The sequence below is a fragment of the Mobula birostris genome, chromosome 4 (genome assembly GCF_030028105.1).
Source record: "Mobula birostris isolate sMobBir1 chromosome 4, sMobBir1.hap1, whole genome shotgun sequence".
In the NCBI taxonomy this organism is placed as follows: domain Eukaryota; kingdom Metazoa; phylum Chordata; class Chondrichthyes; order Myliobatiformes; family Myliobatidae; genus Mobula; species Mobula birostris.
In genome coordinates, this window is record NC_092373.1 from 6,045,872 (window position 1) to 6,112,135 (window position 66,264).

General features: G+C 44.3%; 2 protein-coding genes across 2 annotated transcripts; both read right to left on the minus strand.

Moving 5' to 3' along the window:
• Positions 1-11,758: 11,758 nt before the first annotated feature.
• Positions 11,759-20,159, minus strand: rpl22l1 (ribosomal protein L22-like 1). Its single transcript, XM_072254873.1, has 4 exons — positions 19,931-20,159; positions 17,677-17,778; positions 14,925-15,046; positions 11,759-11,996 (listed from the first exon to the last, which is right to left on the minus strand). Exons 1-4 carry the CDS (start codon positions 19,937-19,939, stop codon positions 11,852-11,854), a joined length of 378 nt encoding a protein of 125 aa, XP_072110974.1. The 5' UTR covers positions 19,940-20,159; the 3' UTR covers positions 11,759-11,851.
• Positions 20,160-33,893: 13,734 nt separating this feature from the next.
• LOC140196141 (eukaryotic translation initiation factor 5A-1-like) lies at positions 33,894-60,223 on the minus strand. Its single transcript, XM_072254874.1, has 5 exons — positions 60,134-60,223; positions 53,456-53,644; positions 48,019-48,123; positions 39,673-39,804; positions 33,894-34,202 (listed from the first exon to the last, which is right to left on the minus strand). Exons 2-5 carry the CDS (start codon positions 53,618-53,620, stop codon positions 34,137-34,139), a joined length of 468 nt encoding a protein of 155 aa, XP_072110975.1. The 5' UTR covers positions 53,621-53,644; positions 60,134-60,223; the 3' UTR covers positions 33,894-34,136.
• Between the last annotated feature and the right edge of the window lie 6,041 nt (positions 60,224-66,264).

The window sequence follows — 66,264 nt, forward strand, 5'->3', positions numbered from 1 at the left end:
AGTTTTCTTCCTTCTCTCGTCTGCGTGAGATGTGGGACATTCGAGAGACTTTGAACTTTCTACTGTGCTCATGGACTTCTTCATCAAGTTATGGTATTGTCGCACTCTTGTAACTATATGTTATAATTATGTGGTTTTGTTAGTTTTTTCAGTCTTGGTCTGTTCATGTGATTTGTGATATCACAGCAGAGGAATATTGTTTCATTTCTTAATGCATGCATTACTAAATGACAATAAAAAAGAGGACTGCCTGTCCTCATAATCTAATAATGTAATTATCAGCACACCATGCGGCCAGGTGATGGACCTCGTCCCTGTAGGCCGTCTCGTCACTCCCTCTGATCAGGCCAACCGCCGTGGTGTCATCCACGAACTTGACTATGGAGTTAGAACCGTGTACAGGAACACAGTCATAGGTGAAAAGGGAATACACAAGAGGGCTCAGCACACAGCCTTGAGGCGCGCAGTGTTCAGGGTGAGAATGGAGGAGGAGAGGTTGTCTAACTTAACAGATTGGGGTCTATTAGTCAGAAATTCCAAGGTCCAGTTGCAGAGGGATGAGCTGATACCAAGCTGGCGAAGTTTGGCGATCAGCTTGGATCAGCTTACAGGACCGCGGTTCCCCAATCTCCGTCACACCAATATAGACAGGGCCACACTGTGAGCACCAGACAACCCCAAAAGATTCACAGATGGTATTGGCTCATCTGGGAGGACTGTTTGGGGCCCTGTTTGGAGGTGAGGGAGGAGATGTAAGGGCAGGTGTGGCACCTGTCTTGTTGCAGGGATAAATACCAGGATTTAGATTAATGGGGAGAAAGTGATCCCTGCGGAATGTGGAGAGGGAGAGAAGGGGAGGATATGTATAGTAGAGCGTCCCAACTCAGAGTCTTGACAAATGTCAGAGCCACATTTGAGTGGAGCTCCTGGCCAAACCCTGCCGTGTGAAATCGGATTCAGTTTCAGTCAGATGGACAGAACAGACACACTACCGGTAAGTAAATTACCATAAGACCATCTTCCCCTCAACCCCATTCTCCTGCCTTCGCTGACAAACCTTTGGCCACAGGTAAAATCAAGGTCATATATCATTGGTCAAGAAGACCATGGAGGAGCAGAATTAATCCATTCAGCCCTTCGAGTCACCAAATACTCCACCATTCCATCATGGCTGATTTATTAACCCTCTCAACCCCATTCTCCTGCCTTCTCCCCGTAACCTTTGACACCCTGACTAATCAAGAACCTATCAGCCTCTGCTTTAAGTATATCCAATAACTTGTCCTCCACAGCCATCTGTGGCAATGAATTCCACAGATTCACCATGGACCGACATGTCAGAATGGGAAAAGAAATTCCTCCTCATCTCTGTTCCAAATGGACATCCCTCAATTATGAAGGTGTACCCTCTGGTTTCTGATTGAAACGTATAAGATCCTAAAGGGATTGGACAGGCTAGATGCAGGAAGATTGTTCCCGATGTTGGGGAAGTCCAGAACGAGGGGCCACAGTTTGAGGATAGAGGGGAAGCCTTTTAGGACCGAGATTAGGAAAAACTTCTTCACGCAGAGAGTGGTGAATCTGTGGAATTCTCTGCCACAGGAAGCAGTTGAGGCCAGTTCATTGGCTATATTTAAGAGGGAGTTAGATATGGCCCTTGTGGCTACGGGGGTCAGAGGGTATGGAGGGAAGGTTGGGGCAGGGTTCTGAGTTGGATGATCAGCCATGATCATAATAAATGGCGGTGCAGGCTCGAAGGGCCGAATGGCCCACTCCTGCACCTATTTTCTATGTTTCTATGTACTAAACTCCCACATCGACTCTATCTAGGCCTTTTAATATTCGATGGGTTTCAATGAGATCTCCCTCATTTTTCTCAACAGTGAGTACAGGCCCAGAGCCATTAACCCTTTCATTCCTGAGATCACTTTTGTGAACCTCCTCTGGACCCTCACTGCTGCCAGCACATCTTTTGTTAGGTAAGAGGCCCAAAACTACTGACAATACCCCAAGTGCAGTCTGACCAATGCCTATGTATTTAGACAAGACAGACACTAAACATTCAGTAAAAGCTTCCAGTTACACAGTTATAAATACTTATCTAAAGGTGTGCATGAGTCTCACTGCAGCACGTTTCCACTGATCCCGCGGCACCGGTCGCAACCTGCAGAACAAGGTGACCCAGTCAACATGCTTGCTTTGTTGTCCGCCGGTGCCATGATGTCATCAGCCAGTACCCAGTGGAAAGGCGACAACATTCCTAACGGGCCAATTACCGGCGAACACGGAGGAGCAGATTTTGCTGAACACGTAAGATTGATACTTACGACAGCACAAAGGTGCCAAGAGACTCCAGAGTGCATGGCGATCCCAGTCAAGCTGACCCTTGAAACTGGCTGGAATCACCCATCCCACCCTGGCCACAGAACCTTTGGGGGTCAGTCCAACACAAAAAAGAAGTCATCTTTGGAAGACCCCTCTGTGTTGATGAATCACGGGGCCAGATGTCTCTGGAAGATCCCTGTGTTGACGAGTCATGGGACCGGATGTCTGTGTGGGCAAGAGGGCCTGAGGGCTGGTGAGGTCAGCAAGTTGGAGGTCTGTGTTGAGGCCGGAGTTGGAATCACAGTCACAGGGCAAGCACTACAGCAAAATAACAGGCCCTTCTGCCTTCTAGCCAATGCTGAACTATTAATCTGCCTAGTCCCATCGATCTGCACTATAGAGCTCCCATCCAAGTACCTATCCAAACTTCTTAAACCCAGATCTATCACTTCTGCCAGCCCCTCGTTCTACTCTGACCACCCCGAGTGAAGAAATTCCCTTCAAATTTTCACATTTCACTCTCAACCCATGACCTCTAGTTCTAGCCTCACCAGGTTCAAGTTCGAGTCCTGGGAGGCCTCTTCCTGACCATGCTAACAATCCACAGGACATTAGAAGTTGCAGAACAGGTGAGGAATATAGTTAAAGGATGATTTGGAAGGTTAATGTGTGGCTGAGAAGCTGGTGCAGGGGGCAAGGGCTCCAGGTTCTTGGATCATTGGGAATCTCTTCTGGGGGAGGGATGACCTGTTCAAGAGCGACAGGTTGCCTGAACCCGAGGGGAACCAATATTCTCACAGGCAGGTTCGTGAGAGCTGTTGGGGAGGGTTTAAACTAATTTGGCAGGGGTCTGGGAACCAGAGTGAAGGGACGCAGGATAGGACAGATGGCAAAAAAGCCAAGATAGCATGCAGTCAGATTGTCAGGAAGGGCAGACAGATGAGAGAACAAAATTGCAGCCAGCAGGGTATCAGTGCATTAGGGATGCAAAATCAAAAAGGGTAGCAAATGCAGCACTCAAAGTGTTATATCTCAATATACAGAGTACAGTATAAGAAATAAAGTAGATGATCTTCTTGGACTATTACAGATTGTCAGGTATGATGTTGTTGCCATCACTGAATCGTGGCTGAAGAATGATTGTAGCTGGGAGCTGAATGCACAAGGTTACACGTTATATTGGAGGGACAGGAAGGTAGGCAAGAGGGTGTGGCGTGGCTCTGCTGGTAAAGAATGGCATCAAATCAGTGGAAAGGTGTGACATAAGACTGCAAGATGTTGAATCCTTGTGTGTTGAGAAACTGCAAGGGTAAAAGGACCCTGATGGCAGTTATATACAGACCTCCCAACGGTAGCTGGGATGTGGACCACAGATTACAACAGGAAACAGAAAAAGCGCGTCAAAAGGGCAATGTTATGATAGTCATGGGAGATTTCAACATGAGGTCAACTGGCAAAATAAAGTTGGTAATGGATCTCAAGAGAGAGAGTTTGTTTTATGCCTATGAGATGGCTTTTTAGAGCAGTTTGTCAATGAGCCTACTGGGGAATCAGCTATACTGGATTGGGTGTTATGTAATGAACCAGAGGTGAAGAGGGAGCTTAAGGTAAAAGAGCCCTGAGGAAGCAGTGATTACAACAGGATTGAAATTTGATAGGGAGAAAGTAAAGTCTAACGTAGCATTATTTCAGTGGAGTAAGAGAAATCACAGTGGTACGAGAGAGGAGTTGGCCAAAATAAATTGGAAGGAGATACTGGCAGGGATGACAGCAGAGCAACAATGTTGTAATTTTCTGGGAAAAATGAGGAAGGTGCAGGACAGATGTATTCCAAAAATGAAGAAATACTCCAATGGCAAAATAATACAACTTGGTTGACAAGGGAAGTCAAAGCTGATGTTAAAGCAAAAGAGAGGGCATACAACAAAGCAAAAATTGGTGTGAAGGGGATCGGGAAGCTTTTAAAACCCTACAGAGATCAACTAAAAGAATCATTAGGAGGGAAAAGATGAAATGTGAAAACAAGCTAGCGAACAATATCAAAGTAGATAGTAAAAGCTTTTTCAAGTGTGAAAAAAATAAAGAGAGCTGGGAGTGGATATAGGACCGCTAGAAATGAGGCTGGAGAAATAATACCAGGGCCAAGGGTATGGCAGGTGAACTAAATGAGTACTTTTCATTATTGTTCACTGTGAAAGACACCAGCGGTGTGCCAGATGTTGAAGGGTGTGAGGGAAGAGAAGTGGATGCAGTTACTGTTACAAAAAGCTGGAAGACTTAAAGGTACATAAACTACCTGGGGCCAGATGGACTGCACCCTCATGTTCTGAAAGAGGTAATGGTAGAGATTGTAGAGGCATTAGTAATGATCTTTCAAAAATCATTGAACTCTGGCATAGTGCCAGAAGGCTGGAAAATTGCAAATATCACTCCACTCTTTAAGAAAGAAGGCAGCAAAAAGGAAATTATAGACCAGTTAGCCTGACCTCAGTGGTTGGGAAGATGTTGGAGTCAATTGTTAAGGATGAAGTTATAGAGTACTCGGTGACACAGGACTAGATAAGGCAAAATCAGCATGGATTCCTTAAGGGAAAACCTTGCCTGGCAAACCTGTTGTAATTCTTTGAGGAGATTACAAGATCAGATAGAAGGAGATGCAGTGGATGTTGTATATCTGGACTTCCAGAAGGCCTTTGACAAGGTGGCACACATGAGGCTGCTTACCAAGTTAAGAGCCCATGGAATTACAGTAAAGTTACCAACATGGGTAAAGCACTGGGTGATTGGAAGGAGGCAGTGAGTGGGAATAAAAGGATCCTTGTCTGGTTGGCTGCCAGTGACTAGTGGTGTTCCACGGGGGTCGGTGTTGGGACCACTTTTCATGCTGTATATCAATGACTCAAATGATAGAATAGATGGCTTCGTTGCCAAGTTTGCAGATGATACGAAAATTGATGGAGGGACAGGTAGTGTTGAGGAAACAGGTAGGCTGCAGAACAACTTAAGACGGATTAGCAGAATGGACAAGAAAGTGGCAAATGAAATTCAATGTTAAGAAAATGCATGGTCATGCACTTTGGTAGCAGAAATGTGCAGACTATTTTCTAAACAGCGATAAAATCCAAAAATCTGTAACGCAAAGGAATCTAGGAGTCCTTGCGCAGAACACCCTAAAGATTAACTTGCTGGCTGAGTTGGTGGTGAGGAAGGCAAATGCAATGTTAGCATTCATTTCAAGAGGTCTAGAATACAAAAGCAGGGATGTGATGCTGAGGCTTTATAATGCACTGGTGAGGCCTCACCTAGAGTATTGTGAACAGTTTTCGGCACTTCATGTAAGAAAAGATAGAACACTACAGCACAGAAAACAGGCCATTCAGCCCTTCTAGTCTGTGCCAAAAGATTCCACTAGTCCCATTGACCTGCATCCAGTCCGTAACCCTCCAATCCATGTACCTATCCAATTTATTCTTAAAACTTAAAGAGTGACCCCGCATTTACCATGCCAGGTGGCAGCTCGTTCCACACTCCCACCACTCTGAGTGAAGAAGTTCCCCCTAAACCTTTCCCATTTCACCCTAAAGCCATGTCCTCTCGTATTTATCTCTCCTAATCTAAGTGGAAAGAGCCTATTCCCATTTACTCTGTCCATACTTCTCATAATTTTGTAAACCTCTTATCAAATCTCCCCTCATTCTTCTACACTCCAAGGAATAAAATCCTAACCTGTTCAATCTTTCCCTGTAACTCAACTCCTGAAGACCTGGCAACATCCTAGTAAATCTTCTCTGCACTCTTTCAATCTTACCGATATCCTTCCTATAGTTAGGTGACCAGAAATGAACACAATACTCCAAATTTGGCTTCACCAATGTCTTCTACAACCTCTCCATAACATCCCAACTCCTATACTCAATACTTACTTATGAATGCCAGGATGCCAAAAGCCTTCTTTACAACCCTGTCTACCTTTGCTGCCACTTTCGGGGAATTATGTATCTGAACTCCCAGATCCCTTTGTTCCTCCGCACTCCTCTGTGCCCTACCATTTACTGTGTATGTCTTACCTTGATATGTCCTTCCAAAATGCAACACCTCACACTTGTCTGCATTAAATTCCATATGCCATTTTCTGGCCCATTTTTCCAGTTGGTCCAGATCCCTCTGCAAGCCTTGAAAGCCTTCCTCGCTGTCCACAGCGCCTCCAATCTTAGTGTCATCAGTGAACTTACTGATCCAATTTACCACATTATGAAAAGATGTGCTTGCTTTGGAGAGGGTTCAGAGGAGGTTCACCAGGGTGATTCCAGGAATTAAAGGGTTATCATATAAGGAAAATTTGATGGCACTGGGTCAGTACTCAGTGGAATTTATAAGGATGGGGGGAGATCTCATTGAAACCTTTTGAATGTTGAAAGGCCGAGTAGATGTGAAAAGTATGTTTCCCATGGTGGGGGAGTCTAGGACAAGAGGGCATGACCTCAGGTTAGAGGAACGTCCATTTAAAATAGAGATGTGGAGAAATTTCCTTAGCCAAAGGGTGGTGAATGTGTGGATTTTTTAAAATGCAGGCAGCTGTAGAGGCTCGGTCATTGGATGTAGTTTACGGCAGAGCTTGAGAGGTTCTTGATTGGACACTGCATCAAAGGTTACAGGGAGAAGGCTGGGGAGTGGGGCTGGGGGTGGGGGGAAGGGTCAGCTATGATTGAATGGTACCTATCCAAACTTCTCTTAAATGTTAAAATCATGCTCAAATGCATCATTTGTGCTGGCAGCTCATTCGACACTCACAACCCTCTGAGTGAATAAATTTCCCCTCATGTTCCCACTAAACTTCTCCCCTTTTGCCCTAAACTCATCTCTGATTGAGATCCCACTCAACCTCAGTGGAAAAAGCCTGCTTGCATTTATCCTGTGTCTACCATCACTTTATGGACATAGAATCAATCGATGTATGTAAGCTATCTTATGTATTCATATTTATTCTATTTTTATTATTGTTGTATTATCTCATTGTTTGTTTTGTGCTGGATAGGATCTGGAGTAACAATTTCATTCTCCTTTACACCAGTAACATTAAACAATCTTGAATCTTGAATTATTGCATAGAACATCAAAGGTCGCTAAACAGGTCAAGAAAATGGGTAAAAATCGGATAAAGATTGTTTCTTTTGTGAGCGAGTCAAAGAAAGAAATAACAAGCTTAAAAGTCACAGATTACTCGAGTTGAGCACAATGTTCTCCCAAGGGGTTATTCCCTAATGGAGAACGCCTGTGCGTCACTTAGGGAGGCTGATGCACAGGCAGTCACCACACAGTCCCTGACAAATCAGGGCCAGGGACCCATCTGCACAGGATAGGTAACAGCCTCCCCAGTATCAAGAGCACTTTCAAAAGGCAATGCCTCAAAACCACAGCATCGACCATTAGGGGCTCCCATCACCCAGGACATGCCCTCTTCTCATTGCTACCATCAGGGAGGAGGTACAGGAGCCTGAAAACCCACACTGAAAGTTTCAGGAACAGCTTCTTCCCCTCTGCCATCCGATTTCTGAATGGACAATGAACCCATGAAATCTACCTGCCTTTTTTTTCCTTTCGTTTGCTCTTTTTGCACCAACTATTTGATAATTTTTAAATATATTTCTTAATGCACTTCGGTTTTATTATGTTCTGCAATGTACATATTTTTATGTACTGCTGCCACAAAACAAATTTCATGACATATGCTCATATTAAACCTGACCCTTTGATTCATTTGCATGGACAGTTATACCCATAGGCCCAACGTTGATCGGGATCAACCATGGGTGGTGTCACAGCTGTCTAAGTCAATATGTAAACTGGTACACAAACTAGGGCAGTATGATATGGAGAGCAAGCTCTTGCCCCTGCAGCAGGCACAATTCACTGTATGTTTCAATGTGTATGCGATAAATAAATAAATCTGAATCTGAACATTGTGAGCATGCGATGCTGGCGCCAGATGATAGAAACCCAGTGTCTGCGAGTCTAGGCCAGTGACTGAAGGTTTGAGAAGTTTTGAGGCCTGTCTGTGTGTGAGTGGATGGGTGGGGGGCTTGATTTGCTGTTGTTTTCTTTAATGATACAAGTCGAGTACCCCTTATCTGAGATGCTTGGAGATGGCAGTGTTTCAGATTTCAGAATATGTGATAGTTTCCATCTCTGAATATATGTGCTACCAGTAAACAGACTTTATTTACACTTGTTTCATTTGTACTTAACAGTAACATTACATACCATTAATATACTGAAATATGTACGCAGGGTAACAAAAGCAGTACAGCAGTATCGAGAGAATACCTGAACCAGCTGTTGAACAACAGCAGGCTTTAGATCTCCACCTACAATGCCATGTTTTGATTAACAAGTTATAGTAGACTACATTTGCGTTTCACTTTTTGTTTTATGTACGGTATAAAAACAACCAGCATTGCAGACTTGTTTTGGTGTTAATTTTCATCAGCAACGATCTTTGCAAATTCATCAAGGAATTTCTCTGCTGCTTCGTGATCAGCGGACACTTTTAAACTGTAATACTGTGCCTTTTCTTAAATTTTCTGCAACCAGTCTATATTCACAATAATCATCAATTTTCAGTTCGTTGATATAGAACCATAGAACATTACAGCACAGAAACAGGCCTTTTGGCCCTTCTTGGCTGTGCCGAACCATTTTTCTGCCTAGTCCCACTGACCTGCACCGGACCATATCCCTCCATGCACCTCTCATCTATGTACCTGTCCAAGTTTTTCTTTAATGTTAAAAGTGAGCCAGCATTTACCACTTCATCTGGCAGCTCATTCTACACTCCCACCATTCTCTATGTGAAGAAGCTCCCCCCCGATGTTCCCTTTAAACTTATCCCCCTTCACCCTCAACTCATGTCCTGTTTTTTTTTACCTCCCCTAGCCTCAGTGGAAGCCTGCTTGCATTCACTCTATCTATACCCATCATTATTTTATATACCTCTATCAAATCTCCCCATATTCTTCCACGCTCCAGGGAATAAAGTCCTAACCTATTCAACCTTTCTCGGTAACTCAGTTTCTCAAGTCCTGACAACATCCTTGTAAACCTTCTCTGCACTCTTTCTTTAAGTTTTTTTTGCACTTTTTATGCTCAAGCACCTTATTTGCTCCCTGTTTCCCTTACATGTCATACACCTCTCTCTTCTTCATCAGTTCCAGTATCCCTTGAGAACCAAGGTTCCTTATTCTTATTGACTTTGCCTTAAATCCTGACAGGGACGTACAAACTCTGCACTCTCAAAATTTCTCCTTTGAAGGTCTCAAAGGATAGATAGATCTTTGCTTGTTAAGCAACATGTGTTCACTCCAATGCTGACAAATCCACTCTGACCGAGATTGCATTTTTCACTTTAGGTAATGTTTTTCTATTTTCATTAACTTCTGTGTGAGGTCACTTCTCCGAATGTCTGCAGTGCAGAGACCTTCCCTAAGCCCTGTGCAATTTTCCATTTGTGACCTGTCAGCACTCAAAAGAATGTTGAGGTTTTCAGATAAGGAGTACTCAACCAGTAATAGTAACTTACTTATTGAGTACTTTTCCTACCAATGATGTAGTTCAAACTGCTTTACAATGGGATAAAGTGCCAACAGGAAGATAAAAGGACAAAAAGACATTAATTAAAAGCATATCCCCTTGCCCACCAGCAAAGGCTACAGATAGTCAGGTTCTGGATGATCAGGTTTCCTATGTATGGAGCAGGCAGAGCAGCTCAAGAATTGATGTGGATGGCTTTAGCCCTTGAAGGTAGCGAATGACACTGCCTTAGCTCTGGAGGTATGCAATTGCAGATAAAAGAATTAACAGCTGAAATAGTGGCTACCAGAACTAAGGCTTTGCAGAATCCTATGACCCTAGATTTTGTGTTAGCTGAGAGTGTGCCATCACAGGACAGGAATGCTGTACAGTACTTATATTCCTCGAGTCTGAGAATATAACAAATATGGCAGGCCACGTTAAGGAGAAAGTGGAAAAGATTAAGAAGTTTCTTTATTGGATAGGTTTTGAGCTGGCGTTAGGGTACAGATGATCAGCAGGATGCTGCCTCCCTAGAGGGGATGTATGAAATTGGACAAACTTGAGCTGTCTTCTCTGGAGTAGCGGAGGCTGAGGGGAGATCTGATAGAGGTTTACAAGACAAATAGAGTAGACAGACAATATCTTTTTCCCAGGGTGGAATACCAGAGGGCATGCATTGACAGTTAAAGGGAGTAATTTCAAAGATGTGATTTTTTTTTACACAGTGCGGTGGGTGTCTGCAACGTGTTGCCTGGGGTGGTGGTAGAGGCACATAAATGTGAGGAAAATGAAAGGATATACTCATTGTGTAGGCAGAAGAGGTTAGTTTAGTTGGCCATTTGATGGCTAATTCAAGCAACACACATAAAAGTTGCTGGTAAATGCAGCAGGCCAGGCAGCATCTCTAGGAAGAAGTACAGTCAACGTCTCGGGCCAAGACCCTTCATCAGGACTAACTGAAAGAAGAGCTAGTAAGAGATTTGAAAGTAGGGTGGGGGGGGGGGGAGATCCAAAATGATAGAAGACAGGAGGGGGAGGGATGGAGCCAAGAGCTAGACAGGTGATTGGCAAAAGGGGTATGAGAGGATCATGGGACAGGAGGCCCAGGGAGAAGAAAAAGGGGGAGGGGGAGAAGCCCAAAGGATGGGCAAGGGGTTTAGTAAGAGAGACAGACGGAGAAAGAGAGAGAGAAAAAGTGTGTATATAAATAAATAGTCAAAATGTGGTCGAAAAGTTGAAGAGCCGAAGAAATTACAGATTGGGAGGCAGTGAGAGATAGTTTCACTGAACTCCCGTCGAAGAGAAGATTTAAACTTCTTCAGTGTAGGCATCACCGGAAGAGGCTTTGCAGTAGTGAATTTAAAAACACAAACACAAGGAAATCTGCAGATGCTGGAATTTCAAGCAACACACATCAAAGTTGCTGGTGAACGCAGCAGGCCAGGCAGCATTTCTAGGAAGAGGTACAGTCGACGTTTCGGGCCAAGACCCTTCCTGCCAGGCCTGCTGCGTTCACCAGCAACTTTTGTGTGTGTTGCTTGAAATTCCAGCATCTGCAGATTTCCTCGTGATGACTAATTCAACTAGCTCGGAATAACACTGTGGGCTGAAGGCCCTGTTCCTGTGTTGTACTTCCTAAATTCCACAAAAGCAAATGGGAGAAATATGGGAAGGAGAAAACTGTCAAACATTTGGCGAAAGATTGGGAAAGCTTTTAATCAGGACAGCGGAGATCGAATGTGTTGACTACACCCTCTTGTGCTGCATGATCTGTCACTTCACCACTAGCAAGTAACCACCACTCCTCAAGCTCTCAACTGGTTTCTAATCTGGAAAATGAAAGAACATGTTTTCTGCAAAGTGGTCTTTCAGTCTGTGATGTTTTATTAATAAATTAATGACAGTCCTGTCTGTTCACTGAGAAGGACACACTTCTGTGTCTGCTGCTCGCAGCACTTCAGTCCTCTGCGTCAGACTCCTCCTCCTCCTGGCTGATCTGGAAATAGCGCAGCTCGTAGCTCTCCTTGTCGGAGGCAACCACCCGCAGCCAGTCCCGCAGATTGTTCTTTTTCAGGTACTTTTTCGTCAGGTATTTCAGGTACCTGAAGCATGAGAGAGAGAGAGACAGCCCATTCAATCACGGAAACCAGCCTCACCTCCAATGACTCCATCTACACTTCCTGCTGCCTCAGAAAAACAGCTGACATAACCATAGTGGTTAGTCTGATGTTACTACAGCGCCAACAACCTGGGTTCAATTCCCGCCGCAGTCTGTAAGGAGTTTGTACGTTCGCCCTGTGACAGCACGACTTTCCTCCGAGTGCTCCAGTTTCCTCCCAGTCCAAAGACATATGGGTTAGTAGGTTAATTGGACACATGGGTGTAATTGGGAGGTGCAGGCTGTTACCGTTCTCTAAATAAAATACATAATCAAGGACCCCTGCAAGCCCGGACATGCTTTCTGCCCTCATTTGAGAACAGTTATCACCAGGCTCAAGAACAGATTCTGACAGTTGGCACACTCTTGAATGGACTTCCTGTCCACTAAGCTCGAGCTCTGACCACAGAACAGTCCCCTAGTACGGGAAGATGAATTCTTGACCTCCGTCTACCTGATTATGATCTCACACCTTATTTTCTGCCTACGCTGCACTTGCCCTGCTACACTTCATTCTGCATTGTTATTTTCCCCTCTGAAGTGATCAAATTATCTGTATGGATGCTGTCAAAACTCGCTATCAGGTGTGGGTAAGCATGCCCGATGAGCCACCAGTTGGAAAAAACAGATGGTAAGCCACATCAGCACGTTAGTGCCAGTTGGAAAAAAAGCAAAAGCGGCCCAAAGTTGTTTAAAAAAAGTATTTACAAATAGACAAATTAAAACGAACATCTATAGAAATACAGAGGCTTTCTCCACAACACACTTTGTCGTTAACTATTCACCAACCGTCAAATCCAACCTCCGCACCTCCCAGCAAAGCCGAACTGAGGGTTTAAATCTGCCTGTGTAGGGTGTAGTGTGCCTGCTGCCACTAACCGGGAATTATTTTAGGATGCCGCAAACTGTCCCTAGGGCCTTTTGGGGCCATTCTGCTGTCTATAAACCGATGTAACAGTGTGAGTGAAAATAAATGAAACTGGAAGGCCCTGTCAGGAATCCTTATTTTTATGCTTATAAACCAGTAGGGCACATTAATTGAAGGGGTTGTTTTGATTAGCCAAGCTAACGATTGCGTTACTGTCGGGGTGTGTAAATGGTAAATTCCCCAAGAACTGCAGAACAGGAGGGTAAAGTGCGTGAACTTAGACCAGAGACAGAATGAGGAGTGACTAGTCGGGCAAAGGGGCAAGTTTAGCGAGAGGATTATCACTGCCAACCTGTTCTATCACATGCTACGCTTTATTCTGAATTGTGTTATTTTGTCACATACTCCTTCATGCACTGAAGTGATCAAATGAACAGTATGGACAGTATACAACACAATGCCTCACTGTGTTCAGTACTCACTTCCACCCCTGCACTTTGCCTGGATGCACTCGTTTCTATGTAGCTGTAACACTAGATTCTACAACACCTCACCTGCGTATCTGTTCGGGCAGCCTCCGCTACATTGGTAAGACGATGTCGATTTGGGGCCACCTTGTCGAGCAGCTCTGTCCCATCCATGACAAGCAGAATTTCCTGGTGGCCAACCATTTTAATTATAATCCTCATTCCCATTCCAACAAATCAGTTTGCAGCCTGTAAGGTGTTTGCTCATTCCCTCAGGTACATCGATCTCTCTCTCCTTACCTCATCTCCCCACCTGCCTATCACCTCCCCCAGGTGCCCCTCCTCCCCTTCTCCACTCCTGTTAAGATTCCTTCTTCTCCAGCCATTTGCCTTTTCCACCTGTCACCTCCCAACTTCTCACTTCATCCCCCTCCCCTACCTATCTACCACCTTCTAACTTGTCACTCCCCCCACCTTTTTATTCTGGCTTCTTCCCCCTTCCTTTCCAGTCCTGAAGAAGGGTCTCGACCCAAAAGGTCAACTGTTTATTCACTTTCACAAATGCCTGACTGCTGAGTTCCTCCAGCATATTGTGTGTGTTAGTCATCTGCACAAACTCTTGTGTTCATGATATCCTGCAGGGTTTTCCTTTTGTACCACCTCAATGTACCCTTATTTTAGATACAGCACAGAGCAGATGGGTGGGTGGGGGAAGAGGTATAAAGGGGGTGAGAGGTAGAAAAGGTGTAAGAAATCTTGTAGAGAGGATGTTTCCAATAATGCTGTTTCTACGCCTGATGCCTGAACCTACACACTGGATAGAAGCTTCCTTCACTGTGCTAATAGAATTTGGAACAGCCTTCCAGATGCTGTGGTTGGAAACATCTGAGACGATGGGGTCCAAGCCTTCAAGAGTCAAGTGCACAAACACTTATCATCTCTGGGAGGGGAGTCACATGCTTCTTCATAAGCTATCATGAAGGAGACCAGGATGGCAATGCTGGGTTGTTGGTAGGTAGGGTTAATACCCGACTTTCAAGAGCACTTGTGAGTTATTTTGCGGCTGGACTTAATCCTTAAACTGCTGGAGAACAGTGTGGAAAGAACAGGTGCTGTTTTCTCCCGGTAGGGATTACTTTTTAGTTCACGTGCTCCTGCCATGTTTTGTCACCCTGCAACCTTATCTTCAATTTCTTTGAACTATGGAGGACAGCATGTATATAAATGTCTCTCTCCAGCAGACTTCATCATGATCATCATGACTCCAGTTTCTCTACTATTTTTTAATGTTTCTTAATAGTACATGATTCTTTTTGTGTTCTATCACTGAGCAGCAGTGAACCATCTGATTGGCCTATCAGAGTTCTCTTTGGGAACTAATTGAGTTGATCAGCATTTCTGCTCTGGCTATTGTTCACGATTGCACTTAATAACAGGGCGAAGACAGATTAGGGTTGAGGACCGACTGCCCTCTCCGGAGGTACACAGTGGCTAATCCAACAGAAATCCTGGAGGACAGACTGTGACGTATGCTCACCTCTTGGAGAACTGTTTGGCTGAGGTGACAGTAATCTTGTTCCGGAGGCGTTCAATCTGCACGACGTTGCCCAGGTTCCCAGCCTTCCCTCCGACCTTGACCTTCTCCCTCAGGAACTGCTCCTGTCAGTAAAACAAATGTGTGGGACACTAGGGAAGGAACCCTAGACACAACTAGGGACAGTAACCCTAGTCAGAACAAGCAGTTAGGAGAGCCACTGGAAGATCAAACTGAAAGCCAGATTAAATTCTGCTGCCCATAAGGGACTAAGCAAAATCTAGCACCCACTCACCAGTTCAAAATAAATTATCAAAGTACATAATTCACCAGATGCTACCCTGAGAGTCATTTTGTTGTGGGCATTTACAGAAAATACAAGAAACAGCACAGTAGCATAGCGCATAACACGGTGCTATTTCTGCTTGTGGCATCGGAGTTCAGTCCCAGCATCCCCTGTAAGGAGTTTGTACATCCTCCCCATGCACTAAACACATAGCCTTTTTATTTATATAATGTAAATATCATTTTGAAATTATAATGCCATATTTGGGTGGTGAGCTGGAGCTATGTCCCCCCCCCCCCCCAAATGAGGTGTAAGGCTCACCTTCCCTCCACTAACCAGCAGGTCACCCTTGGGCAAGGTGTAACACCCGCTTAGCCCCCCCCACCCTGATCAGAATAACATGAAGCCATGGGAGCTTCATGACACGAGACATTACGAACTTTAATATAATTTTCAAATCTATGTTAATGTAAGAGAAATACCCTGTAATTATGTCATTGTAGCACAACCTTTACTTGAAATATTTTAGCGTTTCACCTTACAACACTTACAAATTGTAACCATAAACACAGCATAGAAGTCAGTCATTCATTGTTAATAAAACATTGGCCCTCTGAACTCATCTGTTAGAACGTACAAAAAAATTGTTGCCTAAAAATATTGCAGCAATACTGATTTCAAACTTGTCCTTTCTGAGAAAGTTAAGTCTGGTTCAATTAAGGCATTCACTGTTGAACTACACGCTTGGAAACAAAGAGTTTGAAGAACTGTTAATTCTTGTTGGCATTGTTGGAACATCTCAAACTTCTAGTGCTGACTGCGAATGTGGGCTCAGGTTTTATGAATTCAAGCAAACGTAAATCCATAAAGAGGCTGCAAGTGGAACATTTGGACTACCTAGTGAGGATTAAGGGGTCTCTTTCATCAGGGTGCTAAATTAACCCCGACAGTGTTGAAAGGCAATGGATTTGTAATAAAGATGGACAAGAAAAAGTTTATGAAACTTGAAAGATTTCCTTTGTTATACTCTTATATCTTATTTAAATCTTCTCTCTTGAAGTCTCCAGTACTTAGTCAATTATACAACACAGAAACACGGCTTTTAGCCCAACTGGTCAATGCCAACCACAATGCCCCAAGATAGTCCCGTTTTCCTGCGTCTGGACCAAATCTAAACTTTTTCTATCTGTGCACCAGTCCAAAGTTCAAAGTAAATGTTATTTATCAAAGTACATATTTGTCACCCTGGGACTCATTGCAACACACACACAAAATGCTGGAGGAACTCAGCAGGCCAGGCAGCATCAGTGGAAACAAGTAACGATCGACGTTTTGCAACACGCACAAACTGCAGGCCAGACAGCATCCGGGGAAATGAGTAAACAGTCGACTTTTTGGGCGGAGACCATCCATCAGCTCCCGAAGGGTCTCGGCCTGAAACATCAACTGTTTACTCTTTTCCAGAGGTTTGCCTGGCCAGCTGAGTTGCTCCAGCATTTTGTGTGCGTTGCTTTGGATTTCCACCTCCTGCAGATATTCTCATGCATGAAATTCGTTTTCTTGTGGGCATTCACAGAAAATGTGAAGAAAGACCACAGAAACAATGAAAAACCACACCAAATACAAAGAACCAGTGTGCAAAAGGCAACAAAATGCACATAGAAAAAATAGTGATAATAAAAAAAGTAATAAATAAATATCCAGAACATGAGTTATAGAGTCCATCAAAGTGAGTTCAGAGTTTGGGTGATTCCCCTCTGGTTCAAGAGTCTGATGGCTGAGGGGTAATAGCTGTTCCTAAACCCAGTGGTGTGGGACCCAAGCTCCCTGTACCCCTCTCCTGATGAAGACAGAATGGCCTGGGTGGTGGGGGCCCTTGATCTGCATTTCTGTGGCAGACTGTGATAAAATTTGATAATTCCAGCGCGAGAAACTCCGTCTCAGAGGCCAATGTCGGGCTGTCTTTAAGGGTGAACCCTCACAAGGTGGCAGGCACCGATAGACTATCTGGTAGGCCTCTGAAAACAGGTGCTAACCAACTGGCGAAGAGCTACAGGAAGTTGTAAAATTAGTCGGCTCCATCTTGGGTACTAGCCTTTGTAAATTCCAAGACATCTTCACTGAGCGGTGTCTCAGAAAGGCGATGTCCATTAAGGACACCCATCACACAGGACATACCCTCTTCTCATTGTTACCGTCAGGATGGAGGTACAGGAGCCTGAGGGCACACACTCAGTGATTCAGGAACAGCTTCTTCCCCGCTGCCATACAATTCCTGAATGGACGATGAACCCATGAACACTACCTCACTTTTTAAAAAATATATTACTTCTTTTTCTGCACTATTTTTAAAATGTACATATTAATTGATCTTATTTTTTTATTTCTATATTATCATGTATTGCTTTGAACTGCTGCTGCTAAGTTAACAAATTTCACAACACATGCTGGTGCATTTGAAGTACGTACAAAGTTGGCCGAGTCAAGGATACCATCTTCCACTGGATTGGAGATGTTCAGGGTGAATTGCCAAACCGGCCTCCTCTTCCCCTCGAAAGCAAATTTTCTTTTCTGCCGGGAGATGAAATTCAAGCAATCAGGCCCTGATGGACATCAATCTCAACAACTCCCACACAATTCAGGCAGCCTATATGTGATCCGCACCCTCCCAGAGAACGGAGTCCTTCCACAGGGGATACGTTACATTTCTGTGCTTGAGGTGTAGGGCCATACGACACAAGAGCAGAATTATCTTTCCGCCCATCAACCCTGCTCTGCCATTCCATCATGGCTGATTTATTATCCCTCTCAATCCCAATTCTCCTGCTTTTGATGCCCTGACTAATCAACCTCTGCTTTAAGTATACCCTATGACTTGGCCTCAACTTCATTTGTGGCAACGAATTCCAGATTCACCACCCTCTGGCTGAAGGAATTTCTCCTCGTCTGTTCTGAATGGATATCTGAGTTGTGCCCCCTGGTCCTAGACTTCCCCACTACAGGAAACATCCACTCTAACTAGGCCTTTCAATATTTGGTAAGTTTCAAGGAGATCCAACCGCCGCCCCCACCTTCATTCTTCTAAACACCAGTGAGTGCATGCCGAGAGTCAAACACTCCTCATGTCAGCCCTTCCATTCCTGGAATCATTCTTCTGAGCCTCCTCTGGACACTCTCCAATGACAGCACATACTTTCCTAGTATGGGGCAAAACAGCCAAAAACTCTCCAAGTATGTATGAAGTTAGTTATTGGCAGACCGCAATAGGGGCAGGCAAAGTTCAAGTAATTTGCAAAGTACAAACACGTCAACATATACTACCCAATCGAGACAGCTCAGTCAGGAGTTTACCCCACACGCTGCCCAGGCAGGAAATCCTTCACCCACAAACAGCCCGTGGGAGACCCTTCACCAAAGATTGCCCATGTGGGAGGTCCCTATCTACACAGTGTGGGTAGGAGATCCCTCATTTCACAGAACCCAGGCAGATCCCTTCACACCACATACGCAGAGCTCAGGTGGGAGATCCCTCACATCACACTGTGCAGGTGGGAGATCCCACAATTTAGACACACTGCCTAGATGGAGATCCCTTCACACCACAAACTCAGGCCAGGTGAGAGATCCCTCACATCACACACCCTGCCTGGGAGATCCCTCACACCACAAACACTGCAGTTGGGAGATCCCTCACACCACACAGCCCAGGTGAGATCCCTCACACCACAAACACAGCTTGGGAGCAAGATTCCTCACATGACATACACAACCCAGTTGAAAGATCCCACACACAGCCCAGGTGAGTGATCCTTCACCAACACTACCCTGGTGGGAGATCCCCCACATCACACAGGTGAGAGATCGCTCACAACACAAACACAGCCCTGGTGAATGATGCCTCACACCACACACACTGTTTGGGAGCAAGAACCCTAACATCACACACTATCCAGGTGGGAAATCCTCACACGATACACAGTACAGACAGGTCCCTCACACTCAGCCCAAGTGGGACATCCCTCATACCATCCACACAACCCAGGAAGATCCCTCACACCAACTGCCCAGGTGGGAGATCCCTCACACCACATACACACCAAGACCAGGATCCCTCACATGACAGCACAGGTTGGAAATTACTCACACGACATGCTCAGAGACCAGGAAGATCCTTCACACCAAGACCAGAGATCCCTACATCACACACACCCCAGTGGGAGATCCCTCACACCACACTCTGGCCAGGTGCTAGACCTCTCACACCACACAACCAGGTGAGAGATCTCTCACTACACACACAGCCCAGGTGGGAGATCCCTCACACCACACACATAGCGCAGGCAGATCGTAGTCATATTCATAGTCATACTTTATTGATCCCGGGAGAAATTGGTTTTCGTTACAGTTGCACCATAGATAATAAATAGTGATAGAACCATAAATAGTTAAATGATCCCTCACACCACAAACTGCCCAGGTGGGAGATCCCTCACACCGGGAACTAGGAGATGGGGTGTCGGGCTAGCACGGGGCGAAAGATCGATGACCCTACCAATTTTGCCAGGTAAATGGTGGGTTGCCGGACAGCACGTGGCGGAGGGGCCGAATGACTTTCCGTTCGGTTTTTTCATGGGAACTTGGTGTTAAATCGCACTCTTCCTATCTCCACAGGAACCCCCATTCTCCGGAGCCCCGGCCCTCGGGCTGCCCCTTCTCCACCTACCGGCGCCATCCCTCGCCGAACCCCGGCCACTAAAAGGCACAACGTCGCTCGCCTCTCCCTTTTATAGGCCGTGTGCAGCGCGATGACGTCAGCGCGCCGGCCACGCCCTCCAAGTGCGTGCCGGCCCGGGAAAGTGGACCGCGTCACGTGGTTAAGGCCGGCCGCCGCAGTGCCACGTGTTTCAGATACAAAGCAATACGCAAAGTGCTGGAAGAGCTCGGCAGGCCTGGCAGCCAGGGCCCCAGAGTTGGGCCACCGGTACCATTCGGGTGGAATAATCCTTATAGTGATTTTTGGCAAGGTACACATCCCTAGTGCTGGAAAATATGTAATAGTATTGCGGCGGTGGTAGCCTTCTGTGAGGGGGCCTGGGAGTTGCACCTCCATGCTATTAGAACCATGATCCCACCGTGCTTTGCCTATGATAAGATGAATTATGTCAGGTATCTGTCCCCTAACTTTGCTCAGATGATGAACCTCCCAGGGAAGAATCCTTCTGTGTATGAGGCCTTCAAGACAGGCCAATTCTCAGTGCAGCTGTCAAGTAACAACCCCTTTGGGCAGATCCCTGTGGACCAAGCTATTGAAGCCACAGTGAACAAAGACACACAGACTCCTGGAGGCTCATCACAGTTCAGCCTGAATACTGGAGCTATCAAGCGTTACTACGTAACAGCTGAGCACCGCAGTGCATTCCTGGGACAGTTCAGGGAGATGGTGCAAGGCAGCAAATCAGAGCTTCGCCATGTGGAGCTACAGCGGCCAACAATCCAGAAAGATGAGGAAGCAGTTTCAGCAGTGGTTAGCCTCGTACATGAATGGGTCAACCCATTTGCAGAGAAGTGAGACCTCATTAGCATCTCTACGGCAAAGGCAGCTCCCAGGAAATTGCCTCTGATCTGATGAAGGCATATGAAATTGGTGAGCAATGCTATGCAACCTTCAAGGATGAGAGACTAGAGGAAGACCCACCAGTAAAGAAATTCCATGACCCAATGAAAACCAACAAGCTGAAAACGTTCAGTGATATGTGTAAGAAGAGAGAAGTGAAATCAAATGGGAGGGCGATCATCTTGAAAGCAGACTGGTTTTTGTTTGGACACATCTTAGTGATAGCAGAAGGGCGCAGTCTACGTATGGAGGATATCCTTTCTCATCCCCTTGGACCATTGCCCTGGGCCTTGTCCACACCAGGAGGATTGCTGAGAAAGACAAATAAAGCTACTTTAGCCACAACCTTGCAGAAAAAGGTAGCAGTAGAAGAGCAACTCCCAGGAAACTCTGCTACAGTGGTTGATGGAATGAACTTGGTCCAAAGAGTGAAAGGTGATCAAGTTACTTTCAGAGATGTTACTACGACAATTCTGGGTATGGCTGTGAGGGAAGGCAGGCAGAGTAGCAGAATAGATGTTGTGTTCAACACATACAAGGAGAACTCTATCAAGAATGGTGAAAGATCTCTATGGTGTGAAGAGACTGGTCATGAGTTGCAAGGTATCACAGGCACACAGATGGTGAGGCAGTGGAGGAGCTTCCTGACCAAAGTCAGTAACAATAACAGTCTCATTAGCTTCATAGTCCATGAATGGAGGAAGGCAGAGTACAGAGCAAAGCTACAGGAGAAGATTCTGTATACAACTGTGAGTGACAAATGTTACAGAATCACATATCAAGGCAGTGAGGAGCTGTCAGCTGTCCAGTGTCAACAAGGAGAAGCAGATGGCTGCCTACTTCTCCATGCTGCCCATGCCACAAGAGAGGGATACCAGTCTGTAGTGATCTGCTCAGAAGACACAGAAGTTTTTATCATGTCTAGCATTTTGTGACAAGATTGAGGCCCCATTGTTCCAGAAGTGTGGCACTAGAACCCGTACAAGGCTTGTAGACATCAGGAGCGTTGCTGCCACTGTTGGCATAAAAGTTTGTAGGGCTCTCATCGGGTTGCACGCATATACAGGATGTGACACTGTAAGCACTTTTGCAGGCAAAGGGAAGACAAGTGCCCTAAAACTTCTGACCAGCAGCAGGGAAACTCAGGACACATTCTTAGAGTTGGTTCAGGAATGGGACCTCTCCCCAGAACTGACAGACAAACTGGAGGCAGTTACATGTCTCCTGTATGCCCCAAAAGCATCGACCACCAAGGTCAATGAGCTCAGGTGTCACCTTTTCTGTGCCAAAAAAGGTGAAATCGAAAGTCATCAACTCCCACCATGCAAGGACTGCTTAACGAAACATGCACAGCGAGCCAACTACCAGGCTGAGATATGGAGAAGGACCCACAAGTGCCAAGCCCTGTTGGCAGAGGATAGAAAATGGAGAGAGAAGAGGAAGCTGAACAGTTGGTGGTGCACTGGATGGAAGGCCAGCCAGCACCCGATGCCATCCTGGATCCACTGGCCTGTAACTGTCCAAAAAAATGTTCACTCCCGAGATGTATGTGTGTTGCAAATGGCCTCAGGTGTACTGACGTGTAGACTGGCAGACTGTGAGAACCAGGCATCCACCTCAAAGAGTGTGGAAAGTTCAGATGAAGATGTGGAAGACTTGGAAAATTATTATGATTATTACTAAGTTATGAAAGTATGGAAAGCAGTCTTTGATTAAATATATTCATTTTACAACCGAATGGGGACTAGGTTATGGCCATGTGGAACTCCACATTTGAATTATTGTAATGTAACTCTATATGCTATGACAAAAGCTTAAGATTGTTTTGATTTGATACAACAATATGGAAAATATGACATCGGTAAAACTCCAGAGATCTCTCCAAATGAGGTTTTTTACCTTTTGGGGGGGACGGGGTAATATTTTCTGCTGTACTGATGTTAATATGGAATATATACAAAAAGTGATTACTTATTTGAATTCCTGAATAAATTCTGTACAAATCCATGTGATTATACGTGTCCTAGGGTTTTTATTGACTTTTCCAAAATAAACAACAGACAAATATTTTTCTAAAAATGAAATGATTCATTCTACTGAAATTGGGCACTGTACTGCGAGTGCCACCAATCAGTTTTCAATGTAGAATTTTACAACAACATTTGATGAAAAGTACATGAACTCAGCTATCACTGTGACAAATGTCAATGTTGAGGGGTCACTGATGACAGAACACCACTAGGTTGAATATATATGTTGTACTTTATATTGGCCACTTTTCAGAAATGCTTATTTTATGGTAGTGTTATAAAATGCATGATGGCACACATAAAGCTACCACTGGTGCAATGCTATCACATATTTTTCTAACTCTAGAGATGTATACTTTGCCAAAAATCACTATGAGCATTCTTCCCCTCAGATGGTACCGACCAAGCCTACTGGCTCACAGACTACGTATATGGAAAGAATAAACAGTCGACTTTTTGGGCCAAAACACTTCGGCAGGACTGGAAAGGAGGGAGGTCAGAATAAGAAGGTGGAGAAGGGGAGTTAGAAGTATATTCCGATCTATTTCTCTAACTTGCGGTAATTCCACCCCCCCCCCGCCCCTCACCATACCCCATGCCTCATTTCTATTTCTCTCTCACCTTATCTCCTTACCTGCCCATCACCTCTCTCTGGTGCTCTTCTCCCTTCCCTTTCTTCCATGGTCTTCCCTCCTCTCTGATCAGATTCCCCTTTCTCCAGCCCTGTATCTCTTTCACCATTCAACTTCCCAGATCTTTACTTCACCCCCTTCCCCCTCTCCCGGTTTCACCCATCACCTGCCACCTTGTATTTATTCCCCTCCTATCCAGTCGTGGCGAAGGATTTCTGTCTAAAATATCCACAGTTTCTTCATTCCCAGAGATGCAGCCTGACCTCCTTAGTTTGTCCAGCATTTTGTGTGTGTTGCTTGGGATTTCCAGGATCTGAAGATTTCCTCATGTTTCAGGTGCAAGTTGTGTTTCACTCTACAATTATATTTAGTCATAAGAGCACTACAGCTAGAAAAAAAAGCTTATTTGTTCCGTCTAAGTTGTTTCCATTGGTGGGTGAGCCTAGAACTATGGGACATTGCCTCAAGGTTCAGGGGAGAAGATTCAGGACGGAGATGAGGAGAAACTGTTTTTCCCAGAGAGTGGTGAATCTGTGGAATTTTCTGCCCAGGGAAGCAGTTGAGGCTTCTTCACTAGATATATTTAAGAAACAGTTGGATAGGTTTTTACTTGATTTGGTATTGGGAATCGAACCCGGTCAGGTGTCCAATCTCTCAGTGGGACAGTATTTTGGACATAGTGATCATAATTCTATCTCCTTTACATTGGAGAGGGATAGGAACAGACAAGTTAGAAAAGCGTTTAATTGGAGTAAGGGGAATTATGAGCCTATCAGGCAGGAACTTGGAAGCTTAAATTGGGAATAGATGTTCTCAGGCAAAGGTACGGAAGAAATGTGGCAAATGTTCAGGGGATATTTGTGTGAAGTTCTGAAAAGATACGTTCCAATGAGACAGGGAAGTTATGGTAGGGTACAGGAACCATGTGTACAAAGGCTGTAGTAAATCTAGTCAAGAAGAAAAGAAAAGCTTACAGAAGGTTCAGAGAGCCAGGTAATGTTAGAGATCAAGAAGATTATAAAGCTAACAGGAAGGAGTTTAAGAAGGAAATTAGGAGAGCCAGAAGGGGCCATGAGAAGGCCTTGGCAGGCAGGATTAAGGAAAACCCCAAGGCATTCTACAAGTGTGTGAAGAGCAAGAGGATAAGACGTGAAAGAATAGGACCTATCAAGTATAACAGTGGGAAATTGCGTATGGAACCAGAGGAAATAGCTGAGTACTTAATGAATAAATTACTTCAGTATTCACTATGGAAAAGGATCTTGGTGATTGTAATGATGACTTACAGCGGACTGAAAAGCTTGAGCATGTAGATATCAAGAAAGAAGATGTGCTGGAGCTTTTGGAAAGCATCAAGTTGGATAAGTCGCTGGGACCGGATGAGATGTACCCCAGGCTACTGTGGGAGTCAAGGGAGGAAACTGCTAAGCCTCTGGCGATGATCTTTACATCATCAATGGGAACGGGAGAGGTTCCAGAGGATTGGAGGGTTGGGGATGTTGTTCCCTTATTCAAGAAGGGGAGCAGAGATAACCCAGGAAACTATTGACCAGTGAATCTTACTTCAGTGGTTGGTAAGTTGATGGAGAAGATCCCGAGAGGCAGGATTTATGAACATTTGGAGAGGCATAATATGATTAGGAATAGTCAGCATGACTTTGTGAAAGGCAGGTTGTGCCTTACGAGCCTGATTGAATGTTTTGAGGATGTGACTAAACACATTGATGAAGGAAGAGCAGTAGATGTAGTGTATATGGATTTCAGCAAGGCATTTGATAAGGTACCCCATGCCAGGCTTATTGAGAAAGTAAGGAGGCATGGGATCCAAGGGGACATTGCTTTGTGGATCCAGAAGCAGCTTGCCCACAGAAGGGAAAGAGTGGTTGTAGATGAGCCATATTCTGTATGGAGGTCGGTGACCAGTGGTGTGCCTCAGGGATCTGTTCTGGGACCCTTACTCTTTGTGATTTTTATAAATGACCTGGATGAGGAAGTGGAGGGATGGGTTAGTAGGTTTTCTGATGACACAGAGGTTGGAGGTGTTGTGAATAGTGTGGAGGGCTGTCAGAGGTTACAGCAGGACATTGATAGGATGCAAAACTGGGCTGAGAAGTGGCAGATGGGGTTCAACCTGGATAAGTGTGAGGTGGTTCATTTTGGTAGGTCAAATATGATGGCAGAATATAGTATTAATGGTAAGACTCTTGGCAGTGTGGAGGATCAGAGAGATCTTGGGGTCTGAGTCCATAGGACTCTCAAAGTAGCTGCGCAGGTTGACTCTGTGGTTAAGAAGGCATATGGATTATTGGCCTTCATCAATCGCGGAATTGAATTAGGGAGCCAAGAGGTAATGTTGCAGCTATATAGGACCCTGGTCAGACCCCGCTTGGATTACTATGCTAGGTTCTGGTCGCCACACTACAGGAAGGACATGGAAACCATAGAAAGGGTGCAGAGGAGATTTACAAGGATGTTGCCTGGATTGGGGAGCATGCCTTATGAAAACAAGTTGAATGAACTTGGACTTTTCTCCTTGGAGTGACGGAGGGTGAGAGGTGACCTGGTAGAGGTGTACAAGATGATGAGAGGCATTGATTATGTGGATAGTCAAGAGGCTTTTTCCCAGGGCTGAAATGGCTGCCACAAAAGGACACAGGTTTAAGGTGCTGGGGAGTAGGTACAGAGGAGAAGTCAGGGTAAGTTTTTTTTACACAGAGATTGGTGAGTGCATGGAATGGGCTGCCAGCAATGGTGATGGAGGCAGATACGACAAGGTCTTTTCAGAGACTTTGGATAGGTACATGGAGCTTAGAAAAATAGAGGGCTACGGATAACCCTAGTAATTTCTAAGGTAGGGACATTGTTGGCACAACTTTGTGGGCCAAAGGGCCTGTGATGTGCTGTAGGTTTTCTCTGTTTGTACATAGTAATGAAATTAAGGGTTATGGGGAAAAGGCAGGTAGATGGAGCTGAGTTTACGGACAGATCAGCCATGATCTTATTGAATGGCAGGGCAGGCTCGATGGGCCGGATGGCCGACTCCTGCTCCTATTTCTTATGTTCTTATGTTTACCTAGTCCCAGCGACCCACACATGACCGAAGTCCTCCGCACCACTCCTATCCAGGTACCTATCCAAATTTATCTTAAATGTTGAAACCAAATCCACATGCCCTGGCAAATCGTTCCACACTCTCACCACTCTCTGAGTGAAGAGGTACCCCACTTAAACTTTTCACCTTTCACCCTTAACCCATAACCCCGGTTGTATTTTCACTCAGCCTCAGTGGAGAAAGCCCACTTGCATTTACTTTATCTACACCTGTCATAATTTTGTATCAAATTTCCCCTCATTCTCCTATACTCCATGGAATAAACTGTAGCCTATTCAACCTTCCAGCCAAGGATGTCATTAAGGTGAGGGGAGGTAATTTCAAAGGGGATGTGAGGGGCAGATTTTTTACACAGAGAGTGGTGGGGGCCTGGAATGTGCTTCCTGGGGTGGTGGTAGAGGCAGATACATTAGAGACTTTTAAGAGATGTTTAGGTAGGGTCGTGACTGTGAGGGAAATGGAAGGATATGGACATTGTGTAGGCAGAAGGGATTAGTTTAGTTGGCCACGTGGTGACTTATTTAATTGGCTCACCACAACATTATGAGTCAAAGTGCCTGTTCCTGTGCAGTACTGCTCTACGTTCTCTCCCTATAACTCAGGTCTTCAAATCCTGACAATCTGCTTGTAAAATTTTCTCCGCACTCTGAAATGTTTCAGGGGAACGTGAGGAGTACCTTCTTCACTCTGGTAAGAAGTGTGAAACAAGCTGCCAGCGCAAGTGGTGGATGCAGGATCGACTCCAATGTTTCAGAGAAGTTTGGATGAGGACATGGACAGGAAGGGTATGGAGGGCTGTGGCATGGCTGCAGATCGATGGGACTAGGCAGAATCACAGCTCGACTTGTACTGGGTGGGCCAGCTGGCCTGTTTCTACACTGCAATGCTGTATGAGACGTTGGTCAACAAGATTCGGGCACGTGGAATTGGGATTGAGGTTGTGACATGGAGTGAAAATTGGTTGATGGATAGAATGTCAAGGGAAAATAAACAGATGGCAGGCTATGACTAACGGGATATTGCAGGATTGCATACAGTCTGCATGCACAGGTCACAGCTTCACTGATGATGTAGAACCAGATGGAAAAGGGAATTAGGAGGCTTCACGGGGATGTCAGCAAGCCTTGTGAAAGAGACTAGGCAGTGGCGTGCACCTCAAATAGCCTCGGACAACCAAGTCTAGCTCCAGGCCCTCACATGTGGCTTAGCTACTAAGCCCAGCAGAACCATTTTTGTTGACAGAAGGGGCAAAGGTGGGTTACTGGCAGATGGGGGTCATGAGTTGGCAGCTCATCTAGGAGAAGGAAAACTCTGATCTCAAACCTGTGCTGCCTTGAGGCTATACCCACTCAGAGGGAAGGTTTCAGGAGTAACCCTGAGGAAAAGATCGGAGTTAGAGTCCCTAAGGCAGTCCTATGTTGAGTTCAACGTTGACTGGCAACACCAGCGACATCACTGATGCCAAACTGCATCGATCTATGCCATTCCTTTGGGTTCATCAGTTTGTGGAGAGGGAGAGTCTGCTGCCTGGGCAACAGCTTGCTCTCCATATCGTACTACCCTGGCTTGTGTAGCTAGACAGCTAGGATACAACATACATGGTTCACCCGACCAATAGAGTCCTCAGTGAATGAGAACTTATGGAAGTGAGATAGATCAGCTTGCTGGGCATTGTTACAATGACAACCTTGCACTCAGTGCCAGTCAGACCAAGGAATTGATTATGGACTTCAGCAAGGAGAAGACAAAAGAACACACACCAGTCCTCATCGAGGGATCAGAAGTGGAAAGGGTGAGCAGTTTCAAGTTCCTGGGTGTCAAAATCTCTAAGGATCTATCCTGGGACCAACTTATTGATGCAATTACAAAAAGGCACATCAGCAGCTGTATTTCATTGGGACTTTGAGGAGATTTGGTGTGTTACCAAAGACTAGCAAATTTCTACAGCTATACCATAGAGAGCATACTGATTGGTTGCATCACTAGTTTGGAGAAAAAAGGGGAAAATAAATAAACAAACAAACAAACAAATCAGGGACGGGGTAAGAAGGGGAGGAAGGGCATTAACGGAAGTTAGGGAAGTCAATGTTCATGCCATCAGGTTGGAGGCTACCCAGACGGAATATAAGGTGTTGTTCCTCCAACCTGAGTGTGGCTTCATCTTTACAGTAGAGGAGGCCGTGGATAGACATAGTAGAATGGGAATGCGACATGGAATTAAAATGTGTGGCCACTGGGACTCCTCTAACTTCCGTTAATACCCCTCCTCCCCTTCTTACCCCATCCTTATTTATTCATTTATTATTTTTTCCCTTTTTTTCTCCCTCCGTCCCTCTCACTAAAACTCCTTGCCTGCTCTCCATCTTCCTCTGGGCTCCAATCCCCCTTTCTTTCTCCCTAGGCTTCCCATCCCATGATCCTCTCCCTTCTCCAGCCTTGTATCCCTTTTGCCAATCAACTTTCCAGCTCTTGGCTCCATCCCTCCCCCTTCCTGTCTTCTCCCATCATTTCAGATCTCCCCCTCCCCCTTTCAAATCTCTTATTCTCTCTTCTCTCAGTTAGTCCTGACGAGGGGTCTTGGCCCAAAATGCCGACTGTACCTCTTCCAACAGATGCTGCCTGGCCTTCTGTGTTCCACCTGCATTTTGGGTGTGTTCCTTGAATTTCCAGCATCTATAGATTTCCTTGTGTTTGCGTATATAAAAATTAAATTAGGTATTAAAAAAAAGAAAAATGTTGGAGTACATGGGTTGATTATTCATTCAAAGATCTGATGGTGGTCATAGAGCATATTTAACACCGAGAATTAGAAATCAGATGGGACTGGTTCCTGACCCACATTGCTCATTTTGCCCCCACGGAACTGTTGGCTCTTTTATACATGTTGTATGGGAATGTCCAGGGGTTTTTGATTTGTGGGGTAAGGTTATCAGTACTCTTACAGAACTAACGGGTACAATTACCAATGGACTCCACTGTACATCTTCTAAATGATGACTCCCACTTTTCCTTTATGGAAAAAACACGCAAAGTCTGGCTGGCAGGCCTGACTGCAGCTAAGAAGATTGTAGTCCAGTGTTGGAAACCTCCCCGTGATATTTCAAATACTCACTGGCTTTGGAGCTTTTTGGACATTTCTTACCTGGAACTTTCATCAGTGAGAATAAATGATGCACGACCAAACACAATCTTAATGTGGCCAAATTTTTTAGCTAACTTAAAAGATCTTTTGTTAAAATAGGAATGCTTTGTCTGTGTATGCACTACTATTCAGTTGGTTGGTGGGTCGGGGAGAGGGATGGAGGGGGGATGGTGATGAAAGTTGGGGGGTGGCTGGGATAAAAAGTCAAAATGTAATTGGCAACTGGTTGTATTGAATTAATTTGTTGGTGTTGCAATAAAAAATTAGTAATAAAATAAAAGATCTTATGGTGGAGGAGAGGAAGTTGTTCCTGAAACTTTGAGAGTGTGTCTTCAGGCTCCTGCACCTCTGCTGTGATTATAGCAATGAGAAGAGGGCATGTCCTGGTTGTTGGGATTCTTAATGATGGATGCCACCTCTTCCACAAGAAAGCAGCCTCTATCATCCAGAACCCCCACCAAACAGAATATGCTTTCTTATTCTTGCTGCCATCAGGAATGAGGTACAGGAGTCTCAGGTCCCACGTCACCCAGAACAGTTATTACCCTTCAACCACCAGGCTCCTAAACCGGAATGGCTAACTTTACTCACATCACTTTCACAATTTACTCACTCACTTTCAAGGACTCTACAACTCATGTTCTCAGTATTACTTATTTATTATCAGTGTTTTTTGTATTTGTAGAGTTTGTCTCCTTTTGCACATTGATTATTTGTCAATCTTTGTGTATATTTTTTCACTTGCTTGGCAAATCTCGCAGTACAATTTCCAGCGATGTTGGCGGACACCCAACCAACACAAACCTCATGCAGCACAATCTCCAGCAGTTTGTGGAGTGCCTAACCAGCACAAAGCCCTTGTAGCACAATCTCCAGCAGTTTGTGGCATACCCAACCAGCCCAAAACTCTTGGACAGAGCACGAGTTGGAGAACAAAGTTCATGGAGTTATAGAAAACTACAGCACATAAACGGGCCCTTTGGCCTTTTTAGTCTGTGTCAAACTATTCTGCCTAGTCCCATTGACCTGCACCAAGAACACAGCGCTCCATACCCTTACTTCTCAAATGTTGAAATCAAATCCACATCCACTGGCAGTTCGTTCGACACTCTCACCACCCTCTGAGTGAAGAAGTTCCCCTTAAACATTCTACCTTTCATCCTTAATCCATGACCTCTAGTTCTAGTCTCACCCAACCTTGATAGAAAAAAGCCTGCTTCTATGTAAGCCTTAGGGCCCACACCAGCAGGTTCAAGATCATCAATACCCCTCAACCAAAGCGGATAACTTCATTCACCCTAACACAACTGTTACAACCTACAGGGTTGCTTTCAAGCACTCATCTCAGGGCTCAACATTTATTGCTTGTTTATTATTTTGTTTGCTTCTGTATTTGCAGTTTGCTGTCTTTTGTACACTGGTTGTCTTCTCCATCATGTGTGGGGTTTTTTTTCCACAGATTCTATTGTTTCTTTGTACAAATTCCTGTTAATTGGGCCATCAGTTAATTAGGGTAACTGTGTTCCAAGAACAAAAATCGAGAATAATAGCCTGGATTCCGAGCACACAAACAGAATGCTGGAGGAACTCAACAGGCCAGGCAGCATCTATGGGGATAAAAGTACAGTTGAGGTTTCAGCCCAGAAACATTTGACTTTTCTCTTTTTCCATAGATGTTGCCTGGCCTGCTGAGTTCCTCCAACATTTTGTGCGTGTTGCTCAGATTTCCAGCATCTGCAGACTTTTTCTTGTTAGCCTGGATTCCTCTCATTTATTTGGGACATTATGCTGCTTAATTGAGAGAAGACTTACCAGTCTCTAACTAGCATCAGGAATATGGATATTTGGCACTACACTGTGCTTCAGGCAAATTGTTTTTAAATAGCATTAGTTGTGCTTGCTTGTGATCAAAAAGGAGCAATGTTTGTCATGACAGTTGGCGATAAGGAAGCAGTAAGACAATTCAGAACTGCTTTGCCCACTGCATTTTCAAGCATGAAGATGCCAGAAAGTAAAGCAATTTTGCTACTTAAACAGGTTAGGAACTACAAAGAATTAAGGTATTAACAATCAAGTATTGTATGAAGGCAGTCCATTAACTGTACTAGGTATTTGCACTTCTGTCCACCTGATGAAAGGAACTCAAGTCCAATGAATTCTTCTGTTGATTAGGAACTAGTTTTATTTATTGGTAGTGTTCTAACTTGTTCCATATTTCATTTATTTACTCGGTTTCTTGTTATAAAACACCTTCTCCATGAAACTTCAGCTGAGAGAGCCATTTAATTGCGCTAAAATGTACTGGTCCTGACGTGTCCAAGTTAACCAGAAATCCACTGTACTGTGAATGTCTGTAAGCCAATGAACCTCAATGTTGTATACGGTGACATACGTGCACATGGCCAAGTGGTTAAGCCATTGGACTAGCAACCTGAAGGTTGTGAAGGCAACATGGTTTGTCCTTGAGCAAGGCACTTAATCACACATTGCTCTGCGACGACACTGGTGCCAAGCTATATGGGTCCTAATGCCCTTCCCTTGGACAACATTGGTGTCGTGGAGAGGGGAGACTTGCAGCATGGGCAACTGCTGGTCTTCCATACAACCTTGTCCAGGCCTGTGCCCAAGACTTTCCAGGTGCAGATCCATGGTCTCGCAAGACTAATGGATGCCTTTTTTTTTTTTACATGCACGTTGATAAATTTACTTTCAACATTACATAAACCTGGAGTGCAAGGCAATGGTAACCATTTCAAAACAACATTTAATTCTGTCATTATGGATGGAAATCTCCCTATATTGTTGCAGACTGGTCTGAGGCACAAGATTCGCACTGAATTTAATACACCCTGCTAAACTATGCACAGAACAAAAAATGCAAAGTACTCAGATCTGCATTTACTGTAAGAATAGATTTTTACGTTTTTAGTGGACTGACCTCACCATAAGGATATCCACAAGTGATGTTGGAAAGCAGCATTCATCAAGGACCCCCACCATCCAGGCCATGCCCTTGTCACTGGTGCCATTGTGAAGGAGGTACAGGAGCCTTAGATCCCACAAGATCAGGTTCAGGAAGTTGTTACCCAAAAACCATCAGGCTCTTGAACCAGTGTGGTTAACTTCATTCAAAACAATGAATTGATTCCACAACCTATGGACTAACTTTCAATGACAACTCATGTTCTCAATTATTTTGTTTTTGTTTGCCTTCTTTTGCACATTGGTTGTTTGTCCATCTTTATGCGTAGTTTTTCATTGATTCTATTCTATTTCTTTGTATCTATTAAGAGTGCCTGCATGAAAATGAATTTCATGTCATAAATCTGAATTTTGATGCATCCCTGTGTAGTGTCAGGGAAATAACATCTCCTCAGTGAAGAACCCCAACTCATCAATACTGGACACAAAGGTCTGATAAAATCCAGAGATTCACACCTAGTGGGCGCCACGATATTGCGCAATGCTATTACAACTCGGAACGTTGGAATTTGCAGGTCAATTCCAGCATCCTCCAAGGAGTTCATGGTTTCCTCCCAGACGTAACAGTTAATTGATCAGTTAAGGTTAAGTGGGTGGGTGGCTGGGCAGCACAGCTCAAAGGGCTGGAAGGGCCCACTCCGTGCTGGATCTGTAAATGTACAAATCAAGTAAAAAGCGGATAAAACCCAACATCAAATGCATGGCACAGAGACAAATTCCAGCAAAATGCTTCACTCATTTTAATATCATCGCATGATAAATACAATAAAATAAGCAACCAAATAGTTATTTTTTTAATTATATTTGTGATTGCAGTCTGGGTGACAAAGGCCTCGAGTGAGATTTTACAGCATGACATCCCCACCCAACCCCCTGCTCTCCAGAATCACATTAGCATTCTTAAAACGCCTGTATATAAAACAATCGGAACATCGAGGCAGGACAAGCGCCAGCATTGTAATAATGGAAATTTACAGGATGAGCAGCCTAAATAAAAAATTCAAGAAGCGCTGGGATTATAACCGAGGTAATACATCTTGGTTGCTGTTAGCTGCTCACCCTGTGGTACAGAAACCCTCAAAGCAAGGCGGATTGGCAGAGGATCACAGGGAAAGTGGCTGTCTGAACTCATTCTACAGGTCAGCTCTACTAACAAAGAGGACCAACTCCAGTAAACGTTACATCAAGCTTTTATTTGGGAGCACCAAGAGCCGTGATTTAGTACAGTGCCGATCGGCCCGCAGTGAACACTGGCAAGCTGGCTGGGCAATAAGGTCACGTCCGTCTGGCGTCATCAGGAAAATAATTTGAAGGAGATGAGGTCGTTTTGCGAAGGCCATTACTTTGGCGATAATTAATCCAATTTAGATCCCAAGAGTTTGGCCTGAGTGGTCAGTACTGGCTGCTGATTCCCCGCTTACTGTTTGGCCATTGGCTTGATGGCAACGGCAGCCTCTTCATTCATGGCTTGTTGAACTGTGATCTAGCAAGGAGGGAAAAAAGTACATCAGCAAGGTGAATGAGACAGGGACCAGCTTCATTCACTCTTTCCTGTAACACCACCAAAAACTACTTCCATCGAGCCCTCTTCTCACTACTCCCATCAAAGTGGTGGCACAGGATCAGGACACACACACCACTCAGTTTAGGAAAGCTAATACACTGCCACCATCAGGCTACTGAATCAGTGTGGTAACTTCACTCAACTCAGCACTGAACACAACCTATGGACTCACTTTCAAGGATTTTACAACTAGTTCTCAGTAAATGTTCATTTACTTTATTAACACAAACTCAGAATGGAGGAGCATCCTTTTAGAATGGAGATGAGGAGGAATTACTTCAGCCAGAGTGGTGAATCAGTGGAATTCACTACCATACAACAGGTGGCTGTAGAGACTAAGTCATTGTGGTATATTTAAGGCAGAAGTTGATAGATTCTTGACTGGTCAGGGTATGAGGGGATACCAAAAGGCAGGAAACTGGGGCCGAGAGGGAAAACTGATGAAATGGCAGCGCAGAATCGATGGGCCAAATGGCCTAATCCTGCTTTTCTATCTTATGGTCCTGTTGTCTCGCCCGGTACTAGACTCTCCCACTATTGGGAACATCCTCTGCATGTCCATTGTATGGAGTCCTTTCAATATTCAGGAGGTTTCAATGAGATCCCCCACTCATTCTTTTTAACTTCAGTGAGTACAGGCCCAGAGCCAAAAGCTTCTCACAAGTTAACTCTTTCTTTCTCGATAATTTCTGTAAACCTCCCCGGGTCCTCTCCAATGCCAGCATATCTTTCTTAGATAAGGGGCCCCAAACTGCTCACAATATTCGAAGTTTTTATAAAGCCTCAGCTGTGGTCTGAATTTAGACACTCAGATATTGTATTTGCATCTCTCTACAACGGTCCTTTAAGAGCCTCATGTATCACTAACATTGTCACTTTACCGGCAGATACTGAAAACAATTCATTGTCGTCACCCACTCTAGACCTACAGGAAAAGCACAACACCTTTCTGAATGCTGTCCTACAATTAACACCTGTCACCCCCACACCTGGCATTCATTGCTACTGGTCCACAAATCAAGCCATGTCCACTCAAAGAAAACATCGTAGAAATTTTCTTCGGCAATTGAATGGGGCACGACTGCGCAAGTGTGTGCAAGTCGGACATTGAGGCAGCGGGAGTATTTAAAAGAGTGCAGATTAATGGAGCGGGCGACAGAGTAAATGGAGACAGAGTAGGAAAGCTTGGGCTCCTGAGGCTTCGGCAAGCAGAGGCTGAGGAAGAGCTTCACTCCAAGTGAGGAAAGGCCGGGTAAGTTCCTTTAATAAATCTAATTACCTTAAGAGTAGGTAATGGAGGCAGCAGTTAGGGCAGTTGAGTGCTCCGTTTGCAGGATGGGGGAAGTCAGGGCGAGCACAATCGTCCCTGATAACTACACCTGCGAAAGGTGCTTCAGCTGCAGCTCCTGACAAACCGAGTTAGGGAACTGGAGCTGGAGCTGGATGAACTTCGGATCATTCGGGAGGCAGAGGCAGAAATAGAGAGGAGTTACAGAGAGATGGTCACCCCTAAGAGCCAGGAGACAGGTAGCTGGGTGACTGTCAGGAGAGGGAGCGGGAATAGACAGAATGAGCAGGGCACCCCTGTGGCCGTTCCCATCAATAATAAGTACATCATTTTGGATACTGTTGATGGGGATGACCTACCAGGGACAAGTTGCAGTGGTTGTGTCTCTGGCACTGAGATGGGACTCTCAGCTCAGAAGGGATGGAGGGAAAAGAGGAGAGCAGTAGTGACAGGGGATTTGATAGTTAGGGGGACAGATAAGAGGTTCTGTGGAAGAGATCGAGAATCCCAGATGGTCTGTTGCCTCTCTGGTGCCAAGGTCTGCGATATCTCGGATTGAGTTCTCGGTATTCTCACGAGGGAGGGTGAGCAGCCGGATGTCGTGGTCCATGTAGGGACCAATGATGTGGGTAGGAAGAGTGAGGAGGTCCTGAAAGGTGAGTTTAGGGAGTTAGGCAACAAGTTAAAGGACAGGACCTCCAGGACAGCAATCTCAGGATTGCTACCAGTGCTACGTGCAGGTGGGTTTAGAAATAGTAAGATAGCGCAGATCAACACGTGGCTGAAGACAAGGTGCAGAAGGGAGGGCTTCAGATTTATAGATAATTGGGCAGTTTTGCAGGGAAGGTGGGACCTATTCCGGCAGGATGGTTTACATCTGAACTGGAGGGGGACAAATATCCTTCCAGGTAGGTTTGCTAGAGAGGCTCCAGTGGATTTAAACTAGATACAAGGGGGGAGGGGAACCAGAGTGTAGGAACAGATGCAGGGAAGAAGGAAGAAAAAGAAAATAGTAAAGTTGTTTGCACCGTTAGTGATAAACAGAGAGAAAGAGGTGGAAAATTTCTTAAACACATTTATTTTAATGCTAGGATCATTATAAGAAAGGTGGATGAGCTTAAAGCATGGATTGATACCTGGAAGTATGATGTGGTAGCTATTAGTGAAACATGGTTACAGGAGGGGTGTGATTGGCAACTAAATATTCCTGGATTTAATTGCTTCAGGTGTGATAGAATCGGAGGGACAAGAGGGGGAGGTGTTGCATTGCTTGTCAGAGAAAATATTACAGCAGTGCTCTGGCAGGATAGATTAGAGGGCTCATCTCGGGAGGCTATTTGAGTGGAATTGAGGAATGGGAAAGGTGTAGTAACACTTATGGGGGTGTATTATAGAACACCAAACGGGGAGCAAGAATTGGAGGAGCAAATTTCTAAGGAGGTAGCAGATATTAGTAGCAAGCACAAGGCTGTGATTGTGGGAGATTTTAATTTTCCCCGCACAAACTGGGAAGCCCATTCTGTAAAAGGGCTGGATGGTTTGGAGTTTGTAAAATGTGTGCAGGATAGTTTTTTTGCAGCAATACATAGAGGTACCAACTGGAGAAGGGGCGGTGTCGGATCTCCTGTTAGGGAATGAGATAGGTCAGGTGACGGAGGTTTACGTTGGGGAGCACTTCGTGTCCAGTGATCACAATGCTATCAGCTTCAACATAATTATGGAGAACGATAGGTCTGGATCCAGGGTTGAGATTTTTGATTGGAGAAGGGCTAACTTTGAGGAGTTGCAAATGGATTTAGGAGGAGTGGATTGGGACAATTTGTTTTATGGGAGGAATGTAATAGAGAAATAGAGGTCATTTAAAGGTGAAATTTTGAGAGTACAGAATCTTTATGTTCCTGTTAGGTTGAAAGGAAAGGTTTAAAGTTTGAGAGAGCCATGGTTTTCAAGGGATATTGGAAACTTGGTTCGGAAAAAGAGATATCTACAATATATATATAGGCAGCATGGAGTAAATGAGGTGCACGACGAATATAAAGAATGTAAAAAGAATCTTAAATTAGAAAAGCTAAAGATATGAGGTTGCTTTGGCAAGTAAGGTGAAAATAAATCCAAATGGTTTCTACCGTTATATTAATAGCAAAAGGATAGTGAAGGATAAAATTGGTCCCTTAGAGAATCAGAGTGGACAGCTCTGTGGAGCCAAAAGAGATGGGGGAAATTCTGAACAATTCCTTTTCTTCGGTTTTCACTAAGGAGAAGGATATTGAATTGTGTAAGGGAACAGGTAGGGAAGTTATAGAAACTATGATGATTAAAGAAGAGGAAGAACAGGAGCTTTTAAGGATTATAAAAGTGGATAAGTTTCCGGGTCCTGACATATTCCCTAGGACCTTGAGGGAGGTTAGTGTGGAATTAGCAGGGGCTCTGACAAAGATACTTCAATGTCATTAGAAACGGGGATGGTGCTGGAGGATTGGCGTATTGCTCATGTTGTTCCATTGTTTAAAAAGGGTTCTCAGAGTAAACCTAGCAATTATCGGCCTGTGAGCTTAACGTCAGTGGTGGGTAAATTGATGGAAAGTAGTCTTAGAGATGGTATATATAATTATCTGGATAGACAGGGTCTGATTAGGTACAGTCAACATGGATTTGTGCGTGGAAGGTCATGTTTGACAAACTTTATTGAATTTTTTGAAGAGATTTCTAGGAAAGTTGACGAGGGTAAAGTGGTGGATGTTGTCTATATGGACTTCAGTAAGGCCTTTGACAAGGTCCCACACAGAAGGTTGGTTAGCAAGGTTCAATCGTTAGGTATTAATATTGAAGTAGTAAAATGGATTCAACAGTGGTTGGATGGGAGATGCCAGAAAGTGGTGGTGGATAACTGTTTGTCAGATTGGAGGCCGGTGACCAGTGGTGTGCCTCAGGGATGTGTACTGGGTCCAATGTTATTTGTCATATACATTAATGATCTGGATGATGGGGTGGTAAATTGGATAGTAAGTATGCAGATAATACTAAGATAGGTGGAGTTGTAGATAATGAAGTAGGTCTTCAAAGCTTGCAGAGAGTTTTAGGCCAGTTAGAAGCGTGGGCTGAAAGATGGTAGATGGAGTTTAATGCTGATAAATGTGAGGGGCTACATTTTGGTAGGACTAATCAAAACAGGACACACATGGTAAATGATAGGGCACTGAAGAATGCGGTAGAACAGAGAGATTATAGGAATAATGGTGCATAGTTCCCTGAAGGTGGAATCTCATGAGGATAGGGTGGTGAAGAAAGCTTTTGGTAAGCTGGCCTTTATAAATCAGAGTGTTGAGTATAGGAGTTGGGATGTAATGTTGAAATTGTACAAGGCATTGGTGAGGCCAAATTTGGAGTATTGTGTACAGTTTTGGTCACCGAATTATAGGAAAGATGTCAACAAAATAGAGAGAGTACAGAGAAGATTTACTAGAATGTTACCTGGGTTTCATCACCTAAGTTACAGAGAAAGGTTGAACAAGTTGGGCCTTTATTCTTTGGAAAGTAGAAGGTTGAGGGGGGACTTGATAGAGGTATTTAAAATTATGAGGGGGATAGATAGAGTTGACGTGGATAGGCTTTTTCCATTGAGAGTGGGGGAGATTTAAACAAGAGGACATGAGTTGAGAGTTAAAGGGCAAAAGTTTAGGGGTAACATGAGGAGGAACTTCTTTACTCAGAGTGGTAACTGTGTGGAGCGAGCTTCCAGCATAACTGGTTGAGGCAGGTTCGATGTTGTCATTTAAAGTTAAATTGGACAGCTATATGGACAGGAAAGGAATGGAGGGTTATGGGTTAAGTGCAGGTCAGTGGGACTAGGTGAGTGTAAGAGTTCAGCATTGACTAGAAGGGCCGAGTTGGCCTGTTACCGTGCTGTAATTATTATATGGTTATATTATATGGAAAGCTATCAACAATGGCTGGTTATGGAATCAAACAAAAGGTCCTTTTCAGGCTCAGGGGCAGACCACTTATCATTTCGTGAAAGACCCAACATGGTGATGTTTAGTCACCAGCATTAACATTGTGTACACATACAAATCCTTTTAACACATGTTCAGATCACTTTACCATTATATCTTCTCCAGCGTCAAATTTCTGTAAGATTTCTTTGCCCAGTTCGCCTTCTGCCAGTTTAAGATCCTCACGAATTTCTCCACTATCCGTCATCAGTGAAAGATAGCCATCAGTAATTCCAATCAACTACAGAGAGAAAAAATTAACATCAATCTTCTATCAAAGCATAATTTTAGCATGCAACCCACAGGGATAACATTCAAGATTGTTATGCTGGATCCAAAGCAGCACAAAAAAAACCACAATAAAATGAAGAACCAATAAATACAAATACATAAGATAGCTTATTCATAGATTGAACGTTCATAAATTGACACTACGTAGTGTCTGTACACAAGGAGACTGACAGGAAATGATGTGGTGGAGGTTGGGGGTATGGTGGAGTGGGTTAGCAGGTGGAAGTGTTGATCAGCTTTACTCAGGAGAAGTAAATGTTTGAGATTGGTGGTTCTGGCATGGATGCTACACAACCTCCTCCCCAATAGGTGCAGTACAGCTGCAGGTGTGATCATTCATGTTGCTACCAGTCCTTTTCCAGCACCTTTCTGTATGCTTCTCTTTGACAGTGGGTAGGTTGGTGCAGGTGATACATCAGTCAGTTCTGACTACCCATTGTAGAGCTTTCCTGTCCAAAGTGCAGCTTCCATACCCTGCAGTGATACAGGGTATGTTAGGATACTCTCGACTGTGCATCTGTAGAATGATGCCAGTACGGACATGCATAGGCCAGCAAGAATAAAGGATCTGACAGTAGAGCTCAACCACTGGTAATGTGAACTCTCAAAGAAAGTAAGAAGTCCAAATAAAGGGCAATTCTATATATGAAGCACTTTGACTGCACAGGATCATATAAAGCTGCAGAGGGTTGCAGACTCAGCTCCGTCAGAAGCACTAGCCTCCCCAGAACCTGCAAAAGGCATCACTACGGACCAACATCACTCATCTTATTACTATTATCAGGGAGATGGCACAGGAACCCGAAGACACACATGTTTAAAGAACAGCTCCCCTCCCCACAGCAGATTTTTGAATGGTCACTATTTTGCTCCCCTTTTGCAGTACTAATTTTATAAAAATACAGTTCTTTGAACTGTACTGCTGTCACACAAGAACAAGTTTCATTGAGATAAACAATTTTATTTAGAGATACAGCAACGGCCCTTCCAGTCCAACAAGACACCTGGAGGAAACCACGCAGTCACTAGGAGAATCAACTCTTGCAACAATACACCTTATTCTGATTTCAAAAGTTCATTTCAAACTTTTGAAAAAAATATTTAAAGTATAAAAGTAGACCATTCACCCTCTCTTGCCTGCTCCACTATTCAATCCTCAACACCAGCCAGCCTATACAGATCAACTGCACGCTGGGTAGAAACATTTTTGCACTTGTGTCACAGATGATCATCTTGGGAAGACAGTAAACCTTTACCTTCATAGATGGACTAGGCAAAAAAAATGGGCAGTATTTTGGGAATACGGGCACAGAATGCACTATTCGACATTTTCCTTTGGAAATAAATAATTGAACCAAAATACAGACATGTATAAAGGACGTTTATTAAGGGATTCTTCAAAGAAGGGCATCTTAATATGGAAATTGACTAGAGCTCAGGGAAGGAGCACTCAACTAGCGAGTGACCCAAATGACAAAGTAACACATCTAAGTTAGTGTACGATGACATTCACAATCAGGTTTAATATCACTGGCATATGCTGCGAAATCTGTCGCTCTGCAGCAGCAGTACGTTACAATGAGCAAAGAGGTCCTGAAGAGAGAATTTAGAGAGCTAGGCAGAAAGCTGAGAAGCAGGACATCCAGGGTAGTGATTTCTAGATGCTGGCATGCCATGCAGTGACCGTGACAGTAGGAACAGGATGATTGATAGATTAATGTATGGTTGAGGTGGCAGGGCTTCAGGTTCTTAGATCATTGGGATCACGCCTGGGGGAGGGTATGATCTGTACAAAAGTGATGGGTTGCACCCCAACCCAAGGGAGACCAACATTCTTGTGGGCAGGTTTTATTAGGTATTGGGGAGGGTTTAAACTAATTTGACAGGGGTGAAAACCAGAGTTAAGGGACTCAGGATAGGATGAATGGTGAAGGTACACAGTCAGACTGTCAGAAAGGGCATGCAGGTAAGACAAAAATTGCAGCCAGGTGGGTGAGCACCAGTGCATTAGGGATGCAGAATCAAAAAAGGTAGCAGATGTGTTGTATCTCAATGTGTGGCTGAAGGATGGTTGCAGTTGGGAGCTGAATGTCCAAAGTTCAACGTTGTCTCAGAGGGATAGGAAGGTAGGCAGAGGGGGTGGCATGGCTCTGCTGGTAAAGAATGGCATCAAATCATTAGAAAGGTGTAGCATAGGATCAGAAGATGTTGAATCCTTGTGGGGTGAATTAAAAAACTGCAAGGGCAAAAGGACCCTGATGGCATTTATATACAGGCCTCCTAACAGTAGCTGGGAGGTGGACCACAGATTACAACAGGAAATAGAAAAGGTGCATCAAAAGGGCAATCACGAGGAAATCTGCAGATGCTGGAAATTCAAGCAACCCACATCAAAGTTGCTGGTGAATGCAGCAGGCCAGGCAGCATCTCTAGGAAGAGGTACAGTCGACGTTTTGGGCCCAGACCCTTCGTCAGGACTTGGTCCAAAGGGTCGACTGTACCTCTTCCTAGAGATGTTGCCTGACCTGCTGCGTTCACCAGCAACTTTGATGTGTGTTGCTCAAAAGGGCAATGTTATGATAGTCATGGGAGATTTTAACATGACAAAATAAGGTTGGTAATGGATCTCAAGAGAGTGAATTTGCTTTATGTCGATGAGATAGCTTTTTACAGCAGTTTGTCATTGCGCCTACTCGGGGATCAGCGATACTGGATTGGGTGTTATGTAATGAACCAGAGGTGATTAGGGAGCTTAAGGTAAAAGAGCCCTGAGGAAGCAGGGACCACAATAGGATTGAGTTCAACTTGAAACTTGATAGCCAGAAAGTAAAGTCTGACTGCAGTATTTCAGTGAAATAAAGGAAATTATAGTGGTACAAGAGAAGAGTTGGCCAAAATAAATTGGAAGGAGATGCTGGCAGGGATGATAGTAGAGCAGCAATGGTGTGAGCTTCTGGGAAAAATGAGGAAGGTGCAGGACAGATACATTTCAAAAACTAAGAAATACTCAAATGGCAAAAGCTGGAGAAATAACCGACGAGAAAGAAATGAAATGATTATTTTGCATCAGTCTTTGCTGTGTAAGACATTAGCAGTGTGCCAGATGTTGAAGGATGTGAGGGAAGGAGTGTGTGCAGTTATAGGGGAAGATGTTCAAAAAATGGAAGACACCAGGACCAGAGGAACTGCACCCGAGGGTTCTGAAAAAGGCAGTAGAGATTGTGGAGGGATTAGAAATCTTTCAATAACTATTGGCATGGTGCCAGAGTACCGGAAAATTGCAAATGTCACTCCAGTCTTTAATGGAGGAAGGCAGCAGAAAGGAAATTATAGACCAGTTAGCCTGACCTCAGTGGCTGGGAAGATGTTGGGAGTTAATTGTTATGGACGAGGTTATGGAGTACTTGGTGATACAGGACAAAATCAGCATGGTTTCCTTAAGGAAAAATCTTGCCTGGCAAACCTGTTGGAATTCTTTGAGGACATTGCAAGTAGGATAAATAAAGGAGATGCTGTATATATGGACTTCCAGAAGGCCTTTGTTAATATGCCACACAAGGCTGTTTGCCGAGTTAAGAGCCCACAGAAGGCCTTTGTTAATATGCCACACAAGGCTGTTTGCCGAGTTAAGAACCACTGGCATGGTTAGAGCATCGGCTGATTGCAGGACATAGCGAGTGGGAACAGAACAATCCTTTTCTGGTTGGCTGCCAGTGACTAGTGGTGTTCCACAGTGACTCATGTTGGGACCACTTCTTTTTATGCTGTACAGATGATGGAATAGATGGTTTTGTTGCCAAGTTTGCAGATGATACAAAGATTGGTGGAGGGGCAGGTACTGTTGAGGAAATAGGTAGGCTGCAGAAGAAATTAGCAAAGTAGGTAACAAAGTGGCAAATGAAATAATCTTGGAAAATGCAGGTCGTGTACTTCTGTAGTAGAAATGTGCAGACTATTTTCTAAACTAGGGAGAAAATTCAAAAATCTAAGATGCAAAGGGACCTGGGAGTCCTTGTGCAGAACATTCTAAAGGTTAACTTGCAGGTTGAGTCGGTGGTGAGGAAGGCAAATACAACGATGGCATTCGTTCCAAGAGGTCTAGAATACAAGAGCAGAGATGTGATGCAGAAGCCTTACCTGGAGTATTGTAAAAAGTTTTGGGTTCCTCATCTAAGAAGAGATGCGCAGGCATAGGAGAAGGTCCAGAGGAGGTTCATAAGGAATGTCAGGGTTATTACATGAAGAACATTTGATGGATCGGGGTCTGGACTCGCTGTAATTAGAAGATTGAGGTGAGGGAGATTCCACTGAACCCTTTCGAATGCTGAAAGGCTGGACAAGAGTACATGTGGAAAGGAATGAAGTTAAGCTATGAAAACAAGAGGCAGAGACAATGTGCCGACCAGAAAAGTCTAGTCCGTGGATCCTGGGCAGGAGGTAGAAGCAAGCAGTGCAGGGTAAGAGAACTACAAGTTTGGTGGCAGTGGATGGAGTTCTCCAGAGTTGATGAGGTTAGTGAGGGGAGTGGGGTACTCTTCAGGAAGTAGGTAGGCGGAGCGGTTAAGAGTTACCAGCTGGCCTCAGCAAGGTAGAGCCAGCCCACTGTACTACAACAGCACCCCCTTTGTCTGCAAGTTTGATAACGATGTTGCAATCAGCACAGAGAAAGCAGGGGGCAGTGCATTCGGAGGGGCTAAGGTTCAAGGAAAAACGAGTACTGAACTCAAGCCAGCTGATGTCTTGGTGTGGCGGTAACCAGATGTACAGATCCAGGACGTGCTGAGAAACAGCACGGGGTGTCCGTTTCCTCCCCATCTGCCAAACGTGGAACTTCCCACTCTACTTCCAACTCCCAGTTCTGATCGGACAGGTTGTGCCATGATAAGGCCACCCTCAAGGTGGAACAGCAACACCCAGTATTGCGTATGAGTAGCCTCCTACCTGCTTGTATGAATATTGATCTCTCCTTTGGGTAAAAAAATTATCCCTCCCCCTCCCCACTCTGGTCTGTTACCTCTTCTCAACCGCCTATCACCTCCCCTATGGTCAACTCTTGTTCTATCAAATTAGTTCCTCTCCAGTCCTTTACCAGCTGGGTTCACCTATCACCTTCTAGCTATCTTCCTTCCTCATCTTATTTTCGCATCTTTCCCTTTTCTTTCCAGTCCTGAAGGGCCTCGGCCTGAAACATCAACTGTTTATTCATTTCCCTGGATGCTGTCTGATGAGTTCCTCTAGCATTTTGTGGTGTATTAATCAGACAGGAAAGTGGGCTGAGAAATGGCAAATGGATTTGGATACAGCCAAGCATGACTTCATACACCTGGGAAAGTCACACCAGCGTAGGACATTTACTATGAATGATCAGGAGTGTGATGGAACACAGGGAAATAGGAATAGAGGGCACCAGTAGTGGTCATCAAAACACTATTACTGTTCAGTGTTCCAGAGCCTGTAAATTCTGGCAGGGCAGGGTGTGGCATGGGGTGCATGTGATGCTGAGTGCATCAGCAGGGTCTCTCTTCAACCCACCCAAGATATTTATCAGGAGTGCTGTGCTTGCATGGCCTTTAGCATTGTCAAGGACCCCTCCCATCAGGCAGTAGATACCTCAGCATTAGGACACCAGCATTATACTCTATTTTTTTAAACCGGTGTCAGAAATGCATATTATTCTAATTGTCAATTTTCTGCAATATTCAGTATTTTTGTTATATATATTACTTTGTGTTGTGTGTGAGTTACAGGCACTGTGTGTGTTTTAAATTATGAGGCATAGATAAAGAGGACTGTAACAGTCATCTTCCCAAGACAGGAAAGTTGAAAACTGGAGGTATAGGTTAAGGGGAGAAGGAACGAGCTGCCAGAGCAAGTGGTTGAGGTAGGTACATTATTGGATTGCTACGTGGACGGCCTGGATTTGGATTGATATGCGCTGAAGACATCAAGCACTAGGTGGGTGGACACAGTGGACTAATTGGGCTAAGGAGCCTGTCAATCTGTATAACCAAGGCATCCAAATAGCTGTTCGAACACACTGAGATTCAGACTAAAATGAGTGCCAGATCGTGCAGACCATTGGTCCATTAACCAATCCCCAAAACACCAAATGAGCACAGCTAAGTCTAGCCTGCTTTTACAGGAATCCAGAACAGGAAGCTTCTGCTTTACTGCATTTGTCAGTAATTTCCCCCAACTATTTTTTTCCTGTTAACTATGAACTTGACAACAAGGGAAATACAAACTAGAGAGAGACAGAGAGAGCAGTGATTTCGTTCGGGGCCTAGCAAGTCATACCTACCATCTACTTGTCAAACAGGTTTTGCAGTGAAAACAAGTTTGTTCTGCTCCTTTCATAATAACGTAACTTATTTATAAAGCACTTTACAGATGACGCTATAGTTCAAAGTGTTTTACAATGGGATAAAGAGCAAACATGAAAATAAATGATAAGATGTTGGTTAAAACCAAGGTTAAACAAACACCGACACACAAAATGCTAGAGGAACTCAGGTCGGAAGCATCTATGGAGGGGAATGAACAGTTGGCGTTTCGGGCTGAGACTGGCCTGAAACATTTACTGTTTATTCATTTCCATAGATGCTGCCGGACCTGCCAAGTTCTTCCAGCATTTTGTGTGTGTTGCTTTGGACTTCCAGCAATTGCAGAATCTTGAGTTCTATAAATAAGTTTGAGCTGGCATTTAGAAGTGTCAACAGAGTCTGCAGGCGTTATCTTTAGGTATTAAATTCCACAGTTAAGGAATTTTTTTATAAAATCACATCTGAAAATCTGCAATTTGGTTCATCCCCAGGGAATTGGCCAGGCAAGAGCAGCAGCTAATTGCCCACACAGCAAACAAACTGCCAAGAAATGAGCATGTCGAATGAGACACCATTTCAGACTCTCCTAAACTGAAAATCTGCCCAACCCTCCACGCCTCCACCCACTGCAGTTAGGACAACTGGAGTTCACACCACATAGCAGCACTTGCTACTTAATGGTGCTTACAGAGCAGCTGACTCAGCCCTCCTGCTTAAAGCCAAGCAGCAAATGGTGAAAAGCAAATTCGCTCCAAAATATAAACAAAATCTCACTCCTCTTTTCAGTACCGATACAAGGTCTCAACCCGAAATGTCCACTGTTCATTTCCATTGATGCTGAATTCCTCCACCATTTTGTGTGTTGCTCTGGATTTCCAGCATCTGCAGAATCTCTTGTGTTTATGATTCTGTAGATAGGAATCTTGAGCAATAAACATAAAACGCAGGAGAAATACTTTGGATTCGCCCAACATTTTTGTGTTGCATTTCAAATAGCGGGGGAACTCTAGGACCAGAGGGCACACCCTCAGAATAGAGAAACATTCCTTTAGAACAGATGAGGAGGAATCTCTTTAATCAGAGGGAGCCTAATCTGTGGAATTCACTGCCAGACTGCAATGTAGGCCAAGTCAATGGGTGCATTTAAAGCAGGGTTTATAGTTTCTTGATTGGTCAGGGCATCAAAGGTTACATGGAGAAGGCAGGAGAATGGGGTTGAGCAGGATATTAAAATTAGTTATGGAGTTGCAGAGCAAACGTAACAGGCCAAACGGCCTGATTCTGCCCCTACGTCTTAGTCTAATTGGATATGGCGACTGCCAAACCACAAGGACAGGCTGAGTGAGTTACAGCCTTTCTCTGAAGTGCGGGCTTGATCAAGTCCTAGTGTCACTTGGAATTGCTCAAGCAAGCCGTTGCGTTGAATGGTCTATATTCCCCATTGACTAGAACTCATAAGTGAGGATACAGTGATTCAGCTGGGAAATTCTTTTAAGGCATTAAGATATAGGAGCAGAATTTGGCCTTTTGGCCCTTCGAATTTGCAGCATTACTCTACTAAACTTTATTTGTTTTCCCCGTCAACTTTATTGTCCTGCCTTCTCCCCCGTAATTCTCATGGACCTCCACTGGACTGTATCCAAGGCCAGCACATAGAAGAAAAACGGAAATCCATGTAGGAAGGAAGGGTTAGATTGATACTGGAGTATGTTAAAAGGGTGGGCACGTCACCCTGTACTGTTCTATATCCTATGAAACTGCTGCATTGTCTTGTGAAATAACCCAGCAAACTACAAAACAGCAGGCAAACAAAGGACTTTTAATTGATCAAAGCAGCTCACCTGATAATCATTTCTCTTGACATTAGGGACATCCACATTATGGGTAGAAGGGCAGATATCTTCATACTTCTTTGAAGTGAATATATCAAGGCCAACCATATGAACCTGGAAAAATATAATGTATACCATCATTACTGTCGCTTGTTACAGGTATTACGGCTAAAATGCTACTGGATTTGAAATCTAGAACATGTTCTTACTAACCCTATTCCACAAGTAAAATATGTTTCACATAAAATTATATGGCAGTTTTAAATCCCGCTGAAATACAAATGTCAGAGGTAGTCTTCAACAAACACCACAGCAAACTTGCTGAGTACAGGGCTACAGTAGGAAACTTTGTCACATGGTGTGAGCCGAATTATCTGCAAATTATTGTGAAGAAGACTAAGGAGCTGGTGGTAGACCTGAGGAGAGCTAAGGTACCGGTGACCCCTGTTTCCATCCAGGGGGTCAGTGTGGACATGGTGGAGGATTACAAATACCTGGGGATACAAATTGACAATAAACTGGACTGGTCTAAGAACACTGAGGCTGTCTACAAGAAGGGTCAGAGCCATCTCTATTTCCTGAGGAGACTGAGGTCCTTTAAAATCTGCCCGACAATGCTGAGGATGTTCTACGAGTCTGTGGTGGCCAGTGCTATCATGCTTGCTGTTGCATGCTGGGGCAGCAGGTTGGATAGCAGACACCAACAGAATCAACAAACTCATTCGTAAGGCCGGTGATGTTGTGGGGATGGAACTGGACTCTCTGACAGTGGTGTCTGAAAAGAGGATGCTGTCCAAGTTGCATGCCATCTTGGACAATGTCTCCCATCCACTACATAATGTACTGGTTGGGCATAGTACATTCAGCCAGAGACTCATTCTACCAAGATGCAACACAAAGTGTTATAGGAAGTCATTCCTGCCAGTGGCCATCAAACTTTACAACTCCTCCCTTGGAGGGTCAGACACCCTGAGCCAATAGGCTGGTCATGGACTTATTTCCTGGCATAATTTACATATTACTATTTAACTATTTATGGTGTTATTACTATTATTTACGGTGCAACTGTAATGAAAACCAATTTCCCCTGGGATCAATAAAGTATGACTATACACCTGGATTTTACCCAAATTTCACCTTGAAGCACAAAACAAAGGGATTCTTGCACAGAAATGAATACAGGAGTAGGCCATTTTTATTTAGGATGCAGTGTAAAACAGGCCTTTCCAGCCCTTCAAACCGCACTGTCCAGCAACCCAACAATTTAACCCTAGCCTAATCACCGGACAATTTACAATGAACAAATATACGAACATGCTTACAGAGGGTGCAGGGATTGAACATCAAAGTCCCGAGCTGTAATAGTACTATGCTGCTACATGGCATAGTGCCTCAGGTCAACTTCTCCTTAACTTCAAACTATCCAAACTGACCAAGTGTCCTTCTGCATTGCATCATGTAGCAGTAACTGTATTAACATAGAAACATAGAAAATAGGTGCAGGAGTAGGCCATTCGGCCCTTCGAGCCTGCACCGCCATTCAGTATGATCATGGCTGATCATCCAACTCAGAACCCTGCACCAGCCTTCCCTCCATACCCCCTGATCCCTTTAACCACAAGGGCCATATCTAACTCCCTCTTAAATATAGCTAATGAACTGACCTCAACTGTTTCCTGTGGCAGAGAATTCCACAGATTCACCACTCTCCGTGTGAAGATGTTTTTCCTCATCTCGGTCCTAAAAGGCTTCCCCTTTATCCTCAAACTGTGACCCCTCATTCTGGACTTCCCCAAAATCGGGAACAATCTTCCTGCATCTAGCCTGTCCAATCCCTTTAGGATTTTATACGTTTCAATCAGATCCCCCCTCAATCTTCTAAATTCCAACGAGTATAAGCCTAGTTCATTCAGACTTTCATCATATGGAAGTCCTGCCATTGGTCTATTAAGACCAATGAATAACTACATCATAAATCTGAATGTTCAGCATCTCCTCTCGATACCACCAGCTGTTTCTATTTTACAGACCACAGACAAATATTGGTTAAATAAGACACAGAAAAGTAGTAAAATGATTGAAAACGGTGTACCTCTACCAGTATCACTTACAATTGTTCCACCTCTATATCCAAGAAACCCTCAAACAACAGTGGCCTCCTGTACCTAAAGTGGCCACTAAGTGCATGTTTGTGGTCTGATGCTGGAGCCCATTCTCTGCAAGGTTCAACCTGTTGTGCTCTTCTGCACGCCACTGTTCTAACATGTAGTTATTTAAGTTACTGTCACCTTCAACTCAGCTTGCCTGTCTAAGTGTGTGGATAGGCACATGAATGCGTAGAAATTGGAAGAATATGGACTGAGTAGGCAGAAGGGCTTAGTTTAGCCAGCCACTTGATTACTGATTCGATTGGTTTGGCACAACATTGTGGGCCGAAGGGCCTGTTCCTGTTGTACTGTTCTATGTTCCAGAAATTAATCCACGAAGATCCCCTTCTTTAGTCAGAGATAAACTCATAAACACTGTAGGCGTGGCCCCTATAACCCATACAATCTCTTTAAGACCTGTTCACTCCTGTACTCAAACTTCTTGCAATATAATTTACTTCTCAAACTTCATTCTGTATCTGCTTGTCAGTGATGTGCATACCTTCTAAATGTCATGCACCAATGACACTCAGGGACTTAGGTTAGATTTTTTTTGAGACTGTACGCTTCTGCTATTGTAACTGTGGGCTGGCTGTGTAATAGTTGGTACTCTAATTTTCACCTTGGTCTCAGAGGATGTGTACAGTGGAATGACAATTAAACCTGAAAACCGATGCAAATGTTCAAAACACACTGCTTGAATACCTTTCCTTCTAAAGTGGAAAATGACGCTTTCTCTCCATATTCCTTTCTATTTGTCACAACTTCAACCACCCAGTTATCAAATCTATTTCCTTGATAAAGTGTCTGTCGCATAGTAACCTGCTCGTAATCTAGTGCGATAGGCACACCCAGAGTACCTGGATATCTTTGGATGAGATCTGCAGCTGTGGAAAGACAGCTCCAAACATGGGTCACCGGGAACAGATACAATATCTCATCAAGTATGCAATATAACAATGAACATGATCAACAGGTTTAAGATCAAACTTAGCTGTCACATGTACCTCGCAACATAGTGAAATGTGTCATGTGCATCAACGACCAACACAGTCCAAGGATATGCTGGGGGCAGCCCGGAAGTGTTGGCATGCTTCCGGTGCCAACATAGCTCACCCACAATTTACTAACTCTAACCGCGACTTTGGACTGTGGGAGAAAACCCACAGTCACAGGGAGAATGTAAAAACTCCTTACGGACAGTGGCAGTAGCAAGCCCTGACTCTGTAAAGTCTTACAATAAATGCTTACTCTACTGTGCTATCCTGAGCTGCATATTAGTATCTCAGATCTGCAGTACTGCATGCTATTTCAATACCCAACAAATTTTTACACTATATACAAACATTTGTACATTGATAAAAAATTAAGACACACTGGATGTTAGGAAATGTTAAAGTAATGGAAAAGGCTACTTAAATTATAAAGCAGTTCCTGCATCGAGTCTGAGCTGAAGGAAATGTGCACAAGAAATACTCCTTTGTAGCCATCTTTGTAGTTAGTATGCTCCAGCACACATTGCAGCAACAGGAACATGTGTCTCACTTTGCAGCTCTTGCACCAGAAGTTCATGTAGCTGGCTATAATTTTAACCATCCTTTTATACTTATCAACAGGCTCTTGAACCAGAGGGGATAGCTTCACTCACCAACCTATGGACTCACTTTTAAGGATTCTACAATTCATTTTCTTGATATTTATTGCTTAATTACAATCGTTTTGTTTGTGCACAGTTCATTGTCTTTTACACATTGGTTGCTTGTCCACCAGTCCTGTGTTTCTCCCCCCACTGAATTTCTCTTTACCACGAATGCCCACAAGAAAATGAGTAAGGGTTGTATATTGTGGCATGTAATAAATATACTTTTAATTCCAGATGTGTGCCACTGAAGGGCGGGGGGGGGAGAGAGAAAAAAAAAGTTTCTCAATCCCTCTGTACTCCAACCAGTTACTTTAAAATGTGGCTCCTCTAACTGAAATGGGCTCTTCCCTTCCTGTCCACTTTTCCACCGTTTTATAATATGTGCCTGAGGCCAATCGCCCTCAATCTCAAACTACCCAATCTGACCAAGTGTTTCTCCAAGTCAAAATCCTTCCACATAGCCTCATGTGGCAGTAACTATACCAAGGCCAACAAATAACTCCATCCTAAATCTGAACGTTCAGCATCTCCTCTTGATAGTACAGCTGTTCTATTCTGGTTAAATAAGGTACAGTAAAAAAAAAGTTAAATAATTAAAAATGGGATTGTTGGGTTCTAAGCCACTGCCTTTTATCAAGTTCTCAACATCAATGCTGCTGTGGTTAAAGCCTCTCCCAACACTAAGTTACCTGTGAAAACTACAAGTATAAAAAGCCTGAGGCAACCAAAACTAGAAACCAATTTACTCACTGAATTAGCCTGTCTTTTAGATCCAGAACTTAAGGCCATTAAGCTAAACTAAAGTCCAGGTCAGATTCAGTCACATGCAAATTTCAAACAAACAGTGAAATGCATGGTTTTCATAACAGCCAACTCATTCAAAGAACATTAATTTCAAAATGAAATTTGATCATTTAAATACCTATAATTCAAACAGGAAATCCTATTGTAACAAGCTTACCCATTAAACCCACCTTGATCAATATTTCACCAAAATGCAAAAGTTACACCTTATTGACATGAATATTGATTAATTTAGATTTAGCACTGAACAGGCTCTTCCAGGCCTACAAGCAGCAGCACCCAGCAACCCACGTATTTAACCGTAGCCTAATACAAGGCCACCAAGATTGTAAGAGGAGAATTAGGCCATTTGGCTCATTGAATCTGTTCCGCCATTCAATCATGGCTGATCCTTTGTCCCCCTCCTCAGCTTCTCCCCGTAACCTTTGCTGTGTCCAGTCAAGAACCTATGAAGCTTTGCCTCAAACACAACCAACGACCCGGCCAATCACTGGACAGTTTACAACTGGTATCGTAGGAGGAAACCAGAGCACCTGAAAGAAACCCATGCGTACAAGCACACAAACTCGTGTACAGAGGATGCTAGAACTGAAATCCGAACTCCGATGGCCTGAGCTGTAATAGCATTGCACTAACCGCTACCATACTTGAATACTTCAGTTGACACCAGACAGAAGCACTTAAAAACTCAGCTGAAACTTCACCTAACATGCATTCAAAAAGGAAGATTTACTGGCAAAATGATGGACCACAATTAGTACATTTTTACCCCTCATAAAACAAATTAATTCTAGTCCAAAGTTACTGTTGAGTTTCTGAAGTAAAAGGAGAGGACAAAAATATGATTACAAACCTTAGCATGCCCATGCTTGCCAGTCTTAGATGTTGACATTTCAACAATCTTGCAAGGACGCCCTTTCAGAACCACGTACCCATTCTTGCGCAAAGAAGAGCACTGCATAGGATAGGTGGCAGACGCCCCAGCATCTCCAGTTGTGAAATCCAGGTTGTCGTCCATGGTTCCTGTGTTTTAGTGGAGACACTAAGGAGAGGGATTCACGTATTAGACAATCATTGGCAAAAACCACAGACTTAACAGCTCCAAACTAAACTGTAAAACCTCATCAAAATAGCATTTCGGAGTTCACGATAATTGATGAGTAAAAACACTTCAATGAAAGTTTTAAAAAAATCAAAGGAACATCTTTCATTATCTTTAATATTATAAAATGTCGCAAGGATCTATGCCAGTACCAATATACCAAAAATGGTGACACTGACTCATTGGACACTAAACATGAACATCACCTCAGTCTTTTTTTGCTCTACCTATATTTATACATACATTTCTTGTAATTTAGTTTATTAAGGTATTGCTGCAGTAAAACAAGTTTCATGACTTACTCCAGTGATATTGAACTTGATTCTAGTCAGGAGCTATTAGTGTAGCTCTCCACAAGTCTAGTCAGTTTACAAGTTAGATTCAAAGAGCACCTTTTACGGAGAGAATGGGAACAGATCCCTGGGTCAGTGACAGGGAAATTCACAACTTAAGAGCTATTGTAGGAAATTAAATGCAAAAGCAGGGTAAACAGTATAAAACTGTTTCTGTGATATCTGACAACCATACAATATAAAGTTAGAAGTAAATCAAAGTACATATGACACCATCTACAACCCTGGATTTCATTTTGTTTTAGACAATAACAGTCTGAAACACAATAGAATGAATGAAAAACTGCACACAGAGACAAACAATGTGCAAGTACAGTTGTACAGTCATCGAAAGCTAGTTTACAGGATGTGGAATAACTGATCCCGAAACTGGCAATGTGGGAACTGAGGCTCCTACACCCCACTGCTTTCCAGCGGCAGCACTGTGTAGATACGCTCAGTGATGAGGAGGGTTTTACAGGACTGTTTCCACTACTCTTACAGGTTTTAACAGTGAGGAGAGGGAGATGGAGGGTTTTTTAAAAAGAAAAGTAGGGACTAGTTACAACACAGACACAGAGCCATTTTAGGACATCTAACATTTTAGCACCTAGATGATTTGAATCACTAAGGCTTGATGTTAGTAAATGGGATTAGTATAAATGGTTGACATGGACACCATGGAACAAAAGGCGAGTTTGTTTTTCTAGAACTGATGCTGGTTGGGTCACAATCAGGTTTAATATCACTGGCATACGTCATGAAATTTGCTACTATTCTGCAGCTGTACATTGCAATACACAGTGAAGTAGTGTACATGGGTTCATCGTCCATTAAGAAATTTGATGGCATAGGGGAAGAAGCTTGTCCCTAAAACGTTTGAGCCTCTCTCTTCAGGATCATGTACTTTTCTCCTTGATGGCAATAAGAGGGCATGCCCTGCACGATGGGGTCTTTAATGATGAATCACACCTTATAAAGATGTCCTCAACATAGCAACAAATTTGATGTTCTCGAGTTTAGACACTGGAACAAGACAAGCTAAGCCAGTGGATTCATCAAGTGTCGAGGTAAGACAAGGATGAAGGCAGGGTAGCATCACTTAACACAAGATATGGCGGAAAAACTCAGGGATTGTACACTCTAAAACTCATGAGATCAAACACAAGAGATGAAGAGGAATTTCTTTCGCTGGAGGGTGGTAAATATGTGCAATTTATCACTACAGAAAGCTGCAGATGCTAAGTCATAGAAACACAGAAAACCTACAGCACAATACAGGCCCTATGGCCCACGAAGCTGTGCCAAACATGTCCTTACCTTAGAAATTACCTAGGGTAGCACAGCCCTCTATTTTTCTGAGCTCCATGTACCTGTCCAGGAATTTCTTTAAAGACCCTATTGCATCCGCCTCCACCACCGCCGGCAGCCCATTCCACACACTCACCACTCTCTGCTTAAAAAACTACCCCTAACATCTCCTCTGTACCTATTTCCAAGCACCTTAAAACTGTGCCCTCTCGTGTTAGCCATTTCAGCTCTGGGGAAAAAGCCTCTGACTATCCACACAACAATACCTCTCATCATCTTATACACCTCTAACTCATTGGTTTGTTTAAAGCAGAGGTTGATAGGTTCTTGATTAGGCAGGGTGTCAGCAGTTATGGGGAGGAGGGAGAATGAGGAAAAGAGGCATAATAAAATAGCCATGATAGAATTTGGCTCCCACATCTTATGAGCAGCAAGATGAAGACCTGAGAGCTAAGGCACCGGTGACCCCTGTTTCCATCCAGGGGGTCAGTGTGGACATGGCGGAGGATTACAAATACCTGGGGATACAAATTGACAATAAACTGGACTGGTCAAAGAACACTGAGGCCGTCTACAAGAAGGGTCAGAGCCGTCTCTGTTTCCTGAGGAGACTGAGGTCCTTTAACATCTGCCGGACGATGCTGAGGATGTTCTACGAGTCTGTGGTGGCCAGTGCAATCATGTTTGCTGTTGTGTGCTGGGGCAGCAGGCTGAGTGTAGCAGACACCAACAGAATCAACAAACTCATTCGTAAGGCCAGTGATGTTGTGGGGATGGAACTGGACTCTCTGATGGTGGTGTCTGAAAAGAGGATGCTGCCCAAGTTGCATGCCATCTTGGACAATGTCTCCCATCCACTACATAATGTACTGGGTGGGCACAGGAGTACATTCAGCCAGAGACTCATTCCACCGAGATGCAACACAGAGCGTCATAGGAAGTCATTCCTGTCAGTGGCCATCAAACTTTACAACTCCTCCCTTGGAGGGTCAGACACCCTGAGGCAATAGGCTGGTCCTGGACTTACTTCCTGGCATAATTTACATATTACTATTTAACTATTTATTGTGTTATTACTATTTAATATTTATGGTGCAACTGTAATGAAAACCAATTTCCCTGGGATCAATAAAGTATGGCTATGAAGATACTCACCCAGGGATCATCCCCACAAACAAAATTTAACGCAGGCCAGACCCCTCAATCAGCATCCCCTCTTCCCAGGAAAGAGGACCAAACCCTTTCACCCCGCCACTAGGATAACCATCCCCTCCACTGCTACCCCTCCCCATGGTACCCACGCATGGACCTAATCCCAAGATTCCATTGCCAACAACTGTTCAAGATATGGCGACAATAACAAATAAACTAATTTGGAAACTGGGACCCAAGATACAGATGAGAACTTTGTTCATTCTGCACAACATCAGAGCAGGAGTCCTACAATTCAAGCAACAGAATGGGTCAGGAACGATGGAAGATGTAACTACCTACCTGTGTCTGGATACAGAATGTTTACTACCTCATGAATGCATTAAGATAAGGAAACACCTGTGGGGGTTACACCCAACAGCACCACCATTTAGGAAAAGCTAGGCAGTTAGCCATAACCAGAGGATATGAAAGACAAACATCAACACAATCAACACTGAGTTAACAGGATGGTGTAGCAGGAACATAATCAAAGCAGCCCACAATGCAGGATGTGGAAGCTTCAGAGAGGGTGCAGAGATTTACCAAAATACTGCCTGGATTAGAGAGTATGTCTTATAGGGATAGGCTGAGCAAGCCAGGACTTTTCCTTTTGGAGTAAGGGAGGATGAGGTGACTTGATAGAGATGTACAAAATGATAGGATGCATAGAGTGGGTAGCCAGAGACCTATTCCCAAGGTAGCAATAGCTAATACAAGAAAACATTTTAAGGTGATTGGAGGAAGATATAGGGTAGGAAAATAGTGAGAAGTAGGACTTTTAAAGGCAAGTCGATGGGAGTCCTGCTAGGGTGGGGGCAGTGACAGACAGAAGTTTGGCACATTGTGGACCAAAGGGCCTGCACTGTGCTCTAAACCCTGTCCAATTTGCCTTCCATCCAAGGATCTAAGGTTAACTAGGGCCCTACTACCCTGCACTGCACAATGATGCATTCACTTATCATTACAAAGGGTCAAAGATGTAACAGCGACTCTACATCATTGGGAGTTTGAGGAGATTTGGTATGTTACCAAATGACTCTCTGATAGAGGTTCCAATGCACATGACTGCAAGAGGCTGCAAAGGGTGTAGACTCTGCCAGTTATAGAGCACAGCATCCATCACTAAGGTCTCATACCATCTGGGACATGCCTCTTCCCCACTACTATTAGTGAGATGGTACAGGAACCTGAAGACCCATATGCAACATTTTATGAACAGTCTTGTCCCTTCTGCCATCAGATTTGTGAATTTTACACAAACCTATGAACAGCACCTCACTATTCTTTTCTTCTCTGTTATTTTTTGTAGCTAATAATTTTTAACTCACATACTTGTCTCCTGTACAAAACAACAAATTCAGTCATAGAACAAGGTCCTTTGGCCCATCTTGTCTATGCATGATCCCATCAACCTGCACCCAGACCCGAGCTCTCCCAACGATGGTTCTAACTAAATTCTCTTAAATGCTGAAATCAAAACCGCATCCACCACTTGAGCTGGCAGCTGGCTCTACACTGAGTGAAGTTCCCCCTCATCTTCTCCTTAAACATTTCACCTCCCACCCTCACACTCAACCTCAGTGGAGGAAATTTTGTATACCTTCATCAAATCTCCCCCCATTCTCCTGCACTCTGGGGGAAAAAGAAAGTCCTAACCTATTCAACCTTTCCTTACAACTCAGATCAAGTCAGAGCAACATCCTTGTAAAATTTTTCTGTACTCTTTCAATCTTTGTTTTTACTGTAGGTAGGTGACCAAATTTCACAATAGATGTCAGCAATAAGTGTGACTTAGTTGGACTCCAATTATTTGGGATCTATACCCACCAGCATCTTAAGTAAAAATCTAATGTTTTCTAAAAGTTACAGCAAATACATTCAGACTATCCTTTTCAATCAGAGAACCCCAAATAACTGTTAATGCTGTCTCATTTAGATAGATTACCCTTGTTCAAACCCAACAGTCCCAAAGAATTCATTTTTCTGAGCCAATGAAAACAATGAACTGCCCGCCCAGGCCTGATCAGAATACCTTGCAATGTAAAAAAAAAATCTGATTGTCTTTATTCGCACCCTCTTGCCCTTGGAAACCATTACTGCTTAACCACAATTAGAAAAGTAAAACTCATTTAAAAGCGAAAGGGGCTTCTAACAGTTCTAAGAGCACACGGGAACTTTCATGTTACATTTACATTTCCCACATTCAAAATCAAAGATCTTACCAGCATTTATTAACACTACCACTTAAGCATAAAATATTAATGCCTCAGCACATGCAAAGGGAGGGAAAAGTCACTGGACAGGGCAAACTATCTGGATTTAGCCAATATAATTCATTAGCACTACATCTCCTCCCTTCCCGTTATACCCATCCCTCTCACACACACACTTCTACCATATTTTACTTTAACACTGCCCCACTTCAATCTTTCCTGAATAATTCTCACCTAACACCTTCACTCCTTCATTTAACCCTCACCCACTTCCCCAGGAAAGACAACCACACTTTTCTACCCCACCACCAGAATTAACCATTCCTCCAACAACCTCTCCCCTCGGATCTCCCTCCCCAGCATAGCCCCATCCCACCCACAGACCCAACCCCAATCCTCTGGATTGACCCTCCAACCCTTGACAAACATGCTGTAACCCCCAACCAAACCCAAATAAAAGCCACAAAATGTGACAACCTGACCAGAGACCCCCGCCCCCCCGATAGGTCCTTCTCGCCACTCCCCCAGACAGAAGTTTCTCACCGGCGCCCCAGATCAATCCACCCTACTGAACCCCAACCCCAAAAATCCCCTTCACCCCTACGTCCGACGCCCCAACGCAGAAAGCCCCCGAACACTTCTCCCCACCCACTCAGATTGACCCCTATGCATCCTCAGACAGATCGACTCTACCCCGTCGAATTAACCCCCACCTGCAACAACCTCCCGAACACCACGCGGATCGATCCCACACCGCTGGATTAACACCCACGCTCAACAAGAACATCCTTCTCAATCTTCACCCTCCCAATGCAATAACCTCTCGAACACTTTCCCCACGCAGATAGATCCCACACTGCCGAATTAACCTCCACGCCCAACAAGAACGTCCCTCTCAATTCCACTCCCACCCGCCCCACCGACAGATCGAAACGCAAAAACCTCCCGAACAGCCTTTGCCCACCCCGGATTGATCCCACAGCCGCCAGATTAACCTCCACCCCGACAAGAACCTCCCACTCGATTCCCCCCTCACCGACAGCCCCAAACGCAAAATCCTCCCGAAAAGACTCTTCCGCAACCCGGATTGACCCCGCTCCAGCAAACTCAAACCCCCGGGAATCTCCACCGTCTATCCGCAACACTGGGGAGCGCAAAATGAGGCCCACAGGCCCGGTCCACACCGCCTGCCCCGGGCAGGGCCGCCATCCGCCGGGGCCTGGGAGGCCGCGCCCACCCGTTTCTCTCCCTCCCTCTATCAATCGAACGACTGGGCCACCCGCTGGGCCGCAAACAACGAGGTGCGCGAAACACCGCCCACCCGTGCCCCGTTTCCACCCTCCACCCCGGCCCGGATCGTCGCAACACCGCCGCCTCACCCGCTAACGGTCGGCAGAGAAGGCAGCCGCTGCGCATGCGCGGACCCCACGACTGCGCCAACCAGCAGCCCTTGCGCGAGTGGGGAGGAATCTGCACCAATCAGCAGCCGCCGGCAGCTCCCCAACTTTCCAACCCATCCCCATACCACGCGCTCACGTGGACGCATCGTGACGTCAGCACGTCGGGAGGACTCCGCAGCCGCAGGGCATCGGAGCATGCGCACCGCGTAAGGTAGGTGCCCACTCAAACACGTGATACGTTGTGTGCTAGGATTGAGTTGGCAGAGTTACACAATCATAACTTAACTATATTCAATCATAGATCAGAATCACTGACATGTTGTGAAATATGTCGCTTTGCTGAAGCAGTGTATTGCAATATACAATAATCAAAGTACTATAATAACTATTTAATATTAATTTAATATAAAAATTATATTAAATAACTGAGAGCTAAATTAAATTCATTAAAAAAGAAAGAAAAAACTAAGGCAGTGTCCATTCAGAAAACTGATAGTGGCGGGGAAGAAAATGTTCCTGCAGAAGTGTGTGTGTCTTCATCTGTCTCAACCACATGATCTACCTTGATTCTGTTTGCATCCTCATCTCCATCTGAAATTCTGCCAGCAATAGACATGTTATCTGCACTTGAGCTGTGCTTAGCCACCTGGTCATGGGTGTAGTCCGGGTAGAACACATCCCTGAGATGTGCCTGTGTTGATCGTGAGTAAGGAATAGATGTTATATCCAAGCTGCACTGACTGTGGTCACCTGGTGAGGAAGTCAAGGATCCAGTTGCAAAGGGAGGTACAGAGGCCCAGGTTTTGGAGCTTGTTAATTAGAAATAAGTGTATGATTGTATTGAACGCTGAGCTGTAGTCAATAAACAGCAGCCAACATAAATATTGATACTGTCCAGATGATCCAGAGCTGAGGGGAGAGCCAGAGAGATTGCATCCACTGTAGACCTTTCGTGGCGATAGGCAAGTTGCAACAAATTCGGGTCTTTGCTTAAGCAGGAGTTGATTCTGGATGTGACCAGCTCTCAAAGCACTGCATCACTGTAACTGTAAGTGGCACAGGGTGATAGTCATTGATGCAACTCACCCTGCCCTTCTTGGGAACTGGTATAATTGTTGCCCTCTTGAAGCTGGTGGGACCCTCTGACAACAGCAGTGAGAGATTGAAGATATCCTTAAACACTCCTGCCGGTTGGTTGTCACGGGTGTACAGAGCCCTACCAGGGCCTGACGCCTTGCGAGGGTTTGCCTTCTTGAAAAATATTCTGATGTTGGCCTCAAAGACAGACATCACAGGGTCACTGGGAGGCCGCAGGGATTTGCACAGGTCTAGTTTTATTCTCCCCTTTTAAAGTGTGCATAAAAGACTGTGAGACCATAAGATATAGGAGCAGAATTAGGCCATTTGGCCCATTGACTCTGCTCCACCATTCAATCATGGCTGATTCAATCTTCCTTTCAGACCCAATCTCTTTCTTTCTCCCCATATCCCTTCATGCCCTGACCAATCAAGAATGCTACAGTTGTTATGGGGGACTTCAACATGCAGGTAGACTGGAGGAATCAGGTTGGTACTGGACCCCAAGAAAGGGAGTTTGTGGAGTCCCTTTGAGATGGATTCTTAGAACAGCTTGTACTGGAGCCTACCAGAGAGAAGGCAATTCTAGATTTAGTGTTGTGCAATGAACCGGATTTGATCAGGGACCGCGGGGTAAAGGAGCCATTAGGAGGTAGTGACCATAATATAATAAGTTATAATCTACAATTTGAGAGGGAGAAGGGAAACTCGGAAGTGTCAGTATTACAGTTGAACAAAGGGAACTATGGTGCTATGAGGGAGGAGCTGGCCAAAGTTCAATGGAACAATACCCTAGCAGGGATGACAGTGGAACAGCAATGGCAAATGTTTCTGGGAATAATGCGGAAGGTGCAGGATCAGTTCATTCCAAAGAGGAAGAAAGATCCTAAGGGAAGTAAGGGGAGGCCATGGCTGACGAGGGAAGTAATGGACTGTATAAAAATAAAAGAGAAGTATAACATAGCAAAGACGAGTGGGAAGCCGGAGGATTGGGAAACTTTTAAAGAGCAACAGAAGGTAACTAAAAAGGCAATACGCGGAGAAAAAATAAGGTATGAAGATAAACTAGCCAAGAATATAAAGGAGGATAGTAAAAGCTTCTTTAGGTATGTGAAAAGGAAAAAAAAATAGTTAAGACCAAAATTGGGCCCTTGAAGACAGAAATGGGTGAATTTATTATGGGGAACAAGGAAATGGCAGACGAGTTGAACAGGTACTTTGGATCTGTCTTCACTAGGGTAGACACAAACAATCTCCCAGATGTAATAGTGGCCAAAGGACCTAGGGTAATGGATGAACTGAAGGAAATTTATATTAGGCAGGAAGTGGTGTTGGATAGACTGTTGGGTCTGAAGGCTGCAAAGTCCCCGGGACCTGATGGTCTGCATCCCAGGGTACTTGAGGTGGCTTTAGAAATTGTGGATGCATTGGTAATCATTTTCCAATGTTCTATGGATTCAGGATCAGTTCCTGTGGATTGGAGGGTGGCTAATGTTGTCCCTCTCTTCAAGAAGGGAGGAAGAGAGAAAACAGGGAATTATAGACCAGTTAGCCTGACGTCGGTGGTGGGAAAGATGCTGGAGTTAATTATAAAAGATGAAATTACGACACATCTGGATAGCAGTAACAGGATCAGTCCGAATCAGCATAGATTTACGAAGGGGAAATCGTGCTTGACTAATCTTCTGGAATTTTTTGAGGATGTAACTATGAAAATGGACAAGGGAGAGCCAGTGGATGTAGTGTACCTGGACTTTCAGAAAGCCTTTGATAAAGTCCCACATAGGAGATTATTGGGCAAAATTAGGGCACATGGTATTGGGGGCAGAGTACTGACATGGATTGAAAATTGGCTGGCTGACAGAAAACAAAGAGTAGCGATTAACGGGTCCCTTTTGGAATGGCAGGCGGTGACCAGTGGGGTACTGCAGGGTTCAGTGCTGGGACCGCAGCTGTTTACAATATATATTAATGATTTAGATGAGGGAATTAAAAGTAACATTAGCAAATTTGCCAATGACACAAAGCTGGGTGGCAGTGTGAAATGTGAGGAGGATGTTATGAGAATGCAGGATGATTTGGACAATCTGGGTGAGTGGGCGGATGCATGGCAGATGCAGTTTAATGTGGATAAATGTGAGGTTATCCACTTTGGCGGTAAGAACAGGAAGGCAGATTATTATCTAAATGGAGTTAAGTTAGGAAAAGGGGAAGTACAACAAGATCTAGGTGTTCTTGTACATCAGTCACTGAAAGCAAACATGCAAGTACAGCAGGCAGTGAAGAAAGCTAATGGCATGCTGGCCTTCATAACGAGGGGATTTGAATATAAGAGCAAAGAGGTCCTTCTGCAGCTGTACAGGGCCCTGGTGAGACCACACCTGGAGTACTGTGTGCAGTTTTGGTCTCCAAATTTGAGGAAGGACATTCTTGCTATTGAGGGAGTGCAGCGTAGGCTCACAAGGTTAATTCCCGGGATGGCGGGACTGTCATATGTCAAAAGGTTGGAGCGACTGGGCTTGTATACTCTGGAATTTAGAAGGCTGAGAGAGGATCTTATTGAAACATATAAGGTTATTAAGGGATTGGACACGCTGGAGACAGGAAGCATGATCCCGCTGATGGGTGAGTCCAGAATCAAAGGCCACCGTTTAAGACTAAGGGGTAGCCATTTAGAATGGAGTTGAGGAAAAACTTTTTCACCCAGAGAGTGGTGGATACATGGAATGCTCTGCCCAGAAGGCTGCGGAGGCCAAGTCTCTGGATGCTTTCAAGAAAGAGATGGATAGAGCTCTTAAAGATAGCGGAATGAAAGGTTATGAGGATAAGGCAGGAACTGGATACTGATTGTGGATGATCAGCCATGATCACAGTGAATGGCGGTGCTGGCTTGAAGGGCCGAATGGCCTACTCCTGCACCTATTGTCTATTGTCTGTTGCCTATTGAATCTAGCAACCTCTCCCTTAAATATAGGTAAAGACTTGGTCTCCACAGCTGCCTGTGGCAAAGAATTCCACAGATACACCATCCACTATCTAATGAAATTCCTCCTCATCTCCGTTCTAAAAGGAGGCCGCTGTCCCACCATAGGAAACATCCTCTCCACATCCACTCTAACAAGGCCTTTCACCATTCGATAGGTTTCAATGAGGTCACCTCTTATTCTTCTGAACTCTAATGAATACAGGCCCAGAACTATCATGCGCTCTCGAAAGGACAAGTCATTCATTTTCGTGAATACTCTTTGAACCTTTGCATATCCTTCCTAAGACAAGGGGCCCAAAACTGCTTGCAGTACTCCAAGTGAGGCCTCTCCACTGCTTCATAAAGTCTCAACATTACGTCCTTGATTTTATATTCTAGTCCTCTTGAAGTGAATGCTAACATTGCATTTGCCTTCCTCACTACAGGCTCAGTCTGCAAATTAACCTTTAGGGAATCCTGCACAAGGGCTTCCAAGTCCCTTTGCACCTCAGCGTTTTGTATTTTCTCTCCAGTAAGAAAATAGTCAACATTTCATTTCTTAGACCATAAGAGCATAAGACATAGGAACAGAATTATTTCATCCTGCCCATCGAGTCTGCTCCGCCGTTCCATCATGGCTGATCCCAGATCCCACTCAACCCCATTTACCTACCTTCTCGTTATACGCTTTGGTGCCCTGACCAATCAGGGAATTATCAACTAAATTTCCGCTTTAAGTATACCCACCGACTTGGCCTCCACCGCTGTCTGTGGCACAGATCCACCACACTCTGGCCAAAAAAATTCCTCCTTACCTCTGTTCTAAAAGGTCACCACTCAATTTTGAGGCTATGTCCACTAGTTCTGGATACCCCCACCATAGGAAACATCCTCTGCACATCCACCTCATCTAGTCCTTTCAAAATTCACAAAATGCTGGTGGAACGCAGCAGGCCAGGCAGCATCTATTGGAAGAGGTACAGTCAACGTTTCGGGCCAAGTGACAAACAATGTGAAAAGTAGCGGTCCCAATACTGACCCCTGAGGAACACCACTAGTCACTGCCAGCCAACCAGAAAAGGTCCCCTTTATTCCCACTCGCTGCCTCCTGCCTGTCAATCATTCCTCTATCCATGCCAGTACCTGTAACGCCATGGGATTTTGTCCTGTTAAGCAGCCTCATGTGTGGCATCTTCTCAAATGCCTTTTAAAAACCCAAGTGGATGTCAAAATCAATTCTTCTACCAAAGTGCATGTCCATACATTTCCCGACACTGTATTCCATCTGCCATTTCTTTGCCCATTCTCCTAATCTGTCCTTCTGTAGCCTCTCTCCTTCCACAAAACTACCTGCCCCTCCATCTATCTTCATATCATCTGCAAACTTTGTGACAAAGCGATCAATTCCATCATCCAAATTATTGACGTATAATGTGAAAAGGATTGGTCCCAACACAGTCCCCGGTGGAACATCACTTGTCACCGGCAGCCAGCTATTGAGCTCATCTGGGAATGAAGAATCACAGCCATTCATGAAGAAGTAATGGCCAGCAAACCCTGCCAGAGCCGACGTTTCATCTCTAACTTTAATCAGAATTCCTTCATTGCTCTTAAAATAGCCTTCTGTAGGTTGTACCTGGATATCTTGTATCGTTTTGGATCATCATTCTCGATCTAGCCCTCAGCAGAATAAGAATCTCCTGGTCCATCCGCAGGTTTTGGTTTGGGTATGTGCAGTATGTTCTCGAAGGTGCGCACTCATCCACATTGGTCTTGATGAAAATGTGGTGTATTCATTCAGATTCCACGATGATTACCTGAGTATTGTCCATCCACCGACCCAAAACGATCCTCTGCTTCCTTTGGCATTATCTTCTTAACCTTCCCCGCTGCTTCCCCTGACTGTACCTTCTTGGCCCTCACCACTGGTTCTACAGTCTTCAGTCTCTGCCTATGCACCAGAAGCAGAAGTCCAGCCGGTTGATAAGACTTTCCAAAGCTTGGGCGTGGGATGGCACAGTAAGTGTTCTTGATGGCGGTCAATAGTGTTGGCTGCTATAGTTCCACA

Coding starts and splice junctions, on each gene's coding strand:
- rpl22l1 (XM_072254873.1), bottom strand. Junction 15,047..17,676: donor TCCTTGACTCGGCCAACTTT/GTACGTACTTCA, acceptor TTTTACTGACAG/GAGCAGTTCCTGAGGGAGAA. Junction 11,997..14,924: donor GCCAAACAGTTCTCCAAGAG/GTGAGCATACGT, acceptor CTCATGCTTCAG/GTACCTGAAATACCTGACGA.
- LOC140196141 (XM_072254874.1), bottom strand. CDS start 53,620: ATGGACGACAACCTGGATTTCACAACTGGAGATGCTGGGGCGTCTGCC. Junction 39,805..48,018: donor TCAAGAGAAATGATTATCAG/GTGAGCTGCTTT, acceptor TTCTCTCTGTAG/TTGATTGGAATTACTGATGG. Junction 34,203..39,672: donor ACGCTGGAGAAGATATAATG/GTAAAGTGATCT, acceptor CCTCCTTGCTAG/ATCACAGTTCAACAAGCCAT.